Source organism: Dendropsophus ebraccatus, chromosome 5, assembly GCF_027789765.1.
Source record: "Dendropsophus ebraccatus isolate aDenEbr1 chromosome 5, aDenEbr1.pat, whole genome shotgun sequence".
Taxonomy (NCBI): Eukaryota; Metazoa; Chordata; class Amphibia; order Anura; family Hylidae; genus Dendropsophus; species Dendropsophus ebraccatus.
Window position 1 is genome coordinate 85,746,825 of NC_091458.1, and position 72,089 is coordinate 85,818,913.

Genomic DNA, 72,089 nt, shown 5'->3' on the forward strand with positions numbered 1-72,089 from the left:
AAATGGAAATACGAACTCTCAAAGCAATTGGTCCTACCCTGGTTGATTTTATTTAAAACCTATGGCTGCTATACACTAAATAGGGGAGTTGAGGGGTATACAAGAATAATTATTCAGATAAAAACATACAGCATAAGTGCATACTGTAATCTTATGTAACTGATTTATTTCTTGAAGTATATGAATAAGTTGTACTCAATAGTGCTTTTATTTGCTATGTCCTAAAGATAATTATTGATTACTATTTAATCATTGTTGGGTGTGCTTAGCTGAACTGAATTTTAAATAGAGATAGCATAACTCTAATTAAAACAAATGTTTTAATAATAAACATTTGTTAGCAGTTACACACCCATGACATTTCAAACTTTTTGTTTACTTTTAGGCTATGTTCATACACTGATTATCAGCCTCATTTTGAGCTGTATAAACACCTACATATGACAGAAGAATTACTTATTATTTATTCCTGTTCTATTCCACAACTTATTCTGAAGGAAAAAAGACTAATTTATAAACTTACAACCCTTCAAAATCATCAATACAAAACGATTCAGTTTAATAATATACTTTATTTTGATATCCAAGACATTTAAAAAAACAACAACAACACCCCTTAAAAACATATAATAGACATACAATGTGGGGTCCCACCACTACATAAGGTGTAACAGAATTTGTTTACAGTAATAATGATACCAGCAAGCCAGCTATAAAATGTGCTAAAATAATTTTAAAAAGGCCATCCCATCTCTATTTATGCTTTTGTAATCTTAAAACATCAAAGACCTGTTGTCAGTAGTGTGTATGGAATGTGGCAGTCACTAGCCATTATCCAAATGACATAGAAGACTGGAAAAAACAGCTGTTGTTTGCTTTTGGTTTATTTTGTAAGTAATTTAAAAAAATATACAAAAAAAAAAAATTGTGTGAAAATAGCCTTAAGCTGAAATCACATATGGTAGCCTGGGCTGTATTTTCAGCCCTGATGTGAGTCTCTGCAGTATTTTAGTCAATCTTTGAATGAGGAGAAAAGACAATTCTGCATAGTTTTTATTATGATTATTATTACTACTGTACAACACACATTTTACAGCTTAAAAACCGCCCAAAAAACTTTTAATGGAAACATATTCTCATGCACAAAGAGCTAAAAACAAAGCTGTAAATACAGAACAAAAACTGAGATACATTTTGAGATATAAACATCTGGAAAGAAAAGTCTATAAAAAAAAAAAAAACTGTAGTTTGTGAGTAGTCAAGGTTCACTAGGCATTCACTGGGCACAGAAAGCTTTGCTATACAGTGTATGGCTATGTTCACACAATGTTTTTTCAGCTCCGTTTAATATTACGTCCGTCATTTTGAGTCTAAAATAACCAACGTTATTTAGCTGTCTAGCATCCCCTTAGTGCAATGACTGGTGTTTGTACATTATTCTAGTTTGGGTTACTAATTGGCCTTTGGGTGTGGCTTAATTGAAAAGTCCATTGAATTTAATAGTAAAAATGGAAAAAGAACGGTGACAAAAGAAAAACTGTGCTTGAACAACTAATAAAAAACGTCCGCTATTTGCAAAAGACGTCCGAAAATAATGATTATGTTCATTATTTTGACGTCTGTGGTAAAAACGTCCATTATTCAATAAATTGTGTGCATTGGACATCCGTCTTCAATGCATTGCCCTTGCAGTCAGTTAAATCGAGGCAAAAATTGAAGTTTTTTTAAATATCAAAATCGTCCGCCTATTCTCTATTTTTGACGTTGTGTGAACATAGCCCATGGTGTTTTTGTCATACTTAGCAATTTAAATTTGAATACATCAAATACTGTAACTGACATACTCATCTAAATACAAGCCCCAAATTATAGATATAAAAAAAAATTAACATCAACGCATCTGACAACTCTATAACAACAAAGGAAAACATCAAGTGTCTTGAATTTTATGTCTTCTTGTTTACATGTGCTCTCATCATTTGCCAAGGAATGTATATTAATATTGTATTTAATCCTGGCTAACATAGGAGTCGCATTCTTATAGCTAGACCACAGGGCAAGAAAACAATTCTCTTCTTGTAAAGATTGCCTCTAGATGTTGGCATTAGTGGTATATTGGCACCTTCTTTTATTTTGCTTGTGTTAACATGACTTGTTCTGACATGGACAGAGCTGACAACAAATAAGATTAATGTAGGCCACAGTAAATAAAGGAAAGATATCATTACATATTATGTATTTGATTTAAGAGCTAAAGCTCTGGCTAGAAAAAAAATCTTGGGCAATTTTATAAATGTTTCTGGCAATTAAGTGGAAATATTAAATGTGTGGATTTTTCAAATGTATTGAGTTGTTAACTTTGTTCTCTGTCATGTGGATCTGTTCTCTGAAATTGATTTAAATTCCCTTCATCACTGAATATACCTGTATTTATATATGTGCATGTGCTTGAATTGCAGTTATTTTCTAACTTGAAGCTATGTAGCTCTCCCGTTATTAAAAGATATTTTATAACCTTATGGTTGAGTTCACACGGAGTAAAACTGACGGAATTCCGCCAGTCTCCATGTCATACTGGCAGTCTATGGGAGACTCTCTCCATGCCTCTCCGCTCGGAAGAATTGACATGTCCATTCTTCCGTGCTGAGAGAGGAGGCTAGCAGGCCTCCCATAGACTGCCAGTATGACACGGAGGCCGCGGGGGGTTGGTAATCAGCTTTAGGCTATGTTCACACTACGTAAAACTATGGCCGTAGTTCTCGCCGCAGAACTACGGCCGTAGTTTTGAGGGGTGGAACATAGCCTTATTTTTAATGGGATCCCGGCCGGAGCGTACACACATCGTATGCGCTCCGGCCGGGATCCCATGCAGCCCCGGAAAAAACTGACATGTCAGTTTTCTGCAGCCGGAATTCTGCGGCCGGAGCCGCTTGCTTCACTTTGGGCTATGGGAAGCTCTGATGCGGGCATGCGCTGATGCGCCCGCATTAGAGCTCCGCAGCCGGAAAGATCGCCTGGCCGGTACTTAAGTACCGGCCGGCATGATCCGGGCTTAGACCGGCTGTTCCGTGACCCGGCCGGGGTCACGGAACGGCCGGGTGTTCACGTAGTGGGAACATAGCCTCAAAGTGAATCTGCACCCATTAAATCATGTCCCAAACCAATATTACAGTTTGTTAGATGAAGTCCTTCCTGAGTGCGTTTTTCAAAATGCTCCTGGTAGCATCTTTGGGGTGTCAGTCAGATGGGGCCTAGAACATCAGTTCCCTAGGCCTGCAATGTTTCTGGCATCTTTTTTTCTGCCACAACCTCCTACCCCAATTTTTTATAGGAATGCCCTGGCCTGGATCTCTCCTCTCCAACACTGGTGCATGAGCCATAGCGATCCCAGATGGCTTGGTGACACGGCTAAACTTCTCATTTCAAACTACTGTAGTTAGTTGTTAAGTAGAGATCCAGGCCCAAGAATGTTTCTAGAAACCAGGAGGAGAATGGGATGACGAAACCAGAGGTGCTGCAGGCCACGAGGGCACAGACTCTCTAGTCCCAACCTCATCGACAACACTGCTGGAGAAGAAAAGATAATTTTTAACCTCAAGGACGACATTTTGAAAAACAAACCCAAAACAAACAAATTTCTTTTTCCATTATAAAAAGTACAAGATACATAAATTCACAATTAATCAATGCCCAAATGACAGGTAATTGCAACATTATTTCACAAATCCAAAGTTACATCAGTAAATTCAGAGAAAGGCATCTAAATAACGTGTCCAAAAGGGCTTCTTAACCACTTTGTTTACATAATACAATTATTCCCCCCCCCCCCCCCAACGAGCCAGCGGGGGAAATAAATAAAATAAAATAAATAAATGAATAAATAAATAAGAAATGCCTCTGCTATATAAGCGGAGCCCACCTTAATCAGCTGAAATCTATTTTTGCCATAATTTTTTAATTTTAATTCCCATTGATAAGGACCCTTGCGACTCCGCCCCCTCATATCTTCTAGTTAAATCCACAAGATTTTCCCATTCCATACAAGTTGGGGGAGGTGAGCCTATCCAATTCCGGAGTATCGTTAATCGCGCCAGGAACAAAACTTTACATAGAAGGCTTTTATTTTCCCTAATATCACTGAGGTCACCAAGAAGGGCTTGCTCTATAGATAGTGAATGATTATGTATACCTTTTTTGACCAGACTATCTCCCACCCCCTGCCAATAAGATCTCAACTCTCTACAGGCCCAAAACATATGTATTAGCCCGGCCCCCTCTTCTCCACATCTATTGCATTTTGAGGTATCTCTCCACCCAATCCTCTTTAAAAATAAGGGAGTATAGTAAGCCCTATGAATTATTTTAAATTGGGTGAGTTTATGTTCTGGCTTAATTGATACTTTAGAAATATTTTGCAATATGTTTTCCCAAGAGGTATCTGACAGGATCTCCAATTCCTTTTCCCATTGTTTTCTATACCCAATAGCAGGTTGATCATATTTTTGCCCTAAGAGAATTTTATAAATTCTGGAAATCAGTTTTTTACTCCCACTTAATTCCTTAATTGAATTTATCCCTTCATTAAATTTAACTATAAACTTATCCTTATCTTGTGTCCTAGAAAAAGCAATCTTCAATTGCCAATACTTAAATTTGTGATTCCAATCTTGGGGTCCACCAAACCCTAATTCTTCATATTTTTTAAGCATTCCACCTTGAAATATATCCTTCACCAAAGTGCAGTGTCTATTAATCCAAAATTCTATGTTAGTAAATTTTGCAAATTCCTCAAAACGTGAGTTACCCCATAGAGGCGTAAAGTCCAAACTATACTTAACCTTACATATTCTCTTAATTGCATCCCATACTTTCACTATATGAAAACCCAACCAATCTTTAACAGTGCTCTTAAATTTCCAACCTCCAGACTCTAACCTGAGAAACAGATCTTCCTCTCGATCTCCTAAAGGAGAAAGCTTCTGCCAATCTGCATCTTTTTGGGAAATCAAAAAGGCCAACTGAGTAGCTAGATAGTATACCCCAAAGTCAGGAAGAGAGAGACCCCCCATTTTAACATTAGGGCAAAAATGGGAGTATTTTAGCCTGACTCTTTTGCGACCCCAGATAAGCCTAATTAACATCTGTTCAATTCTTTTAAACCATTTTTCCCCTATCCATGTCGGCGAGGCACATAGAAAAAAATTTAACTGAGGAAGAACTATCATTTTAATTAAAGAGATTCTCGCCGACATCGATAGGGGCATTTGGTCCCAGATCTTAATCTTACCCTCCAACCTCTTGACCATGGGCAGAATGTTTTTATCGGTGTACCCTGCAATATCACTTGTTAGCAACACACCTAAGTATTCTAATACTCCTTCTTTAGGTAGGACCTTTAAGTTCCCTCTAGGCCCTTCCAAGTCCTTATCTAGGGGTAATACAGATGACTTGGTCCAATTTATCTCCAGCCCCATAGGTCCCCTAAATTTCTGAAATCCTTCCATTATGATTGGCAACCTCAGTTCAGGGCTGGAGACAAAGAGGAAAGAACTTTAGTTCACTTAACGGACAGCAACAGTGATCTGGGTGAGGTGGGGGGAGGATTGTACACAACCAACCAAACTGCAAAACTGGGGATCAGGTAAGAAAGCACTTCAAAGCTGCTGAGAAAGATAATGTGATATATTTTACCATGTGACTGCTTAGTAACAGGAAACACAATACTAGGGCAACTGTGCAAATATTTCAATAAACCTGCCACTGAGTGAAAAGTTTTCTTTAACTAAATATTTTAAGTTGTTATTAAAAAAGTTGTTGGGAATTAGGAAAAAAAACATGTTTCGTTTTCTCTTAATATTAGCAATAAAGATTGGTTACTGTACCTCTGCTTCCTTTTACTTCAATGGGAAATGAGCTTCAGTAACTGATCTTTGCCACTACACAAAGGATGGAGATTTCTGCTTCCAGCTCTGTGAATACCAATAGCACAGTTCTGGAAAACAACTAATAAGTGAGAGTGGTGGTTGTCAGATCCTTAACTGTCTTAAGGGTATGCCATGGCAGTCATAGATGTTACTCATCTGTCTCTTGCTTCAGAAATGTTTGATCCTAGCTGTGTCCCAGCCTGAATGCTCTCAGGAGCTATTTCTGCATGGGCCTAGTACTGGGATGTAGACATTGAACCCTCAGCTCAATGGTGTGTGTAAGGCCACTTTGACATGTCAAATTATTCTGTCCTCATTTGTTGACCCACAAATGAAGACAGAAAAAGGCCCCATTCATTTTTATGGTCCAATACACACACCAGTAGGTGTTATGGGTCTGTGTAGGGGTCATGATTCGTAGTGGCAAAAATCACCTTTTTTCAATGAATGGGTCCATACTAATGTAGACGGTTACAGATTCACAAAAGTAGTGCTGTCTGTAGCTGTTTGTCCAGCTCTAGAGGACAGCTTTAAAGATATGGGAATAGGGCCTAAAGAATGAATTCCTGTGTTTCAGGGGATTGAGACAATTGTAGAGAATTTGCCACTCAGAACTACAAGCCATGAAGCATGCATTGTTAAAGGCGGATAGGGACCAAGTATGAGATCACAGAGGGGATCTGACCTCTGTGTCGCCAGGGATCTCTAAATTGGTGCACTGGCTTATTTGTTATAAATGGAGCTGCGGGTGACCTGCAGCTCCATTTATTGTCTATGGAGCCCCCAGAGAGAGACAAGTACATAACTCAACTCTTTCCGATGGATCTACAGAGAATGAATGGAGCCAGGTCGCTGATCTCGAGATCTCTGAAGGGTATGGAGGTTGGACCCGCACAACCCCCACAACCAAAAAGTCTATGAGCATTTGATGTAAGTCTCACATCTTTCAAATGGGATTCATTTAACGCAAGGCACATTATGCCATCTTCATCCTTAATGTCAATCGTTATCTTAATTTCTGTCCTAAACAGTCAGCAAGTTATGGCAAAATGCTATTACAGAAACCAAGCTAAACCCTTAGGCATATAGTAAAAAAAAAATATTTTAGGGTATAAACCCACACACTGTATACGCAGCGTATTTACTGCTGCGATACGCAGCAAATACGCGACAAATACGCAGCAGATTAGATCTAAATAACTGAACACAGCATCAACTCTGCACCATCAAATCTGTTGTGTATTTGTTGCGTATCTGCTGCGTATACGGTGTGTGGGTTTGTACCCTTAGAGCTGTTTCCAACCTAAGAAATCAGACACATGGCAGCGATAAAGGAGACAAATGCAGAAATGCTAGATACTGGGTACCTAGCTACTGCTTCACTCGAGGTAAGCTTGTATACGTCAATGTCTCCCAAAGCTCTTTTCAGAATCCAGTGCTATAAGACCTAGGAAAGAACTGACTGAAATCTAACAAACTTGCTTCTACAGTTTTTCAAATGGTTCTCACTTCAGAATTAAAAGCTTATATCCATGAAATCAGGGTACACTGTATTAAAGTCCATGCAAACATTGCATAATTTTTTCTGTTTGGGGATTGAGCAATTCTTAACTTTGCAGAACTGTGTCAAATGTACAATAATACTGTTAAACCAGTTTGTACATTGTGACACCCATGCAGTATGCAACCTTGGATGTTTTTTTTTGGAGGGAGGCGTGGAAAATACAAATACATCAAAACCAGAAATGAATCTTAAAGTATTATAGAAAGGTCTATGCTTCTTCTGTCCAACATAAAATCCTGTGGACGATAAAGTCTGCACCATGTGACAGGTGCCTAAGGCTATGTTGACACTATGTTTTTGTGAAATGCATACATCTGTTCAACAAAAAATGTAAATTTTACCCCACCTCCTAAAAGCTTCAGTAATTTTTCTAAGGAACTGAAAACAATAGATTACCAAATCTTGCACAACCACCAAGTATATATTTAGTCATAATGGAAATGAATAGAAATAATATACAACTGTATCTCTATTTAGCTATATACAGTGATGATATATAAAGAAAAAAAAGAACACAATAGGCGCTTGTTGTGCAAAATTAACTGTGGAGAGAAATTCAGAGAAAAAATCCACTGAAATGCTCACTCATTTATAGCAGTCGTACATTAGTCACAATGCTATTAAAAGCTCCATGTATTACAGGTATGCTGCTTGCCTCAGCCACAGATATCCCAAAGAGACCGGGTACAGTAGATTAAGAAGAAAGTGAAGAACAATATACACTGTATCATCAACGCTGATGACCTCCATCGTTTTTCACTCTCTTCTTAGTTATATAAATTTACATTGCAGAATATGTAAATGTATGTATGATATATGTCAAAAAATGTAAATGTGACTTTCTTTGTTTTGCATCATGACAAGGGAATACATACAGTATTGTAGTGACAGCCTATATGGTTGCAATGGGATGCAGGAGAGATCCCAGTCAAGTTTGGCCCTATCATCCCCATTTAAAAGTGGTGAGAATGAATAAAGAAATCATAGCAAGGGAGGAAGAGACTGTCATGAGGGTCTTGGAAAGGGAGTGAAAACAAACATTAGGTGACCCTGTTCCTGGCTGGACCACCTTAATAGAGTACACTGATTTGAGCATGGCTAAAGAGATTCCCTTTTGTTTATATTTGCATGTTAAAATGGACAGTGGAGGGTTTAATAGCAGGCTTAAAAATATCTCCCAAGGGGTAATTGACATCCAACTATTGCTATTCATTTACATCAGATACTACATTTACAACCAAAAGGACAAATAAAGCACAAAACAATTGAAACTTGCCATTGAAGCCATTTCCAATGTCCTTGTGACCTAATGTGTCATGTGTCAGAAAGATGCAGAAACAGTCACAGCGGTGTGATTTGAAGATGGCTGGAGGAGACTGAAGCCTTATATTGACACATCAGTCCCCTAACAGAAACAGCATTATTATTTTATTTATTTTAGGGGTAAAAATAGCAACACAAGATGTTCAATTTAAATAACTCCTTGTGAAAGAATAAAAGCCCATTCAGTACATCAGGATGCATAAGGCACCTACACATTAATAACATTACCTAATATTCTTCTCCTATTTCCCTTAGCATTTCAGGCAGCAGTGGACTGAATGTGACAACCCCGGGATGTGCATATTTCCTATACGTGCGCACATTAATAATAGAATTGCAGCAGCGAGAAAGACTTTGCAAAGATAACGAGGTGGAGTTGCATGTAAAATGACACTCGCACATTAAGCCCTCTTTTACTGGGGAAGGGCTTGAAGGCTCAGTCAAAAGCCAAGAAATCTCCTTGTTTACGCCCATTTCCCTGCTTCTAACAATCTGACTAATAGTAATCTGAGCTAACAAGAAAGACTAGAAAGGGAGGAATGAGAATAGAGAAGCAGACACAGACTACATCTGCAGCTCAATGGAAGGACCTGTCACAAATATTGCATTGCTGCTCTGCAGCCTGGGAAGGGTTAATCTCGTCAAGTAAATTTAAGATAGCTCCGGATATCTGCTCTGAATTTTAAATAAGGGACAGGGATGCTTGTCTCTGGATCAGCTACTGTATTATACCACAAGCTAACTGTGCACTGAGATCCACAGCCAGAGCCTCAGCTCTCTCTCTGGGTTGCATGCATCACTATGGATATGTTCAAGCTTGCAGCGAAGTTAATTTTGAGATGGCAATGTTTTCCCCTGTGAAGAAAGGCAGATACCAGCTTGACTGTTGGGACTTGTTTACCATCTGATCTTATTGGTTTAGATCTTTACAGGTAAGAATGTGTGCTATATACTCTGAGAGTAGCACAATCGACAGTTTATAACAGGGACTTGGTTTAAAATACAGACTAAGTTGTGTATATTGTAATGTGTATTGTACTTTTATCCAACTTAAAGTTCTGCTATTTTTGTACAGATACAAAACAAACTGATATTGCAATAAATGTTAAGCCATACTGTGTGTGTGTGTGTGTGTGTGTATATATATATATATATATATATATATATATATATATATATATATATATCAGGAATTAAACATTGAGGTTAGCATCTGTGCAGGGCTGGGAATCTATTTTTTATATCACAATGTTGCTTTAATGCTTGTCACTTGACACGTTTTAAGAGAAGCAGTTAGATGACAAATCCAACTTTATTACAAGTGGATAGGTAGCAAAAGGGATTTCTCACATGTCATTTTGTTTCTTTTCACAACTGTAATAACTTACTGTATAGAAATAAATAGAAAAACATATTACCACAAAAGAGCCCTACCATGTGCCAACATCTGTTCTGCGTTATGTGTTAAAAGGTGATAGAGTACAATATTAATAAAATAGTTATATGAGCCTCCGGTTAGTTATTTATAGCACTGGGCAAACATTTGCAATAATTATTATAAGTTGGTTTTCTCACTCTCTCTCACACTCTCTCTCTCTCACACACACGAATAATAATTATGAAAAAATACAGAAACAGAGATGCCCTCTGGGTTAATTCCCCTTGCTCAGAATGTCTGTTTGGTTTCTTGGCTGCAAGGTGTGGTATGGACATTAGTCATAGGCAGGTACTTTCAAGTCAGCTACCTGTGCATATTTGCCCTTTAAGCTGAAAATGAATGAATCTTTGCAAAGTTATATAGTACTTGGCTATAAGACTTGATTTTAGCAAAGAATAATCTACTGCAAATGTCTATTTATGTTAGTGTCTTGTAGAAAGGTATGAATACATCGGTCTTACTGAATAGGTCAAATCAAGCTTGAAGTATGTTGTGACCTGAATGCTAGCACTAATCCACTTCTGTGTACATCCACGCATTGTTTATTCGCTCTGTACATTATGTATACATCCGGCATGTGTTGCTTAATGTGGGATCTTCTGCAATTTTCATTGTTTATTAAAATAAGTCCCTGCTGGATATTAATTAGAATCATGGATTTTTTTTTTTTTTTGTAAATTAAAACTTTAGCTTTAAGAAGTCTTCTAAACAAACAAAAAATGTGTTTCCCAGCCCTTGGAAAGAAAGCTCTCAGGATGTAATGTTAATAATTAGGCGAGTGTAAATTCTCTTTAATGGCTCTCAGCTGGTATTACACTTTGCTTATCACTTTTTCTATAGTGTATGCTCCAAGGGTCCCACTTTAAATTATAATTTATATGATTGAATTCTTTCATTCCAATTCAACTCCATTTAACATGGATGGAACTAGAGTATGGCTTAGTAAGATATATAAAATTGTTGGCTGTTAGATACGCTCATGCTTATTATATGACCTCTTATTTGATGCTGGATGTTTAATATCTTAAATGAAAGAGGCAATCTGGCAAATCAAAAAGGAAACTATTTCTTAGAAGGCAGAGCTACTAATTACTTTAATATGTTCAATGTTAATAAATACCATATACGTCTATGGTGGCTTTTTTTTCTCCGTATAATCATTTACATTTGCTCAAGCTAAGAATACTTTCTTATTAATGGAAAATTTGTGATAGGATCACTGCTTGATTGTTATATATTAACTATTCCATTGATTGGCTTTATAATAGTTGCATTTATTAGACAAATGATACAATCTTCAAGCAGTCCTTCTATAAATGGCCATGCTATAATGCATACAATTCCATCAGAAAAATAGGTCACTCAGTGCATGTGTTAAAGAATAAGCCAAAGTGTATACATGTAAGTGGCTTTTTGAACTTTAACAAAATGGAAAAAAATTATCTGTTATTAATATAATACAACAGTTCCTCTTCTAGCAAGTCCCTATACACTAAAAAATGTAAATTTATGAATGAAACTTGAAACTAAAATAGAATGATTAAAAATTACTGCATTCAATTATTACCCAATCTTCTAAATTGTGCTGCCCCAGAAAACTCCCCATCTTGAGTATATGGCAAAAATACTCATTGTCTTCTATTAAAAAAAATAGAGTATATGAATTCTGGTCAAAACCTTAGGGTATCATTTCCCAAAAGATGCTGTTTGGATTCCTGTGGGACCCAACTGTTAGGGTGTCCCACATGTAAAGTAGCTCTCCTTCAAGAGGAAGAAAACTAGTGCTTTCTAGTCCCATATTAAGCAACTAAAACAAGACATAAATATGAAATGAAACAAAACATTTTTAATTACTTATTGTAGCCAATATTTTACATTTTATTTTTCTCCTTACTTTCTACAAGCCACTTTGTTCAAGGACCTAGATCATTTCGGTCTGGTTGCTTGTAAAGAAGTAAATGTTTCTCCCCATACACGAAAAAGACTGGAGATATGTTTTTTTGTGACAGTACGTTAAGAAAACTTTTAAAGAACATATTATTGTGTCAGCATGGGGTCCAAATAAAGGTACATAAATTCAGTAGATGAGCTAGATGGAGGAAGTACAATGTGTAGAGCTGTGCTCTAGGTAGGTTTAGAGAGGAACAGCTATAGGAAAGCCCATGTGAACTGTAAAAGTTGTGGAAAGGGTCAGAGGGAAAATCGGTGTGGCATTGTGACAGACCCTTTAGCATGATACTAGAACTAGCCAATAGGAAATCTCTAAGAGGAGAGAGATGTTTAAGGAGTAACATTTCTCTTCTACATAATGGGGGGTGCCTATTAAATTGAGGTGAAATCAACCTGTAGAAAATGTTGTGGTCTTTTCCTGTTGACCCAATTGACTGAGTTTGAGTGAGAAGCTGATTGTAGTTGTGAGTAATTCCTTAGAAGAAAAATCAGGAGGATCTTTAGAATAACAGGGTCCACCAGCTTGGTGCTGCTGGTGTAACCTTGCAAGTAATACTTACGTAGTACCGCCTGAGAGTAATACTTCTGGGAACTCACAATGGCTTTGAAAAAAAGATCATAACAATTCTGGAACAACCTACCCCTTGGTAGACCAATGGATCATCCCACTGCCCTAGCCCCAGTAAAGAACTGCTCAAATGAAGGAGAGTTTGACGCAGAAAAACACTCATTGCCCATCCATATGATAGGAGCATCTCGTGATTGGTGGGGATCCCAGTTGTTGGACTGAGGAGTGCCATTCATGGGCACAGGAAACAATGTCTGGCACAGCTTAACAAGCTTAAGAGACCAATAGGAGAAGAAATTTGGATTCTTGGCAGCAGTTCCAACATTCAGTGGTGTGCTGTAGTCCAAAGAATATCACTTCCTTTCGCTAAAAGTTGTCTGTGTATTTTTGTTTCCATAAAATAGTTTTTATATATGTAAAGAATTTGTATGTTCTCATCGTGCTCACTCTGTCTTTCTTCCACAACCAAACATACAGATAGTTGAACTTAGACTGTGAGCCTTTATGAGAACTGGGACTGTGGAATTGCCGCTATGCAAATAAAAGGATTATTAAATGGTTATTATTATAGGTTCTTCTGTGCTTTAGGACCACAGAACCTCTCTGGTCTCAATGTCTGATAGACATGCAGGACATGAAGTACACTGTCGAGCCCTGCTCAAATCCCTTGCAGGCACAGTCATTACCAATTGCAGCAAAGGCACTGTGACATATTGAAGCTGCAGCCTTAGTTCTTACACTTACCATAGAGAGACTCTATCATGGCACTATCATCCTTTTGTCGGAATCAACATTGCTTGTGGGGGATCTGAGCAGGACTGAGGGAATCTAAGTCCTGCATGTCCATCACACAGACAGGGGGGTAGGCATTCAAACCCCCAAAAAAAGGCTTTTCCCTTTGGGCACAAAAGACCCTAGGCTTTGCTGCTATAACACATGAACTAGTAATATAAAATATTTAATTTTTTATTTTTTGGAAATAAAGAAACACATGCAATGTTTAGACGTGCCATCTTTATTGTGCATTTATTGTGGTAAATAGAACAGTGACAGATTTGCTTTAAAGCGACTCTGTGCCCATAATCTGCCCCCCCCCCCCCCCAAAAAAAAAAAAAAACACTTGTACTTTCAGATAGCTGCTTTTAATCCAAGATCTGTCCTGGGGTCAGTGCAGCAGGGGATGCAATTATTGTCCTAAAAAAAAAAACTTTTCAACTTGCTGCCCTGTGCCCAATGGCCATGGCCTAGATTGTGTATGCATTAGGCTGGCGAACCCTCTCTGTCCCTCCTCCCCCCTCTTCATCATTAGGAATGCCCCTAGAACATTTTCTCCTGTCTGAACATTGCACATGTGCCTTAACGATCCAGTCCATGTGCCGGGCTAACACAGCTGATAAATAGGAGACAATCTACCTGGGGCATTCCTAATGATGAGGAGGGCGGGGAGGAGGGATAAAGAGGTTGTGCCAGCCTAATGCATGCACAATGTAGGCAATGGCCGTTGGGCACAGGGCTGCAAGTTTAAAAGTTGTTTTTTAGGACAATAACTGCATCACCTGCCGAACGGACCCCAGGACAGATCATGGATTAAAAGCAGCTATCTGATGGTACAAGCGGTTTGGGGGGGGGGGGGGGGGGGGGTCAGATTGTGGGTACAGAGTCGCTTTAAGACTAATCTCTAACCATCAAGCTTATTATACCTCATTAAGTTTCTATAAACATTAAGACCCTGTGCCACTGTGTGTTTGAATAAAATTTTACATCTGTTCAACTATCTGGTCTGCAATACATTCTTCAAGGGGGACACCATTACCACCTTTTACTTGCTGTCTGTCAGCATCACTGAAAGGCTGTGGTTGTCAAGCAGTGTATTGTAAATAACCAACCAACCTGTCTCAAATGACTAAACAATTCATCTCAAAGCTTGTTTGATACTGTGTTGTGCTGAAATGTCTTTCAGTTGCAGTCAAGACCTGCCATTCCATATTTCCTTAACTTATAAAATTATTCAGTTTCTCTAAATAAATGTAGGTGGAAAAATAATATAAATCTGAGATCACTAGAAAAGAGATCATAATAAGGCTTAGGCTATGTTCCCACACAGTATTTTTGCTTAGTATTTTGGTCAGTATTTTGCAACCAAAACCAGGAGTGAATTGAAAACACAGAGAGGCTATGTTTACACACTATGGACGTAGTTTTGAAATAATGGCCGTTATTTGCCACTCAATTTTATCAGTGTGTCAACATAGCCCTTCTGTGTTTTCAATCCACTCTTGGTTTTGGTTGCAAAATACTGACCAAAGTTGGTGGAATTTGTTTGGCGCAAACACTCCTTTTGGAACACAGACCACATTCCCCTGTGCTTTGTCTGAGTGGAAAGAACTCCTGGCACTGGTGTAGAATCAGGTTTAGGCTTTTATTCAATGCAACACGTTTCAAGGGTACAATCCCCTCTTCAATAGGCATCTGTCTGATGTCTGATGAAAGGGGATTGTACCCTTGATACGTTTATAGAAAAGTTTATAGAAAAGTGACTGCCAGTGCACAAGTTTTATTTGAAAAATCTGTAATTTCAATGTTAGAAGCTATTTTTATATACAATCGCATATGTTTATCAGTCTGTTTTAGACAAAAATGATGTCTGATTTATGTCTCAATCACAGCTTAGCTTCTATTTAAAAAAATAAATAAATAAATGAGCTATTATTGATTTCTGTCTCAGACAAAAAGGCAAATTTTTTTTTAAGGCAAATGTATAAATCTGGGCCAATGTGTGCATCACGTGGTTATTTTTCTATAGACTTTATTAGAACACATAATTTTCCTCAATGAAAATGACTTCTGTGTACATATTCTCTGCTTATATCTATTCTTACCAGTATTATATCACATCTTATGTTCTACCTCTTTGTTATCATTAGTTAATGCAGGTAAGATAAATTAATTCATAAGGGAACTCATAAAATGCTTGACCACCCAGCCAATCAATTGCCAGCTCGGACAATTACTGGCCATAATGGAGACTGTTGAAAACAGAGAATGCTATGTAGTGGAGATTGGGGACTGTCAAGAAAGCAGCAGTTAAAGGGTCGAGGTATTGATAACTCCTATTCAAGGTACAGGATGACCCTTGTCTCCAGTTTAGGTGGGGTTTTGCAATTATCTTACTTCAATGGAACAGAGTTGCAAAACCCCACCCAAACTGGAGACAAGAGTAGAGCTGTTTCTGGAAGTATATGACTATGTTTTTCTAAGACCCCTATTACATGGGGCGATAGAGAGGAGAAAACGAGCACTGTCAGCGCTCGCTTGCTCCTCTTTCCCCACTCGCTGCTGGCGCTATTACACAAGCCGGCAGCAAGCAGGTGAGTACAGGGGGAGTGACGGCAGTAGATCACTGCTATATTAGTCATTTGTCTTTCAACATGTTGAAAGACACACGACAGCAATGCTCAGCCGATGACATCTTTCATGTCGGCTGATTGTTGCCTTCTGTTTTACGAGACGATTATCGGCCGGAATAGACGATATTGGCCAAATGCGGCGAATAATCATTTTGTGTAATAGGGCCTTAAGCGTGAATAACCCTTTTATGTTCAGTCCTTTTTTTTTACAGTGAAATTAGCTGGTGGACAATAGACATATTTACATGGAAAGTATAACTTAAAAATAAGTAGTAAAAATGTAAAAAAGACGTTTTCTGAAATATGGTGATGCTCAGAGGGAAAGCAGATTTAGTATTCACACCATTGCCCTTATAGAAGACAGGAAATGCAGCATTGGCACGGTGGGCGCTACATCTATTGTGGGGCAATTGCATTCCTGTTCTTGGGATCAGTGGGGTCCGGGCAGTCATACCTCCAGCCATTAGCTTGTCATTCCCTATTATATGGATATGGATATATATATATATATATATATATATATATATATATATATATATATATATATATATAGCTTTGTTATGTCCCCTGCAGCCCTGACAGCATAAGAGATTAAATATATATGATGGACAACCCCTTTAAAGATTACTTAAAAGTTAGGTTTTTTGATGCAATTAAATATACACAGAACGGCCACTGTCTGTGAGGTTCTGCCCAGCCAGTACTGCAGTACTGGCCAGAATAACATGATTTCTTTTGAATTGTAATACGGGCACATTTGGGTAAGCTTGTGTTCCAATGAACCATAGCAGACAATGTAAATTACTGCCGAAGCTGTACTTTACATTGTCTGCACAGTCAATTTTGTGCAGCCACTACTCATTGAATATTGACATGGCAGTTTTCTGTGCGGCTGCATGGAATACTGGCCGAAATGTATACAATGTGTATACACTCCGTCCCGAATTCCATCGGAAAAACTGTGAATTTGATTTTTCAATAAATAGAGTCCAGTTTTGCAATCTGCAACAGCGGCTTTTATTCATTGAAAATATACAGCGTGTGAACGAGGACTAAGACTGCATATTTTTACTTGATTTTGTAAATTATGCAACATTAACCCCTAGACGACCTAGGACGTACCGGTACGTCCTGGAAGTCTGTGCCCAGACGACTCTGGACGTACCGGTACGTCCTGAGCTATAAGTGGAGCGCGCTTCATAGCAGGGGGGGGGGGCTCACCGTTAATGACACGCTGCAGCGATCGCGCTGCAGCGTGACATTAACTCCTTAAACACCGCGATTGCAGCACGGCGTTTAAGTGTAAGTGACAGAGGGGTCCCGATCGTTAAGACGGACCGCCGGAGGTCTTTCACCTGCCTCCATGCGGTCCGATCAGCGCTCTGGTCACTCACTGAGCACTGATCAATGCTATGCCACCCCATACAGCCCCATAGGTGAAAAATAAAACTGTTATAAGCGTCACAATAAGCCCATTTTATTAATAATTAATTGCCAAAAAAAAGGATTTCATAAAAAAAAAATATATATATATATATATATATATATATATATATATATAAAACATTAGAGAATCTGTGTAAACCTGCATATGGTTGTGTTCGGGCTGACGAGTAATAGTATTATGTCGCTTTTACCATATAGTGCATTATGTAGACATAGGAACCCCCCAAACGTTACCATATTGCATTCTTTTTTACGATTTCACCTATTTATATCTTCATAAATAATATATTTGGGATTCCGTCATATATGTTATGGTAAAATGAAAGACGCCATTACAAAGTACAACTATTCCTGTAACAAACAAGCCATTACATGGCCTTGTAGATAGAAAACTGAAAGTGCTAGAGCTCTTAGAAGGGGGGGGGGGGGGGGGGGGACGAAAGCGCAAAGATCAAAATTTGCACTATCCACTGGGTCATTTTGGGCCTGGTCCTCAAAGGGTTAAAGGGGTTATCCAGCGAAAAACTTTTTCTTTCAAATCAACTGATATCAGAAAGTTATATAGGTTTGTAATTTACTTCTAATAAAAAATACCAAGTTTTCCCATACTTATTAGCTAGGAACTCTGCTTTCAGGAACTCTGTCTCAGTTTTCTATGAATCCCCAGTAAAGACCTCTCCTGTCTCAGCCAGAGATTTCAGCAGGGAGCACTGAGTCAGACTGAAAATAAAACAATATTTCCTGTATGACATATAGTAGCTAATAAGTATGGGAAGACTTGAGTTTTTTTAATAGAAGTAAATTACAAATGTATATAACTTTCCGACACCAGTTGATTGAAAGAAAAAGATTTTCGCAGGACAACCCCTTTAACCCCTTCATGACCAAAGGTAATTGATGCATGGCTCGGAAAAATTCCCGGCACTCACTTTTCCTAGCTTGCAATTAAAGGGGTTATCCAGCACTACAAAAACATGGCCACTTTCCCCCTACTGTTGTCTCCAGTTCAGGTGTGGTTTGCAACTAAGCTCCATTTACTTCAATGGAACTGAATTTCAAAACCCCACCCAAACTGGAGACAACAGTAGGGGGAAAGTGGCCATGTTTTGTAGCGCTGGATAACCCCTTTAAGCTTTATTCCATATGGAGAAAGGCGGACCACGCCAAAATGTGTCCTATTGTTTGTTACGTGCACCTCCATATGGAATAAAACTTAATGGCAAGTTACGAAAAGCGAGTGCTGGGAATTTTTTCGATTTTGCTACATATCCTGTCCATGAAGCACCACATTCCGGAGTGCCAACATCTTGTGCATATTGCTGCATGGTTGTCCAGGTCAAATTGAAGCAATGTTACTCCTCATCTTCTAAGAACCATAGCGCTTTTATTATTTCACCTACAGGGATGGTTGGGGTGTCCTTTTTTTGTGGCATGTTCTCTAGTTTTTATTGGAATTGTTGTTTTTTTTTCTTTCTAATATATTATTTTTTAAAAATCAGCAATTCTGGTGTTTGTTTGTTTTTTTCTCTTTTCACTTTTTCATTTATGCAGTTCACCGTGCAGGAACAATATTGTTATATTCTAATAGATTGGACAATTCCGCACACTACAATATGTAATTTGTATTTTTTTTTATATTTTTATTTGTTTAATGGGAAAGAGGGGTAATATCAATGTTTATTGGGGCATTTTTATTAGTTTATATATATGTTTTAAAACCTTCATTTTTATTTATTTTTTACTTATTTTATGTTGCATATAGAAGTCCCTTAGGGGGATTTATATATGCAATGCTCTGATTGCATATACTGTACTGATGAATGCTATGCCATAGCATAGCATTGATTAGTATTATTGGCAATCTGTGCATAAAGTCTTCCAGAGAGCAGACTCTATCTACAGATCGCCGATCAAGCAGGACAGAGGTAAGTAGCTTATCCCCACCTGTTGGTACAAGTGATTGGGCCCCTGCAGCCATGCTATGGGTGTCTTATTCAGTCAGAGACAGGTGCTTTTCCTGTCACTGACTTTTTTAAATGCCGCTACTTCCTACTGCATGGGGCATGTGCAATATGAACATATATATACGTGTTATGAGTGTGAAGGAGTAAATATAAATTTGCAACAATTTATACTTACTTCTCCTTTAACCTACTTCCTGTACTTATACCCTTCTTTTTTACTCAATTACAAAAGCATCTGAAATACAGGCCAAACGCTAAAATTTGGGATTTATACAGTGGGATTTATAGGATGGAATAGGGTAGACCTCCGTTCTATTCAACTAAGCTTGATTCCATTAATAAGGTAAACCGTACAGTAGAGACGAGCGAACTTTGAAATGTTTGGTTCGGCAGGTTTGCCGAACATAAATGTAAAGTTTGGGTTCATGTCCACACTTCTCCGGGGTCCTTCTCCCCTGGTCCAGTCCTGTTGTTTTCTCTGGTGAAGGCCCGCTTAGCTAATCACAGGCTGACTGGGATGGAGCAGTTCCACGGCCTGTGATTGGTTGGTTTGGTTAAGCTTGTCTTCACCTTCACCAGATAAGACAATGGGACCTGAGAGCCACAAGAAGACACAGGAGGAGTGTGAACAGGTGAGTATATATATATATATATATATATATATATATATATATATTTATTTTTTTTTAGACGTGTGCCCACTCTAACCGAACCTGTCCAAACTTTGCAAAAGTTTATTTTTGCTACTTTTTGCAAAGTTTGGACAGATGTGGTAAGAGCGGGCACAGGTCTAAAAAAAATAAAAAATATTCTCACCTGTTCACACTGCTTTTGTGGCTTGGAACAAATCTGGGTTGAGGTGGCTCATTCGCTCTACCGTACAATATATATATATATTTTTTTAACATGGGACCACATGTATGGCAAGTGCCACTAAATCTAATGTACACCGCTGATACGGTATGAAATTGGCCATACTAACCAAGTGATTCAGTGTTTTCAGCTTTATTCTGCTTCAGTGTAAACCATTGGTGGTTCTACAACTATCACCATTTCTGCTACATGAAATTGAAAAAAAACATATGCAGATCCAATATAATCCAATATAAAGGTTATTGCTAGGCAGCTACCCAAACTTATTAGAGAAAGGTATTACTCCATTTAGGAGCCAGAATTATCTCATAGTTATTATTTGCGACAATAAATGATTTTAAATCTTATTAAATTGTCAGAAAGAATTCTTCTATAAAAGTACTTAATCTGTATTTGACTTTTTATGAGCTTGTATTACGAAAAGGAAACAAAGTGTACATTTTGGGTTATTTAAGTACAAACTGTTTAATTGGAGGGGGGAAAATAGCATTCTTGGAAATAAAATATATTGTGTAGGTGCTAAGGAAGTTTACATCTCAGAGCTAATTTAACAATTATAGATAACCAGAATCTAATTGCTTTCCTAGTCATTCAATATCATTTTGAACTAAACTGTACTTTTTGAATTCCACTCAACCAGAAAAAAACATGTGTGTGTGTCTAAAGGGATAAAGAAGACATATTCTATGTTATCTGAACATCTAGCGGACGTTTACATAATTGGAAACATCATAGTTGCCCTATACTGAAAGTCATACAACACCACTTCAATTTTACAAACAGTTGATAAACTTTTTCAGTAACATAAACATGTCTTAGTTACATGCTGCAACACATTCCATTTACTGGCACAGGAACAGCAAAGGCCATCACTTGTCTTCTATGTTTATACTAAAGAAAAGCAAAGAAATGTTTGCTTTCTCATTTCATTATATTAACCTTGTTATACACTTCAGTATATACGTTACATCTATGTCTATAAGACATACTATAATTTGGGACACAGTGAATATCTGTTTCTATGTAATAAAGTTTAATTGTTATATAAACTTAAATTATTTTTAATTTTGCTAATATAGTTTGATTAGTTTGATTTTCACAATCCTCTGTGAGTGGATTTTAATATTCATGTTTACATACAGAAACAGAAAACCCATATTGACTTAATTCTTCTCTCATTGAGGTAGTTCAGCAAAAAAAAAAAAAAAAAAAATTATATATATATATATATATATATATATATATATATATATATATATATTTTTTTTTTTTTTTTCAAATCAACTGGTGCCAAAGATTTACTTCTCAATTTACTTCTATTCAAAAATCTCAAGTCTTCCTTTACTTAACAGCTGCTGTACATCCTGCAGGAAGAGGTGTATTCTTTCCTGTCTGACACAGTGCTCTCAGCTGCCACCTCTGTCCATGTAATGAACTGTCCAGAGCTGTGGCAAATGGTCATAGAAAATTTCTCCTGCTCTCCAGACAGGAAATAAATTGCAACTATCTGGCACCTGTTGATTAGGGATGAGCGAACCGGCTGAGGTTCGGGTTCGTATGAACCTGAACTATTGGCTTCTGATTCCCGCTGTCTGCCCGCTCCGTGGAGAGGCTGGATACAGCCTGAGGACCGCCTAGAAAACTGGGATACAGCCTATGGCTATGGCTGTATCCCAGTTTTCCAGGTGGTCCTCAAGGTTGTATCTACCCTCTCCACCGAGCGGGCAGACAGCGGGAATCAGAAGCCGATAGTTCAAGTTCATACGAACCCGAACATCAGCGAGGACCCAATCAACAACGTAAACAAGCGGCGATCTGCTAGATCGGCGCTCGTTTACTGGGCCTATTCCGCGGCCCCGATGATCGTGAAACAAGGGTTGCAGGGACATTGTTACCAATGTCCTTGCAGCCCTTGTTTCATACATTACCTGTCCGGGCCACAAGTCTTCTTCTCCTGGTCCCACGAGACGCAGCAGCTTCGGAGCGGGGCTGTCTGAACTGACAGACCGCTCAGCCAATCACTGGCCGCGGTGTTCCCAGCCAGTGATTGGCTGAGTGGTTTGTCAGTTCAGACAGCCCTGCTCCAAAGCCGATGCTGCCGCGCAGGACCGGGAGAAGACCTGCGGCCCGGACAGGTAATGTATGGTTCTGCTGAAATAGTTGGTCGCAGCCACACACCGCTATTCAACCGTAGCGATGGGCTGGTGGCGAACGCAGATTTTAGGTCTGAACCTAAATGACATGATCATCGGCTGATCGTTCTCTCTATTCCACGGAGCGAAAATCGTCCGAATCGGCCGATTATCGCTCCTGTGGAATAGGCCCCTGAATTTATGCTGATTAGCATACAGAGCTTTACCTAGATTTCCTAGATGAACTGGCTCTGCATGTGTTTTATGCCATTGCATGTCCGCAAAAGTTTTTTTTTATCCAAACATAGCAAATGATGTTCATAAATGGTAAACTAAAGCATAAAGTTTTACCAAAAGTTTTTTTTTTTAATTAACTGATTATAATTTATCAAACTTCCAACATTAAAATTCCAAGACCAAGAAGGTAAAGTTGCGAAATAATAAAAAAAAGGAGAAAATAAACACATGCAATCAGTGAGGTTAGTAATTGTTGTCTGCTGAATACACATGGGCAAGAAAATCCTCAACTTCTACTGCTTGCAGTTCCCTTTCTAAGTGCAAACCAATGTGGTTTTATATGGGCTTGATGTGAGACAGGTCCAATGCTGTACTACCATGGCCTGCAACATTTAAGCCACACAGGCTGCTCACAGTAACAAAAGCAGAGAGAGGCCTGGTGATGTATTAATTAACGGCTCCTGAGACGCTTTAGAGAAATGCCTAGACCACTTTTAATGACTAAATAAATGTAATGCCAAGCTTTTATTATACCTGGAATAAAGACTAGTGGGGTTTAGCTACTACATACTTTGCCACCTTACACCATAATCCCAGAAGTAGGCCCGCTATGGCGTTCCATGCTCAACTGCAGCACCTAGAAGGTCAAGCTATAAAATTATGAAGCAGAGCAAAATGGTATCCGAGGCCAGAAGTTTTCAGCGATAAGTCCTGCTTTTGTATTAGATGCAGCAATAACCTATGTTGACACAAGATATAAACAACGACCATTATTTTGCACTCAAAACAATGGCCGTGGTTTAGAGTATCAAACAACGGCCGTTGTTTTAAATGCCAATTGCATTGAACTCTATGGGCAACAGCCAGAAATAATTGTTGTGATCATTATTTCGACGGCCATAGCGAACAACGGCCATTGTTCAATATATTGTGTGAACAACGGCCATTGGTTGCATTGACTTCATTGCAAATCATTTTATTATGAGAAGAATAACTGTTGTGTAAACTGAAAACAACGGCCATTCTTTTAATAAAAAATACATTGTGTGAACATAATCTAAAACTTCTAAGGCCAGTTTCTCACATTATAATAATCACACATTTTTGTGTTTTTGCTATGGCTTTAGATTCTTGCCTATTTGTGTGTGTAATGACCCAAACTGAAAGCATGAGGCTAGTTTCACACATGGCTCTTTTTTGGAGAACTGACAATGCAGTGTTTTTGTGCCAAAACCAGATGTGGATTAAAAAGGAATGGGAAACATGAAGGGATGGCGTATACTTCTGCTTACTGTTGGATCCACTTCTGGCCTTGACTCAAAAATTGCAGTGGCAGTTTTCCAAACAACAGCCGTGTGTGAAACTAGCCTCAAAGATTTATTCTAGGGATCTATGCTCTAGGGAGTATGTCAGTTTGGGTAATTAGACCCGCACCGTCCGGTAATAGCTGTTCACACAATGTAATGTGCAGCGGCTACACATAACAATGAAGTGAATGGTTAATTGTAGGGATGAAGGAACGAACCGTAACGAACCCGATTCGTTACGAACTTTGCTGATAATACAGCTCAATGTAATAATTAATACTTTACTTTAATTAAAACAGCAAATGTTTTTTCTAATTCTGCTATTTTTTTCCATCACAATAGCAACATTAGAAGAAACATTTAGATTTATATGTCCGGTCAGCTGATTGGCTGAGCGGACATATAAAGAGCCGAAGCCGACACACTGAGCTCAGTGTGCCGGGGACCGGCGAAAAAAGAAGATAGAAGAGAGCTGGGAGGGTGAGTAGAAAACTCTCCCCTTCCCCTGCACTGCACCCATCCCAGCAAGGAACGGGGGGGGGGGGGGGGGGGGGGGTCACTTAACACCTTCCTTGCTGGTATGCATGCAGTCTGCCATTAGTCTGGCCCCCAAGGGGTTAAGTGGGGACCCTTACTTAACCCCCTGGGGGCCAGATTGTTCAGTATGGCACCCAAACTGTTAATGGGGATGCAATGCTTCCTCCTTTAACACCTTGGGGGCCAGACTGTAAGCAGCGATCTGTAAAGATGCTGCATACTGTAATGTGCACAACACCGCTCACAATGAGGGGTTTTGTGCTCCTGTTTGTGTGTTTTTTGTGTGTTTCTCCCTTTTTTTCAGATATCGGTATCCTGTGGATTACGGCAGATTCGGTGGACTACGTTGATGACCAGCTTTTGTTTGGATTTTTTTTTAATTGTTAACAAGGGGTGTGGGGGTGTTTTAATATTTGAATAAAAAAAATTAAAGTGTGTCTTATCTTTATTTCTTTACTATATAGACTTAGTAGTGGAAGTCGTGTAAAAGACGGAATCCATTACTAAGTCAGGGCTTAGTGTTAGCCGGGTAAAATGGCTAACAGTAACCCCCCATTATTACCCCAGTAACCAATGCCACCAGGGGTACTGGGAAGAGCCGGGTGCCAGTGGTTCCGGAGCATCAAAATTGGCGCTCCTGGACTAGGCGGCAGCAGGCTGGCAATATTAGGCTGGGGAGGGCCAAAACAAATGGCCCTTCCCACCCCGGTGTTACTAGGCTGCTGTTGCTTGGTTTTTAACCTGGCTGTTTATGAAAATAGGGGAACCCTACAAATTTTTTTTTAATTATTTATTTTTTTTAAAAAAATGCGTAGGGTTCCCCCTATTTTCATAACCATCCGGGTTAAACACCAAGCAACAGCAGCCTAGTAACACTAGGGTGGGAAGGGCCATTTGTTTTGGCCCTCCCCAGCCTTAATATTACCAGCCTGCTGCCACCCAGTCTAGGAGCGCCAATTTTGACGCTCTGGGACCACTGGCACCCGGTTCTTCCCAGTACTCCTGGTGGCATTGGGTACTGGGGTAATAATGGGGAGGTTATTGTTAGCCATTTTATACCGGCTAACACACTAAGCCCCAACTTAGTAATGGATTCCGTCTATTAGACGGCTTCCACTATTAAGTCTATATAGTAAAGAAATAAAGACAAGACACAAGTGAATTTTTTTATAAAAAAAAAAAAAATCCCCACACCCCTTGTTGACAATTTTATTTAAAAAAAAAAAATCCAAAATAACTGCTGGTCATCTAGGTAGTCCACCGAATGCGCCGTAGTCCACAGGATACCGATATCTGAAAAACAAAAAATGAGAAACACACAAAAACCACACAAACAGGAGCACAACACCCATCATTGTGAGCGGTGTTGTGCACCTTACAGTATGCAGCATCTTTACTTACAGTGTGGCACCCAAGGGGATAAAGGAGGATGCTTGCATCCCCCTTAACCGTTTGGGTGCCATACTGAACAATCTGGCCCCCAGGGGGTTAAGTAAGGGTCCCCACTTAACCCCTTGGGGGCCAGACTGATGTCAGACTGCACCCATACCGGCAAGGAAGGGGTTAAGTGACCCCCCTTCCTTGCTGGGATGGGTGCAGTGCAGTGGGAGGGTAGAGCTTTCTACTCACCCTCCCAATTCTGTTCTATCTTCTTTCTTCACCGGTCCCCAGCACACTGAGCTCAGTGTGTTGAATCCGGCTCTTTATATGTCTGCTCAGCCAAGCAGCTGACCGGACATATAAATCTAAATGTTTCTTCTAATGTTGCTATTGTGATAAAAAAAAAAAAATAGCATCATTAGAAGAAACATTTGCTGTTTTAATTAAAGTAAAGTATTAATTATTACATTCAGCTGTATTACCGGCAATAGGAATTGCCGGCATGAATACAGCTTCTTGTAATAGTTATATTTAATTAATAAAGCACATTTTCATTCTAATAAAGTTATTTTCATTGTGCAATAGCTTAATTAAAATGAATCAATTCTTTTCCAATTAAATAACAGTATATTTAATGCTTTTCGCTTTATTTACGGTATTGAACAACGAAAATAGCTTCTTTTAGAACTATTTTTTTTATTATTATTTAAATATTAACCATTACTTATTATTGCTGGCAATTTTCCCCCACTATTTTTGCACTTTGATTTTTTCCACTTTTTTCATTGTAATAGCAACTGCAACTAAACTATACCCTATCAGACTCCCACTATTGTAGCTGCAATTATTCAGCCGTTATAGAAAGGTTCGTTTTAGGTTCGGTTCGTACGAATCTGATCTTCACAAAAGTTCGCCGGATCGAACCAAACCAAACTTTTTAAAAGTTTGCTCATCCCTAATTAATTGATTTGCGGGCACAGATCATGGTGCCTGCAAGTCAATCTTAAAAAAAAAGTTCCTGCAGCCGATACAGAGGTATTGGCTGCAGGAACATCAGTCGTCATACGTCATGCTGCTTGTTCAAGTAAAAAGTGATCTTTTATCAATGGCAGATAGTGCTAAGTAAGCACCATGACGTATGATATAAAATAAGGTACGAAAACCGCTAAATTTACCCATTACACCTGTGTAGAGAAGTCAGAATGCAAAAAGGGGGTGACAGAGTCACTTTAAGGATAAAAATCTGTATAGAGGGAAGAAAGGGAAGGGGGAGCATGCTTGGCTTGGGTAGGTAGTAAAATACAGTACTACATAAATAGTGCATATCCTATAAATAAGGCACCGCATTGTAAATATTTTGCATGTATCCATGACACATTCTTTTGTGACTAAGGAACAGAGGAAGTCAACGATGGAACATTAGGCAATATAACTTAAAATTATTTGTTAGTCAAGCATTACATTAGAGGAACTTACACAGACATGTGTAAATTATGGTAGACTATGTTCAAACAATGAAAGGACTATAGGAAATATGGAAAAATGGTTCATTATAAAATAATTAAGTCTTAAGCAGAACAGCAAGAATGCACTTCAGATAAAATAGCCAGGATCAAATAATTAGAGATGTTTTGACCCTGATATAAGCAGTTCTTGCTACACAATACACTGCCATTTCTCGATTTCTTATTAATCATTAAAAGCCAATATATTCCTTTTACCTATTGTAAAATGGACATGTCTGGTCAAAAATATATTACAAATCCGCTGATTAGCTAGGTACAATGTCAGACCTATAATATTTCAATGCTTACATTTATTATGACATGGCATAGCAAAACAGATGTAGCTCTCCCAGTTGAATAATTGTAAAATACAAATTTCTTTGTAAAAATGGTTAACAATATGTTGTAACATATTTGTTTTGTAAATGCTAGGTTAGGGATGTAATGTGTTGTTTCCATAACTTGCTTTAAGTAATACAAACAGTTTTCTATCTCTGTTCTGAAGAGCTTACCACATTCTTAAACTTAAAAGTTTTATGCTTCATGAGAAAAAAAATTAGCACTGCACCATATAATCTTATGACGTTACTGAAACTTGTTAACATAGTGTTTTTATACGTCAGAGGTTAAACTTATAATTATCGTGACTGTGCTTTTTACCTGGCCCTGTTTTCATGAAAACACCTGTTTAAAGAATATGACTTCAGGGGGTTTTCATTCTTTTTTCTTTTTCTGAGAAAAAGATAACCTATATATGACTTACACTTGTAAGTACACAGCAATGAAAACAATGTTTCAGTTCTCACTAATTTACTTTTCAGCAAATCTCACGTAAAGCCATTTTTTCTGCCAGTTACATCTGTCTCTACGTTGGGAGGTTATTTATTTAATTTTAGAGATTCCCCTTTTTTTTTAAATTGAACCTCTTAACAACCACTGATTGCCTTTTTATGGCAGCCCAGAGGTTGTTGCATATACAGTAGCGCGGTCTCAGGAACTGAGCCAATGCATTATTCAGTGGGGGTCAGCTATATGTTATAGCTGACACCTGCCTGAAACCACTGGGAGTGAACTTTAGTCCTATTCCAACAGTTTAACCCTTCGCATGCCACAGTCAATATGCAGCAGGCAAAGAGAGACCTGACAGGTAATGGACAAAGCTGATAGCTGCATTTGAAGAGTCTATGTGCCCCCTGTCCCTGGTGTCTAGTGGGGGATCTCCCCCCCGCGATGCGATTGCATAGGGGAGATCAATTCTAATTAGCTGGCCGGGGCTCAGCGTCGGAATGACGCTGATGCCGGCTCGGCAATCTATTTAGATGGTCTACAGCAGACCATTATAATAGAGCAATGACCTGATGGTTCTTTGCTCTATTATACACTCACCGGCCACTTTATTAGGTACACCTGTTTAACTGCACGTTACCACTTAATTTCTAATCAGCCAATCACATGGCGGCAACTCAGTGCATTTAGGCATGTAGACATGGTCAAGACAATCTCCTGCAGTTCAAACCGAGCATCAGTATGGGGAAGAAAGGTGATTTGAGTGCCTTTGAACGTGGCATGGTTGTTGGTGCCAGAAGGGCTGGTCTGAGTATTTCAGAAACTGCTGATCTACTGGGATTTTCACGCACAACCATCTCTAGGGTTTACAGAGAATGGTCCGAAAAAGAAAAACATCCAGTGAGCGGCAGTTCTGTGGGTGGAAATGCCTTGTTGATGCCAGAGGTCAGAGGAGAATGGGCAGATTGGTTCGAGCTGATAGAAAGGCAACAGTGACTAAAATAGCCAACCGTTACAACCAAGGTAGGCAGAAGAGCATCTCTGAACGCACAGTACGTCGAACTTTGAGGCAGATGGGCTACAGCAGCAGAAGACCACACCGGGTGCCACTCTTTTCAGCTAAGAACAGGAAACTGAGGCTACAATTTGCACAAGCTCATCGAAATTGGACAGTAGAAGATTGGAAAAACGTTGCCTGGTCTGATGAGTCTCGATTTCTGCTTGAACATGACAATGAGTTCACTGTACTCAAATGGCCTCCACAGTCACCAGATCTCAATCCAATAGAGCATCTTTGGGATGTGGTGGAACGGGAGATTCCCATCATGGATGTGCAGCCGACAAATCTGCGGCAACTGTGTGATGCCATCATGTCAATATGGACCAAAATCTCTGAGGAATGCTTCCAGCACCTTGTTGTATCTATGCCACGAAGAATTGAGGCAGTTCTGAAGGCAAAAGGGGGTCCAACCCGTTACTAGCATGGTGTACCTAATAAAGTGGCCGGTGAGTGTATACGCAGCATTGATCTCAATGGGAGATCAGTGCTGTGTATATAGAAGTCCCCCAGGGGGCTTCATATTACTGTTAGTAAAAATAAAATAAAGTGTTTTATTAATAAAAAATCCCCTCCCCTAATAAAATTTTGAATCACCCCCCCCTTTTCCCATTTTATAAATTAAAATAAATAAATAAATAAACAATCGCCCGATCTATTAATTTGTCCCATTTCTGATCTTGTACGGTAAACGGCGTAAGCGCTAAAAAATCCCAAAGTGCAAAATTGTGCATTTTTCGTCGCATCAAATCCAGAAAAATTGTAATAAAAAGCGATCAAAAAGTTGCATATGCGCAAACAAGGTACCAATAGAAAGAGCACATATTGGCGCAAAAAATGACATAAAAGTTATATATGTTACAAATTGTTGTTATCATTACGACTTGAGGAACATATATAACATATTTTATGGAAAAATTCAGCTTGTCATTGCAAAGTACAATTAGTGACACAAAAAATAAGGGCTTGTGTGGGTCTGTAGGTGTAAAAATGCAAGTGCTTTGGCGTTTTAAGCACAAGAAGGAAAAAACTAAAACGAAAATTAGTCTGGTCCTTAAGGGGTTAAATGACTATCGTTCAAATCCAAACAATTTAAAAAAATGTTTGAACGATAATCATTCCGTGTAATACCACCCATAGGCTATGTTCACACAACGTCAAAAATAGAGAAAAGACAGACGATTTTGATATTTAAAATAACGTCCGTTATTACAGCGATTTAACTGACTCCAATGGCAATGCATTGAAGTAAATGGAAAGACAGTTCTATGCACACAATGTAATGAATAACGGACGTTTTTACCGCAGACGTCAAATGAACATGATTGTTATTTTCGGACATGTTTTGCAAACATCGGATGTTTTTTATTAGTTGTTCACACACAGTTTTTCTTTTGTCACTGTTCTTTCTTCGTTTTTACTATTAAATTCAATTGACTTTTCAATTAAGACGCACCCAAAGGCCAATTAGTAACCCAAACTAGAATAATGTAGCAACAGCCATCATTACACTAAGGGGAGGCCAGACAGCTAAATGAGGCCTGTTATTTTAGACTCAAAATAACGGACGCTATTTTAAACGCAGCTGAAAAAACGTTGTGTGAACATAGCCTTACGCTCATCTCTTGTTAAGATGTCTAAAAGCTCTGTTGCTTTCTAAATGATTCTGAATCCATAGTCCTTTAGTATACCTCAACTATAAATGTAGAGCCACATTATCAACCAATCATCTACTAAAACCTTTTTTTTTCTGAGAGGACTGGGTATGGGCAGAGCTTCTAATGACTACCTATCAACAAACTCATCACTGCCGCTCCATTCATTGTTTATGAAACTGATGAATTGAGCCAAGTATAGGCGATAGATGATTAATAAAGTGAAGCCTACATGTTCTAGTCACTGTTCTGTACAAAGGAAAAGGAGTTCTGGAGATATATACACTGTATATTTTTCTTTTTTTGGGGGGTAGCAGTCAAACCATGGCAATCTTACACTTTTTATGAGAAATCCCATAACAAAAGGGGGTGCAGGAACTTAATAAACAATATATACCAGCTGGTCAGTGACTGGGGCAGTGTTCCACCCCAGTCACTTTTTGGCTGGGCAGACCATCACTCAGCCAGGTATGGACATTGCAGCTGGAAGAACTGGAGAAGGTCGGCAGCTATCAGCTGGACCCAGGAGCGGTGCTACGGGGCACACTAATAGGTAAGTATACTTTGTTTCTTATGTTCCTGCACACCCTGGCTTTTTAAAAAGATTTTTTTAAGGGTCATGGAACTTCTTCTTTAAAGGGAATCTGTCAGCTGAAATTCATGTCTCAACCTACTAAAACTGTTATATACTGTAGCTGTTAGTACATGGAGACACATTACCTTTCATATATTTAGCTGTGTTTGCAGGATGTATGATGTATGCTCTTTCCCCCTCTGGTACTAGTAGTCAAAGAGGCTTTTCCAAGCTCCAAAAACTGCAATCTGGGAGGCTCTCTTTCTTCCCCCTCTCTGCTTGATTGACACTTGAAAGCTGAGTCCAAAGCAGGATCAGGTATAGGAGGGTTGTAAGGAGGTTACAGCTTGTTGCACTTCAGGAGCTAAGGAAAGCCTCTTTGATTCTTCTTACTATATAATAGATTTTTCTGTGTTCTGGAATCACAGAGGGATATATATATATATATATATATATATATATATATATATATATATATATATATATATATATCCCTGATCGAACAGCTATATAACAGTGTCAGGAGTGTGGAATGCGAATTGCAGCGGACAGATTCCCTTTAACTCGGGTAACCGCTTTAAAGGGGTTATCCAGGATTTGAAAAAATAGCCCCACACCGCTCCATTTATTTTAATGAAACTGAGCTGGAGAAGCACACCCAAATTAAAAAAAAGTGAGGAATGGTGTTCCTGGAAGGATGCAGATGTGTTTTACTAAGCCTATTTAACCCCTTTACATGACTAACTTTCAGCACTTGATTCAGCACTAGAGATTAACAAATTTTGTCTTGCTTTGGTAGGTTCACAAATCTTTGGGATCAAGTTCAGGTTTGTCCAAACCAAACTAAACTTTAAATGAACCAGATTAAGACAGCTAATGCTACGTTTACACAGAGTGATAATTCGTCCAATTGATCGTTTAATGATTTTGAAGCAACAATTTGGCTTTTATAACGATCAACTTTTAGATGAAGTAAAAAAATCGTTTAATAAATTGTTATTGCAATTGTTTTAAGATCGCTTAAGCCCATCTCACATAGGATGAATCTGTAAAAAACCAACAATGATTTGAGAACATGTTGAAAGATCAAAATGAATGATTTCTCGCTTGTCACTTGATTGTTTTCTGTATTTACACAAGCCGATCATTATCGCGAAAATTCGAACGATAATCGTTCCATGTAAACGCACCATTACCTATTGCAGTTACATGAGTGACATCAATTGTTTAATGTCATATTGCTTTATAGGGTGAATCCGCTTTCATGAGCTTTTCTGCTTGCATTTTTGTGGCATAAGACTGCATGAAAGCTAAACTAGACTCCAAGACAGCATAGCAGCAGGGTGGCAGCGTAATGTGGGTGCTCATGAACAATCTGCTTACCTGGAGTCTGGCCGCCTACGAGTGCTCATGGGGTAGTAGCATCAATTGCAACTAAAACTAGTTTAACATCATAATTGATACATTTTATACACTCTTATTAAGGGTAGCTTCACACGTACCGTATCGCTGCGTTTTTAACGCTGAGTTTTTATTGCTGTGTTTTTGGTGCGATTTTTACATGCGCGTTTTGATTTTCACATGAAAATCATGTGAAAATCAAAATGCACATGTAAAAATTGCACCAAAAATGCAGCGTGAAGGCACCCTAAAGGGGGTTTCTAGGAAGGCAATCAGTACCTGATTGGTGGTTTGCATACTGACTTCAGCCAGAAGCCTTAGCTCTGTACTTTATGAATTGACTGCGCTGGACTACTGATTGCAGAGCTGCAGTAACCCAGACCAGCCACTACACAATGTAGGGAGAAGAGGATTTATAGATTTACTAACACTGTGCAAACATAGACTAGACAATCTTATCAACGGTTGTTTGATAAATCCGTCCCAACTTAAAGACTGTCTACCCCAGTTATTACTTTGCTAGAGGTATGTCAGAATTTTAAGCCAGATTCTGGTGTATTTTTTGGTGCAACTTAGGCCATGCCGCTTTTTGTGTAGGTCACACTCCCTTTTTGTTCCTGCCGCAAAAGTGTCTTAACCCTTAGACGACCCAGGGCGTATAGTTACGCCATGGAAGTCTGTCCCCAGACGACCTAGGGCGTAACTGTACGCCCTGGGTGTTATTCCCGCTATGAAGCGCGCTCCGGAGCGGAGCGCGCTTCATAGGAGGTGGGGGCCGGCTGCAGTGAGCAGCCGGGACCTCACCGGCAATGACACGCTGCAGTGATCGCGCTGCCGCGTGTCATTAACCCCTTAAACGCCGCGATCGCGGCGCGACCGCGGCGTTTAAGTGTAAGTGACAGGGGGAGTCCCCTGTCACTTACCGATCGGGACCCCCGCAGTGTGACTGCGGGGGTCCCGATCGGTAAAACGGACTGCTGGAGGTCTCTTACCTGCCTCCATGCGGTCCGATCGGCGCTCTGCTACTCTAAGCCTGCACAGGCAGGCTCAATGAGCAGATCGCCGATAACACTGATCAATGCTATGCCTATGGCATAGCATTCATCAGAGTAGAAATCAAACTAATGTATGTAGAAGTCCCCCAAAGGGACTTCAAATGTGTAAAAAAAAAAAAGTTAAAAACACTATTACACTACCCCAAAACCCCTCCCCCAATAAAAGTTGAAATCACCCCCCTTTCCCATTATATAAATAAAACATATAAAAATAAATAAATAGATAAACATATAATATACCGTAGCGTGCGTAATTGTCCGATCTATTAAAATATAACAAGCGTCATTGCGAACGGTGAACGGCGTACACGAAAAGAGGGGAAAAAGTGCGCGGATTACCGATTTTATGTTACATTATATATATAAAAAAATTAATAAAAAGTGATCAAAACGTCCGATCTTTACACATATGGTATTAATAAAAACTAGAGATCATGGCGGAAAAAATGACACCCCATACAGCCCCATAGGTGAAAAAATAAAACCGTTATAAGCGTCACAATAGTCCCATTTTATTTATAATTAATTGCCAAAAAAAAGGATTTCATTTAAAAAAAATATATAACATTAGAGAATCTGTGTAACCTGCATATGGTTGTGTTCGGGCTGACCTATAGAATAATTGTATCATGTCGCTGTTACCATATAGTGCATTACGTAGACACAGGAACCCCCCAAACGTTACCATATTGCATTCTTTTTTGCGATTTCACCAATTTATATCTTCATAAATAATATATTTGGAATTCCATCATACATGTTATGGTAGAATGAATGACGCCATTACAAAGTACAACTATTCCTGTAAAAAATAAGCCCTTACATGGCTTGTAGATAGAAAACTGAAAGTGCTGGAGCTCTTAGAAGGGGAGGAGGGAAAAACGGAAACACTAAGATCAAAATTTGCGCGGTCCACTGGGTCATTTTGGGCCTGGTCCTCAAAGGGTTAAAGTGGAGGCAAAGTTTTTAAAACGCATATTAAATGCAGAGAAATGTCCTGTGCACCACTTTCTCATCCAGAATTCTGGCAAACATGCATTAGCATTGCTGGGCCATTTTATTTACAGAAGGGCACTGTGGTTCAAGTGTCAGAACATCACCTGTCCTGTGCATAAGCCAATAAAGCTAGGTTCATGTTCACACACAATAAAATAAAAGCAAAAGAAGCTATGCAAGCAAGTGCCAATCTGCTAAATTGGCGCTCACCCTGTTAGCCTATTACACAGGCAATGATCATTAGCAATGTCCGTGCAGCCCTTGCTGATATTCTGGCACACACAAGGAATCAGAAAATTATACTTACCTCTACAGGCTCCCCCAGTGTCATTCTGCCTTTACCATAGCCGATGATCAGGTCCTCGGCTGATCATTGTCTTTATTACATGGGGCAGTATTTGCCTGATTCTGCTTGATTGGGCAGATGTTAGCCCTGTGTAATAGGACCCTAAGGCATTAAATGATCTTCTTTGGTATGAGTGTTAAATATCATTGTTCATTAAATAAATGCACTAGTAATTCACAAATGTTTTTTGCCATTTGCCTTTGTTACATTTTGTTTAAAGATCAGAATGCATTCACTGTAAAAAACATATAATAAAGGAGGACACTCTATATATGTATCTGTCAAGCTTAACCTACTATTTTTATGTTGCATTGACCTAAAGAAAAACAAATTACCCACATCAAAACAATTTAGTACAGATAACTACTGATGTCACTTTCTCAAGAAATACATCATATTCCCTTTTCAATAAATCTTCTAAAATTGTATTATTCCAACAGTGAAAATCCCTTTATATGAAACCTTATATCCTCCAGACACAGTAAATATACTCTTGTTCTACTTGCACCCATGAGTATAAAGAAATCATTACACAGTTATAAACTCACCACTCTTATCGACTGAGTCAATGAAATACAGACTTCTGCTCATGCTGTGCTGCCCAGCTGACAAGTTTATCTCAATCATCTGGCAAGTGCAAGTAGTTTACATGTCCCGTAATCCTTAATACAGAGGCAAATTATAATTGGCAGTTTTTTGACAGCTGCTGTTTTAACTTTTTTCTCATAACTATTTTGTACCATCAAATTATTAAAATGTAACATATGCTATAAGCAACACTGTTTGGGGACCACCAATTTTGTCTTTAAATCTGTTTCCAAAGTTAGGCCAGGTTCACACTACGTATAACACTGGCCGTTCTGTGACCCAGCCGGGTCACAGAATGTCCGATGTTACTGAAGATCATCACACTCTTCATTTCTGTTGAATTTGGATGCGGGCGCATCCGCGTGTGTTCGCATCCCTATTCGCATGCTCCATTGTGTGAACTGACATGTCTGTGTGACCGCTGTTCAATGAATAGCAGCCACGGAAAACTGACATGTCTTTTTTTCGTGCGGCCGGATGAAATCCCAGCCAGAGAGTATACTATGTGTATACGCTCCGGATGGGATTCCATTCATTGACATACATCGTATGTTTCAGATAAATCACTGACTTTGTTGCAAATTGCAACAATGGGCATGATTTACGCAAAACATACATTGTGTGAACATAGCCTTATATGGTGTAACAAACATAGTGTTAACATTGCACTCTGGACCCCTCTGTGGCCCAAAAGGGAAGCTTATATATGAGTTGGCAGCACAAGAACACCAGCACTACCAGACCCAGCAGTTCGCTCTTGCTATCCCCCGAAAGTCTCTTATTGGTGTAGGTGGTACTCTGCACTTGTATCAAGTCTATGTCATAATAAAAGAAGAGCAGTGTTTGCGGCACTCACCATAAATTCACCTTTATTGCAAACAACGCATCACAGGACAAACAAGGAGCGCTCCTTCACCATCCGAGGTCCATTTCACGCCCTCCGGCACCTTGACAAGGCGCCGGAGGGCGTGAAACGGACGTAGGCCGGTGAAGGAGGGCTCCTCGTTTGTCCTGTTTACAATAAAGGTGAATTTATGGTGAGTGCCACAAAGACTGCTCTTCTTTTATTATTATATATTAGTTCCATTCTGGTAGATCTGACCCATATATATGTATTATTTGGTAAGCCATTGGTGTGTGTGGTCGGTGTACAATGTAACATTTATCCTGTAGTGGTCCTATTAATATCGCCACTGTACTTATAACATAAAAACATTTTTTTTACATAACTGCAATATTTCACCTTATGTTAAAACTGAACATGAACAAATGGATGTGTTGTGTGCTTGCTTTTCTAAGTAAGTAAAAACATTTAAAAGTTATTTTTTTCTCCCTATGTGAATTGTGCCTGAAAGGAAAATTTCCACTGTTTTCAATATTGTCATGTTCTTTCTCTTCTCCTGCCAGCAGTAGCACTTTCATACAGTCCTTTGTAGTGACCTACAATAGAGTATCATATTATCCTGCTTTTTCGTTAGGTTCTTGATGTCATGTTTTTTCACTTAAACCATGGAAATGGTGAACTGTACATTCAACATGAAGTGATCAAATGATTAATTTGCTTTGGTTAGATAAAAATGCTATGTTGAGATTTCCTGAAATTAATTTAAAGGTAATACTTGTGCTCACATGAAAGCCTTGCGCTAACAAGATCTGGAAAGGCCTTGCTATCTTTTGTATGAGCTTTGTAACAATGTTTTAATGATAAATTCTGTCCTCTTTCCTGTCACTTTTAGAAGTGAGCATCCCTGCTGCAAGCTAAGAATCAGCGGGAGTGCATCACACAGACAGCATTGAAATGTGTCTGATCTTTGTTTCAGATGTCACTGGATAGCTGGCCATACGTATAAATTTAGAAAGAATAAGGTGTTATTATATAAAAGCATAGTATTGCTTCTGAAAATCCTGCACTGTCAATGTTAAAACTGCTCTCATTAAATGTATTTCTATCATTAGAGACAACTTTAAAAAGGCTTTAAACATATAAGAAAAAAACATAATTTTAATGTCACAATCATGCAGCTGTAGTATAAGTTTTGAAAGGTATAAGCCTGCTTACTCAAGATCAAGAGATACCATAGACATGTACGTGTATGAACAACACAATATTCACAATCTTAGTTTTTGGGTTGAATTTTTAACATATCTATGAACAGATGATTAATAAATTATGTTGGGCTCTGTTTATACTTATGGTGGGAGTAAATCTGCACAGGAATTTATATGAGAACATTTGACAATGCGAATCGTCCTTTATTGTTTTAAACACTCCATAGTCCATGACTATCTTCCTCATGTTTAAAAGTCCATAGTGCTTGCATTTTTTCACCTACAGACCCTCATGAGCCCTTATTTTTGCAAAACCAATTGTAGTTTGAAACTACAGACATAAAGTATGGCAAGGAATTTGGGGGGGGGGGGGGTGATATATTTTTTGCCCAGGTGGTTTTGTGTTTATGCTGTTCGTGGTAAAACTGACACGTTATCAATGTTCCTTAACCCGCTGCCGCACTGTAAATTAACGTCGCTGCAGCCTATGCCTGATGCTGCAGCAACATTAATTTACGATTCAAGATGACACAGGCGCAGAGGGTACTGGCTATCAGTGATAGCCGGGGACCCGTCGCAACTCTTAGCATCTCAGTCCCTCTCCGGTGCTGGGAGTTAACCCTTTGCATACTGCGGTCAGCATGACCGCAGCATCAATAGGGCTCCTAACAGAGAATTCTCCCTCTACAAAGGGAGAATTCTCTGTCTACTGTCTATCGTGGCCATCATCAAAGAGCCCCGATGGTAGCCATGGAAACCGGAAGCCTGAGGCTTCTGGTTTCCTGGCTACGGAGGCCGGCGGGGGAGGAAGGGAAGACTGGGCAGGTGGGCGCATCTGTTAGGTCTGCCTCCTCCCCTCTCTCCACTGCAGCTGTTACAAGATTGTGACTGCGGCAGGGAACAGAGGAGAGGGGGAAGACATTGGGACATCAGCTTATGGCATCATAATGATCCCATAAGCTGATCTCGCGCTATGATCTGCACTTTCTATCGGTATCTTGCCTGAATATATCTGACTTTTTTTTTTACAATTTTTCTGGATTTGATGTGACTTTGATGTGGCTTTTTTTGGGGCGCTTATGCCATTTACTGTGGGAAAGCAAGAATGTGATAATTTAATAGTCTGGGCGATTACGCATGCGGCAATACCAAATATTAGGGATGAGCGAACCGAACCGTAATAAACCAGATTCATTACGAACTTTACAAAAAGTTCGGTTCCTCACCGAACTTTGAGAAAGTTCGTAACGAATCTAGTTAAAACAACAAATAAAATCACAGAATAGACCAGGATACAAGGGATTATTACTCCTATAATCTCTTTTATCCTGGTTTTCTGTGAATATCAAGATGTGGGACGATACCCCTGTTAGGGTGAGACCATAAATTAGTCTCCTCACATATACCTGGGTGCTGCCTAATCAAAAATGTAATGTGACAGCTGTCTGTGAGTATCAACCAAGACACATAAAAGCAACTTAAGTGTTCAAGCTGATCTACTTTATTACGTGAAAATCTCAGCTCACATCTTTACAGTAAAACTTAAAAAGAAAATAATAGGAGAACCCCTTTTAGCCACAACCAAAAAAACTGTCCAAAAAAGTCCCATCACTGTCCCAGAAAAAAAAAAGTCCCATCGGCTGTCCCATCACTGCACAGTTGTGTAGAAAAATCCATGCACCCCAGTGCTGATGTCTGGTCGTTAAACCCTTAGGCGACCCTGGACGTACCCGTACGTCCAGGGCCGCCTCCATGTGTTCAGAGCGGGGCCACACGGCGGCCGCACTCTGAACCGCCGCGGTCCTGGGTGCCGCTCGTAGCCCCGGACCGCGTCTATTAGCGGGCACGGTCCGATTGCCATGCCCCCTTATACAGTAATCGGATGCAGCTGTCAAAGTTGACAGCTGCATCCGATTACTTTAATGCAGCCATCCCTGGTGTCTAGTGGGGAGGATTGCTCCTCCGGGACAACAGCGATCCACACATCTTACCCCTTCCGGGGTTACGGCTCGGCACTCGATCAATGTGCCTGTCTCATCGATCTATGTTGCATATCTATGCAGCATAGATCTGTATAAGAGATCAGTGTACTTATACTAGAAGTCCCCCAGGGGGGCTTCTAGTATAAGTGTAAAAGTAAAAATAAAAGTGTTGTTTTTAATAAAAAAAACCCTCCCCTTATAAAAGTTTGAATCAGACCCCTTTTCCCATGTTATAAATAAAAATAAATAAACATGTTTGGTATGCCTGCGTAATCGCCCAAACTATTAATTAATCACATTCCTGATCTCGCACTGTAAATGGCGTAAGCCAATAAATAAATAATAAAAAAAAAACGCATAGGGTCCCCCCTATTTTTATAACCAGCTGGGTTAAAAACCAAACGACAGCAGCCTGGAAACACCAGGGTGGGAAGAGCCATTGGTTTAGGCCCTCCCCAGCCTAAATCTTACCAGCCTGCTGCCGCCCGGTCCAGGAGCGCCAATATTGACGCTCCGGGACCACTGGCACCCGGCTCTTCCCAGTACCCCTGGTGGCATTGGGTACTGGGGTAATAATAGGGGGTTAGTGTTAGCCATTTTATACCGGCTAACACTAGGCCCCAACTTAGTAATGGATTCCGTCTATTAGACGGCTTCCACTACTAAGTCTATAAAGTAAAGAAATAAAGACAAGACACAAGTTTAAAATATTTTTTTATTCAAATAAAAACACCCCCACACCCCTCATTGACCATTTTATTAAAAAAATTCAAAGAACAACCGCTGGTCATCGACGTAGTCCATGGAATCCGACGTAATCCCCAGGATACCGATATCTGAAAAACAAAAAGGGAGAAACACACAAAAAACACACAAACAGGAGCACAACACCCATCATTGTGAGCGGTGTTGTGCTCCTTACAGTATGCAGCATCTTTACAGATCGCTGCTTACAGTCTGGCCCCCAAGGGGTTAAGGGAGGATGTATTGCATCCCCCCTTAACCCCCTGGGGGCCAGACTGATGTCAGACTGCACCCATCCAGCAAGGAAGGGGTTAAGTGACCCCCCTTCCTTGCTGGGAGGGGTGCAGTGTCGGGGAGGGGGTGGGGAGAGCTCTATACTCACCATCCGATGTCCCGATGTTGTCTCTTTGCTGGTCCGCAGCACATGAAGTCACTGTGCTGCGGACCGGCTCATTATATGTGCGCTCAGCCGAACAGCCAATCAGCTGAGCGCACATATAATTCTAAATGTTTCTTCTAATAATGCTATTGTCACAACATAATTAGAAGAAACATTTGATGTTTTCATTAAAGTAAAGTGATGATTAGTACAGAATGCTCTATTGCCGGCATATGAATTAACGGCTTATAGAGCTTCCTGTACTAATTAATATTTAATTAATAAAACACATTTTCGTTGAAATAAATACAGTTTCTTTGTTCAATAATTTAATTCTAACGAATTCATCATTGTGCAATTAAATATACTGTCAAAAAATAAATATATATATAAATATACATTTATTTATATATATATATTTATTTGAACAGTATATTTAATTGCAAAATGATGGAATCGTTTACATTTAATTATTGAACAATAAAAGGGACTTTATTAGAAAGAAAATGTGTTTTATTAATTTAATATATTAACCATGAGAGACATCGGCATTAGTGCAGAGGATCGCAAACCCCGGTAATAGCGATTCATGTAAACTGTGTTCCCTGCTTTCCCAGATGCATCCAGAGGTGTTTGCATCACTTTCTAAAGATTTTATTTGTTATTTTTAGTTGAACCAGATTTCAAAGTAAATGACCGTATGTTTTGAGCCGCATGTCTATTTTTTCCCACGGCCGGAGTTTCACCCGCACATTTACAGCCGCATAAAAAATACAGCCGCACAGTTACAGCGTGTGAACCCAGCCTTAGGCTGCGTTCACACTACGTATATTTCAGTCAGTATTGCAACCAAAACCAGGAGTGGATTAAAAACACAGAAAGGATCTGTTCACACAATGGTGAAATTGAGTGGATGGCCGCCGTATAACAGTAAATAACTACCATTATTTCAATATAACAGCCGTTGTTCTAAAATAACAGCAAATATTTGCCATTAAATGGCGGCCATCCACTCAATTACAACATTATGTGAACAGATCCTTTCTGTGTTTTTAATCCACTCCTGGTTTTGGTTGCATTACTGTCTGAAATATACTGACTTTAATATACACATGCTGACTGAAATATACGTAGTGTGAACATAGCCTAAAGATACTGTGTGGGAACATAGCCTTAAAAATGATACAATAATGAGAAGAAAAAATAAAGACCAATATTACATTTCCATCAGGGGATTTGAACCAAAAATTTGAACTGCTGGCAGGTCTGTAGACAAGTGAGTTACCACTAGACCACAGCTCAAACTAAGTAAACTCAAGAAAAAAACTGCCTACAGAGGACTGTTCAGAAATTAGAGACCAACAGACAAATACAGTGTGTTTTTCACGTCTCTCAGTGTGTGAATAGGAGCCTACATTCCCATAAGCAATCCAATAGCATATGACATACAGGCATTCTACTGCTTCATTATTTATTCTTCTTAAGACAGAAAATGTAACAATACTTCACCACTTAGTGCTCTAATAAAAATAGTGCTGATTAGAGGAGTATGGCAATACATCATTTGTTGCAAAAGTCTGTTGCCCAGCCGGGCTTGTCCATGTTCACATTAGGATACTGATAACACTCACGAAACAGCATATGGAGGGTTCAGGTCTGCAAAGTTTCGAATTGCCAGCTTTAGTGAGAATCTTTTTCTTATAACTGGTTTTAGAAAGTTATATGGATTTGTAAATTACTTCTATTTAAAAATCTCGTCTTCCCATTCTTATCAGCTGTTGTATGAAAAGTTGCAAAAAGTTGTGTTTTATTAGTCTGACACAGTAATCTCTGCTGCCACCCCTTTCTGAGACAGAAACTGTCCAGAGCAGGAGCAGTTTTCTATTGGAATTTGCTACTGCTCAGGACAGTTCCTGTCTCAGACAGAGATGTCAGCAAAGAGTACTATATCAGAAAAGAAAACACCACTTATTGCAGGACATACAGCAGCTGATAAATATGGGAAGACTTGATATATATTATTGTAAATATAAGTAAATTAAAATTCTATATAACCTTCTGAAGTACCAGAGTACCCCTTTAAGTTCTCTATTGATTTTACTGTATACTAGGTTTTTTGTTGTTGTTTTTCTTTTCTTTCTAAGTTAAATGATTTTTGGTCAAATGATTTTTGATTAAGTAGCCATAGAGCTAGAATTAGTTATTGTGAATTGTTAATGATTGTTATCAAATTACATAGTGCTGTACTGGTTTTAATAACAAATTATGCCCCTCATCAAATATTTTAAATTAGTATTTCTATCTCCTAAAATGTCTTGTTTTGTGGCTGCTAAAAGTGATTGGGAGCCTCAAAACAGCCAATGAGTTATGCAATTTATTAAACTCCCATTGACTTTAATGGGAGTGAAGCTACTTCTTGAGTTAAAATGTGAATTTTCATAAGTTATCCTACAGAGGACCTATTTATCATAAATGCCTAATAATACAATACCCATATTGGCCAATATTAATCATAAGTAAGATTTTTTTTAGAGCAGCTAAAATGATCATTGCATACAACTTCTCTCCATGTGTTGGCGTATTTGATTTATAACATATTTATAAATATTTATAAATCCCTTAATTTACCCAAAATAGCTCTAAAAAAGCTACTGTTATATGAATGAGAATGGGAGAGAATAAGCTCAAATATTTATAAGTCACTTAATTTACCAAAATGACTCATTTCCCCAAAAGAAAAACTCTAAAGTACCATCAGTAGTAGCAGTTCAGTGTTCAATATAATCTTTGTTGTGTTGCTGTTCCTGCTCACATAGCTTCTTGCAAAGCCAACACATCAGTAACCCCTGCTCATCAGCAATCCTCCACATACCTGTAACATCTGTAACAGTGTATTTTATAAATCATCTCTCAGCAGTACCAGCCTGTTTACTCCAGTGCATGTGCACAAACACTATGCCATAGCATAGCAATAAATAGTAGGTGCTGTGCTGTGATTGGCCAGGCAACTAAAGAAATTAAAGTCCATGTGAGTCTACTACTGGCAAACAGCCAAGCTTTGGTTCTGCCGTCTAAAATGGAGAAAAATGAGAAATAGATGTGCACAATGAAACTCAATAACAGCAGCAAGAGCACAAAAATTTCCAATATAACTAAAATAACCAAATCATGCAGGTTTTTAAAATATTTTTAAATGGCACTTTAACCACTAGACGACCCTGGGCGTATAGTTACGCCATGGAAGTCTGTCCCCAGACGACCTAGGGCGTAACTGTACGCCCTGGGCATTCCGCGGCTGCAGGGGTTAATGTGACCATATAAAGTAAAGATGGCTGCTGATTATTTCAGCAGCTATCTTTTGCTTACCTGCAGCCGTGGAATCGCGTCCCCCCACGCCATCACGATCGCTGTGATTGGCTGGCAAATTAAGGGCAGCCAATCACAGCGATTCTGATGCATTGTGGGCCGATATGACGTTGATAAACCGTGATTGGTGCTGTCAGAGACAGCACCAATCACGGTTATGCCTGGGGCCGTGTCCCACGTGACCCCCGCCCCCCGATCGTCCGGATTGGCCGTTTGCCGGTAACCGGCCAATCACGGGCGAGGCGGGCAGTCCAAAATATTGATCCCTCCCTGCTTGCCCTCCTTTTCGTCAGGATCGGCGAGCAGAGAGGGTGTACGTGAGTCCCGTGTGCCCACCAGTACTGCCCCGTTGCTGCCCGGTGCCCTCAGCAGGGAGATCGTGTTAGCAGCACACTCTGTGCTGCTACCACTTCCCCTGCTTGTGATCCGCCTCTGCCCCGCCCCCTCCCTTGTGCCATCAGCCCCCACCTCCTCCCTTGTGCCATCAGCCCCCACCTCCTCCCTTGTGCCATCCACCCTCACCTCCTCCCTTGTGCCATCCACCCCCACCTCCTCCATTGTGCCATCCACGCTTACCTCCTCCCTTGTGCCATCCACCCTCACCTCCTCCCTTTTGCCATCCTCCCTCACCTCCTCCCTTGTGCCATCAGCCCCCATCTCCTCCCTTGTGCCATCCACCCTCACCTCCTCCCTTGTGCCATCCGCCCTCACCTCCTCCCTTGTGCAATCAGCCCCCACCTCCTCCCTTGTACCATCAGCCCCCACCTCCTCCCTTGTGCCATCCGCCCTCACCTCCTCCCTTGTTCCATCTGCCCCCACCTCCTACCTTGTGCCATCCACCCTCACCTCCTCCCTTGTGCCATCAGCCCCCACCTCCTCCCTTGTACCATCAGCCCCCACCTCCTCCCTTGTGCCATCAGCCCCCACCTCCTCCCTTGTGCCATCAGCCCCCACCTCCTCCCTTGTGCCATCAGCCCCCACCTCCTCCCTTGTGCCATCCGCCCTCACCTCCTCCCTTGTTCCATCTGCCCCCACCTCCTCCCTTGTGCCATCCGCCCCTACCTCCTCCCTTGTGCCATCTGCTTCAACCTTTGTGCCATCCCCCCCACCCCTGTGCTTTGTCCCCCTGTGCCATCTGTCCCCCTGTGCCATCTGTCCCCCTGTGCCTTCTGTCCCCCTGTGCCTTCTGTCCCCCTGTGCCATCTGTCCCCCTGTGCCATCTGCCCCGTGACATCCGCCTCCTGTGACATTCGCCCCCTTCATCCTCCATCAGCCTTCCCCCCCTGTCATCCTCCCCCCCTGTCATCCTCCTCTTCTCCCCTGTGGCCTCCCACTGTTTTTGTGCTCCCCCCCATCTGTGCCAGACACGTTGGTGGCATAGTGCAGAGTGATCAGCCAGCAGTGCCCTCTGTGTGCTTCCTGGCTGATCCCCTGAAATTTCTGACTGTGCAGCAGCAACAGTAGTTCTACTGCTGCTGCTGCTCCTGTCTCTCTTGTTCTGATCAGTGACTCATCACTGATCAGCAACAAGTGGGCACAGGTTTTTTTTTTTTTGTAAAAAAAAAAAATCCCCTTTTTTTGTGATTCCCCCTGCGCCGCTCCGTGCCGCCCGTGCTGTTGCGTATGTCAGTGGCATAGTGTGTGCAGGGAGATCCTGCTAGCAGCATCCTCTGTGCTGCTAGCGGTCCCCCTGCCTCTCTTTGCCCCCCTCAGACCGTTCCTCCGTGCCGCCCCCTCACCTGCCCACCTCACTTTCCCACCCCTGTGCCAACCTCTCCCCCTGAGTCTCTTTGCCCACTCAGACCGTTCCTCTGACACCCTCCCCCTCACCAGGCCACCTCACCTGCCCACCCCTGTGCCAGCCTCTCCCCCTGACTCTCTGCCCACTCAGACAGTTCCTCCGCCACCCACCCCCACACCTGCCCACCCCTCTGCCATCCCCCCTGTCTCTCTTGTTCTGATCAGTGACTAATCACTGATCAGCAACAAGTGGGCACAGTTTCTTTTCATCTGAAAAGTTAAAAGTGTAAAAAACACACACACTACACAAATAAAGTTTACTGATTTACATAACCCCCCATATCTAAATCTAAAAAAAAAAAATGTCCCAACGCCTTTTTTCGGCTGAAGAGGCATATGCTCTTATTGCCTCTGACACCGAAACAGCGAGTGAGGGAGAAGAGGAAGATCCTACTTTCCTTGTTTCGACTTCCTCCTCCTCCTGTTCATCATTTAGTGATGATGAGACCCCAAGGCGCCGAAGGCATCCAAGGCGAATGCCTCGGGCAGCCTTCCCCGATCTCCACCCCAGTGCTCCCATCTTCACCCCAGCCCCCCATACAAGTGAGCCCATCTGGACCCCAGCCCCCCCAATTTTGAGCCACAGATTCCTGATTTTGTGGGACAATCGGGAATCCAATTTGACCCCTCAGGCTTCACTGAAATAGACTTTTTTAAACTCTTTTTCAGTGAAGAACTGATAAGTCTGATGGTCGTACAAACTAATTTGTACGCCCAGCAGTTTCTGGCTCAGCACCCCGTCTCCTCTTTTTTTTGTCGGGATCCCACAGCTGGACTCCAGTTGATGCAGCAGAAATGACCATGTTTTGGGGTCTTCTGGGGCACATGGGGCTAGTTAAAAAAACCCGAATTAGGCAGTATTGGAGTGTGGATATTTTATATAACACTCCAATACACCGGATGGCCATGACAAGGCATCGCTTTGAGGCCATCCTCAAATTCCTGCATTACAACGATAATGCATGGGGCCCCCCCCCCCCCCCCCCCCCCCCGAGATGATCCCTCTTACGACCGCCTATACAAAATTAGGCCAGTCATTGATCATCTCGCGGCCAAATTTTCGGATGTATATATTCCAGGGAAATATATCTCCATTGACGAATCCCTTGTCAGCTTCAAGGGGAGAGTTCAATTTCGCCAGTACCTTCCAAGTAAGAGGGCAAGGTACGGCATCAAACTCTACAAACTCTGTGAGAGTACCTCAGGGCACACTCACAGAATTAGAGTTTATGAAGGGAGGGACACCCACATCCAACCTCCAGAATGTCCCCCCACTCTGGGAGTTAGTGGGAAGCTTGTGTGGGAACTGATGTTCCCACTACTGGATAAAGGTTACCACCTCTACGTGGATAACTTTGAATGCTTCAAGACGTACCATACGTCTATGGAGTATTAATTCCCAATCTTCAAAATTCCCAAATTTGTCCTTTCCAATTCGGGTCACTGGCCACTAGAGATGAGCGGACCGTCGGACTTTTGGTCGCTCTCTCGTCATGCCTGTGATCCCGGCTGCATAGTTGTGCTCCCGCAAATATGCGGGCAGGATATTCCAGGGAATTCAACATGGATTCCCTGGAATATCCTGGCCACATATTCCCGTGAGCGCAACTATGAGGCCGGAATCACAAGCATGACGAGAGAGCGATGATGCCATTGGACCAAAAGTCCGAACAGTTCGCTCATCTCTACTGGCCACATGTAGGGTTTATTTTTATTTATTTATTTTTTTATATAGGGGACATAGGGTCCATTTACACGGAAAGATTATCTGCCAAAGATTTGAAGCCAAAGCCAGGAATGGATTTGAAAGAGGAGAAATCTCAGCCTGAGATTTCTCCTCTTTCAAATCCATTCCTGGCTTTGGCTTCAAATCTTTGGCAGATAATCTGTCAGATAATCTTTCTGTGTAAATATACCAATACACGGCATAATTAGTGGAGGGCAGACTTTCCATGTCGGCATCACATGCCGATGTGGAAAATCATACTGGCCTGACAGTTGAGCTTCTATGTTTCAACTGTCAGCCAATGCCGTGCCTATCTCCTAATTTAGACCTCAAATACACATGGGCTCCGAAGGCCCATTGTATTTGCAGGCTTATAATTAGAGCCAGATTTTGATTTTTTTTTTCTAGAAGGGACATACACGGCATAATTAGGGCATGATCACACTGAGCAAAATCGGGGGAATTCCAAAGCAGAGCTCCACTTGCCTCAGTCTCAAACAGTCTTAGTATGGGAGGGCTCGTGCGTCTCCGCTCAAAGAATTTACATGTCAGTTCTTTGAGCGGAGGCGTGCAAGCCCTCCCATAGACACACTGGTTTACACTGGGGCAGGTGGAATTCCAACGTTTTTGCTCGGTGTGAACGCACCCTTAGGGCCAGTTCACAATGAGTAAACACGGTGTAAATCCCACCATGCTCAGTGTGCTGCTGTAAGTGAATGAGAGGACGCACGCTAGTTTGAGCGGAGAGGACAGGGGGCGGACCAGCGAGCACCCTCTCATTCACTTACAGCAGCACACTGAGCACGGCGGAGAGGTCCGCCACGGAATAACGCCGTGTTTACTCAGTGTGAACTGGCCCTTTAGTGGAGGGCAGACTTTCCATGACGGTATCAAATGCCGACGTGGAGAGTCATACTGGCCTTACAGTTGAGCAGAGTGAAAATTGGCATTTCTAATTTTCAACTACTGCAGCACATTCAGTCCAGGAAAATAAATTTTTGAAATGCTTTTGCACCCTACACCTCCTAAATACATTTCTTGGGTGGTGTAGTTTCTGTAATGGTGTCCTTTTGCTTGGGCATTTTTCTATTTATTTTCCTGAGAATGTCTGCAACTGTCAGCCAACTCCGTGCATGTCTAATTTATTTTTCTCTTTTAACCCTACCTATGTGCCGGTCACCAGTGAGGTCCGTGTAGCATGAGGGCTCAAAAGGGCATTCCGGCCTCAAAAGTGCACTTTGTCCTTTTGGAGGCTTGTCCTGTGCCCACATAGCAATTCATTTCCACACCTATATGCAAAGTGGATACCCCCCACAAGTGGGGTCCATATGCTCACTACACCCCTTGTTAAATTCCTTGAGGGGTGTAGTTTCCATAATGGGGGTCACTTGAGGGGCATATCTACTGTCGTGGTAACCTGGAGGCTTTGTTAATTTAACATGGCTTCAATGATCCTTTCCGGCCTCAAGAGGGCACTTTGTCCTTTTGGAGGCTTGTCCTGTGTCCACTTAGTAATGTATGTCCACTTGTGGGGTATTTCCCCCTTCGGCGGAAATTGCTCTGCTCATTCCCCATCCACCCCACTTTTAACCCCTTGAGAAAATGAAAGATTCCAGGCTAGATCAACCTTTTAGTCTAAAAAATTTAATTTTTTTATACTAAAATGTTGGTCTAGCTTAGAATCTTTCATTTTCACAAGGGGTTAGAAGAAAAAAATACCCCCTAAACATGTAGAAAATTTGCCCCCGAGTATGGAAATACCTCACATGTGGACTTAAAGTGCCAAGCAGGCGCAAGGAAAGCCTCCAAAGGGAAGGAGCACCGTTTTAAAAGCTGGATTTGGCGAAAATGGAGGACGGACACCATGTTGACTTTACAAAGCGCCTGTGCTGCCAAAACAGTGGAAAATACCCACAAGTGACCCCATTATGGAAAGTACACCCCTCAAGGAATCTAAAAAGGGGTGTAGTAAGCATATGGACCCCACTGGTGGAAGGCACATAGGTGGAACAATGTGCTGTGAAAATGAAAAAATTAATTTTTTAATTTTTACAACCCATTGTTCCATATTGTGCCTGCCACCAGTGGGGTCCATATACTAACTATACCCCTTGTTACGTTCCTTGAGGGGTGTAGTTTCCATAATGGGGTCACTTGTGGGGGGTTTCTACTGTTTTGGCAGCACTGGGCCTTTGTAAAGGCAACATGGCCTCCGTCCTCCAATCTGGCCAAATCCAGCTTCCAAAATCCAAACGGCGCTCCTTTCCTTTGGAGGCTTTCCTAGCACCCACTTGGCATTTCACGTCCACATGTGGGGTATTTCTGTACTCGTGGGGAAATGCTCTACATGTCTAGCAGGTTTTTTTCTTTTTTAACCCCTTGTGTAAATGAAAAATTCGAGGCTAGACTAACTTTTTGGTAAAAAAAAAAGTAATTTTTCATTTTCTTAGCAGATTGTGTCTGCCACCAATAGGGTCCATATGCTCACTACACCCCTTGTTACGTTCATTGAGGGGTGTAGTTTCCATAATGGGGTCACTTGTGGGGGGTTTCTACTGTTTTGGCAGCACTGGGCCTTTGTAAAGGCAACATGGCCTCCGTCCTCCAATCTGGCCAAATCCAGCTTCCAAAATCCAAACGGCGCTCCTTTCCTTTGGAGGCTTTCCTAGCGCCCACTTGGCATTTCACATCCACATGTGGGGTATTTCTGTACTCGTGCACTTTGAAAAATTTGAGGCTAGACTAACATTTTAGTTAAAAATATAAAATTTTTCATTTTCATGGCACATTGTTCCACATTTGTACTGGTCACCAGTGGGGTCCATAAGCTCACTATACCCCTTGTTACGTTCCTTGAGGGGTGTCGTTTCCATAATGGGGTCACTTGTGGGGGGTTTCTACTGTTTTGGCAGCACTGGGCCTTTGTAAAGGCAACATGGCCTCCGTCCTCCAATCTGGCCAAATCCAGCTTCCAAAATCCAAACGGCACTCCTTTCCTTTGGAGGCTTTCCTAGCGCCCACTTGGCATTTCACGTCCACACTTTGCATTTCACGTCCACATGTGGGGTATTTCCGTACTCATGGGGAAATGCTCTACATGTCTAGCAGGTTTTTTTCTTTTTTAACCCCTTGTGTAAATGAAAAATTCGAGGCTAGACTAACTTTTTGGTAAAAAAAAAGTAATTTTTCATTTTCTTAGCAGATTGTGCCTGCCACCAATAGGGTCCATATGCTCACTACACCCCTTGTTATGTTCCTTGAGGGGTGTAGTTTCCATAGTGGTGTCACTTGTGGGGGGTTTCTACTGTTTTGGCAGCACTGGGCCTTTGTAAAGGCAACATGGCCTCCGTCATCCAATCTGGCCAAATCCAGCTTCCAAAATCCAAACGGCGCTCCTTACCTTTGGAGGCTTTCCTAGCACCCGCTTGGCACTTTATGTCCACATATGGGGTATTTCTCTAAACTGCAGAAACAGGGCAATACATTTTGTGGTGCATTTCTCTGGTAATAGGTTTTCTATTATGAGAGAAATTGGATTACAATATAATTTGTGCACAGAAAATTTAAATTTTTAATTTTTTTTACACATTTAGCTTTTATTTCTGTGACTCAACTAAAGAGTTAAAAAACTTTTTGGGAGTGATTTTGAACAGTTTAGGGGGTGCAGTTTCTGAAATGGGGTGATTTGTGGGGGGTTATTACATACAATCCCCTTAAATTCACTTCAAACCTCAACTGGTCCCTAACAAAAGCTGATTTTGAAATTTTCTCGAAAATTTGGGAAATTGTTGCTAAACTTTTAAGCTTTCCAGTGTTTTAAAAAATGTAAAGCAAGTTTAAAAAATGCTGCCAACATAAAGTAGACATATTGCTAATGTTATTTAGTGTCTAATTTATTTGGTATAACTATTTTCCTTACAGGCAGAATATTTCAAAGTTAGAAAAATGAAAATTTTCACAATTTTTCACATTATTTTGTGATTTTTCATAAGTATTCGCTATAAATATCCACTCAAATTTATTAGTAATATAAAGTAGAGTATGTCACGAGAAAACAGTCTCAAAATCTTTAGGATATGTAACAGCATCTAGACATTATTAATGGATAAAGTGAAACAGGTCAAATTCACAAAATTTGGCCTGGTCCACTGGGTCATTTTGGGCTTGGTCCTCAAGGGGTTAAATAAAAGAAGCATGTTTGATTGGTTGCCAGAAAAAATATTACCTTTATAAATAATAATCAAATAAACATGCATATCATATTAATAATATTTTTTTCTTTTTCTATTTTTTTTTTAGGAGGATGCCCTTCTTGAACACAATGATCATATCCGTTTTCATCTTAATACATATTTTTCTTAAAGTACACTCAGCTCCTGAATCATTACTCTTGGGATCATGTAAAGATGTGTGTTTATGTGAGGAAAAAGATGGGTCTTTACTAATGAATTGTGAAGAGAAAGGTATCACATCATTGACAGAGATAGAAGCACCTTCCTCTCAATATTTAGAGATCAATCTTTTGAGCAATGGCCTGTATAAATTACATGTCAATGAGTTTTCAGATTTCAGTCACCTTTTATCTCTACACCTTGGTTTTAATAATATTGTAGAGATTGAACCTGGTGCTTTTAATGACCTCCGTATGCTGAAGAAATTGCATATTAATCATAACTCATTGGAAATACTACAAGAGAACACTTTTTCAGGGCTAGAGAATCTGGAATTTCTTCAAGCAGACAACAATTTTATCACTACAATTGAAGCAAATACATTTAGCAAACTTAACAGATTAAAAGTTCTTATTCTCAATGATAATGCTATTAATTTTTTACCTGCTAATATTTTTCGTTTCGTGCCCTTGACACATTTGGACCTAAGAGGAAATCATTTACAAAATCTTCCTTATGTGGGATTTTTAGAACACATTGGGAGAATTATTGAGCTTCAGTTAGAAGATAACAAATGGTTGTGCAACTGTGACTTATTACAACTAAAAACATGGCTAGAGAATATGCCTAGACAATCCACAATAGGTGATGTGGTCTGCTTTAACCCTCCAGATTTGAAAGGCGTCATCCTTCGAAAATTAAAAAAAGAAATGTTCTGTATGACAACTCCTAGCAGTGATCTTGAGGAACCTTCAGTACCACTGTCTTTGTTAGGAACAGTATCAATAGGTGACGGCCGTTTACCAACAAAGGTAACGTCAGTTCAAAAAAACCCAACCAAGGAAACATTTGTTCTCACAAAAGCAACAACCAGTCTTCCAGGAATCTACTGTCCAGTCCCATGTCATTGTTCCCTGTACACTATTTCTGGAACTTTAATACACTGTCAAGAGCGAAATATCGAAAGCACGTCTGACCTGGAACCTCCACCCCTGAATCCAAGAAAGTTAATTTTGGCTGGAAACATTATCCATAGAATTTATCAAGCAGATTTTACAGAATATGGTACTTTGGAAATGCTTCATCTGGGTAATAATAAAATTGAAATGATTCAGGAATATTCCTTCCAAAATTTAACTAAGCTACAGAAATTGTATTTAAATGGAAATCATTTGAGAAGTTTAAACTCTGCAACATTCATTGGATTGTTGAGCATCGAATACCTGTATCTAGAGTACAATGCCATCAATGATATCTCATCTGGAACATTTTCTGTAATGCCAAACCTTAAGGTGCTTTATTTAAATAACAATCTATTAAAAACATTACCGGAGCATGTATTTTCTGGAGTTCCATTGCTAAAACTCAATCTTAAATCTAACCAGTTTGTGAATATTCATCCAGGGACAGTTTTGGAGGAGCTGACTTTGTTGACACAAATCGATTTACAAGAAAATCCTTGGGACTGCACATGTAATTTAACTGGTCTTCAAAAATGGATACAGATGCATACAATGGCTATTATTAGCGAAATGTATTGCCACTCTCCTAAAGAACTGGCAATGATGGATCTGAAAACCCTTGATAAAGAAGACTTATGTCCAGAGTTAATAAATAATCCAGTACTGCCGACACAACTAAGTTTGAATAATTTTACGCCAGCATTAACAACTGGTAGTAAAGTTGATAACATACTGAAATCTCTTTCGGATTACATACCACTATCTGTTTTAATACTGGGGCTTTTAATCATCTTAATCACTGCTGTTTTGTGTTCTGCTGGCATAATAGTTCTTGTCTTGCACAGAAAACGACGATACAAAAAGAAGCAGGAAAATGGTCAAATACGAGAAAACAGCCCTGTTCATATCCAATACAGTATGTATGGTCATAAAACAACACATCATATGACAGAAAGACCAGGTTCAGTTCTGTGTGACCAAAGGATTGCAAATCCAGTTGTACAGGTTTATCAGACTCCCCCATTTACACCAAAACATGTAGAGCAAAAGGAGGAAGAAGAACACGAGATGAGTGTCCCAAAGAAAATAGCTGGTAGCCTCACAGAAAGAGAGAAAAATTCTGTGCAAAGTACTTCAAACATAAAGTTCACTGATCCATCGGCTGAGTTTGTATCTTTTCAGGATGCCAGCTATCTTTATAGAAATCTTATTGAAAAAGAAAGACAAATGCAGCAGCTAGGCATTGCTGAGTATCTGAGAAAAAATATTGCTCATTTGCAGCCAGAGATAGAGACTCGTTACCCTGGAACTCGCGAAGAGCTAAAATTGATGGAAACACTTATGTACGCAAGGCCTAGGAAAGTATTGGTAGAACAAACCAAAAATGAATATTTTGAGCTGAAAGCTAATCTCCATTCAGAACCTGACTATCTTGAGGTCTTGGAGCAACAGACATGACCTGTTAACATTTTTAATATAAAATGTTTGTCTATAAAAAGAAAACATGAACACAACTCTTGTGGTCATATGAAGTGCCTCACTGAACTGTCTTAAACAAAGGATATTCATGTAAAAACTCAGGGATATATGGAATTATGGAAATGTGTTGAAGTTTTATGTTGTATGTTGTATGCTATACAGTTTTGTAAATACATTGTTGATGTGCATAAAATGTTATTTATACTTTAAAAAATAAAAACAGGATTTAAAAAACGTTAGCTTTAAGGGTATAAACACACACACCGTATACACAGCGTATTTACTGCTGCGATACGCAGCAAATACGCAACAAATACACAACAAATACGCAGCAGATTAGATCTAAATAACTGAACACAGCATCAAATCTGCACCATCAAATCTGCTGCAGATCTGCTGCGTATTTGCTGCAAATCTGCTGCGTATACGGTGTGTGTGTGTTTGTACCCTAAGGATACGTTCACACAATCTTTTGTGTTTTTTTGGACATATTTTAGGATGGCTGTAATTTTAAGGCAAAAATAGTCATATTTTCATAATTATGGCTATAAATAAAGAGCATGATGGTTATTTATGGCTGTAATTTATCAAAACATACTCAAATGTTGTGTGAACATACCCCCAGTCTATTGCCATAATAATTTGTATGAATTAAAGGTGACACACCAATATGTTATCTAATATATTAAGTCATCAACAGTTATATTTACAGGCTACAAACCAGAAGATGTTTTACCTGTGTCTCCACACCTGTGCAATGGTAGCAAAATTTTACAATAGGAACTCTAAATCTTACGACAACCATCTAGCACAGTTTAGAAAATTCAAGGAGGAAGAAGAACTGTAAATGTGTGCTATAGGCTGTTTTGTCAAGATCTGGCAGTTTTTATTTTATTTTATTCTATTTTATTGCTGTCATAAGGAAAAAAATATGTGCCTTACATTTAAGGTACAGAGTGAGTGAGTGCAGGAGTAGTCTCTCTCTCTCTCTCTCTCTCTATATATATATATATATATATATATATATATATATATATATATATATATATATATATATATATATATATATGCCAACATGATGCAGTCCACAGTAATTAACAGAGAGCAAAGTTTTAATTTAAACTTCCCTCATGGAAAGTACATGAGAGATGCTCTCAAGTAAAGATGAACCAATAGGAATTTACGTGGCATGTCATCAAAAGAGTACCACTGATCTTAGTACCCACTTATAATACTGTGTTATGATAAGATGACAGAACACGGGGAATTGTGCACTTTTGCCTTTAAGTAGATCTTTTGGAACAGATAGAAAAGAGACGGTTGCCATTTGCCACTATGTACAGTGCTAATACCATGTGGTTTAAGGCCAAATTACATGGTGATATAACTGTATCTGCAATTGTAAATGTAATGTAATAATATATTTTACATTTTATCTACTTTTGTTGGCCCCTTGTGATGATCAATGATTTGCCTCATGTACAATAATTCCATCTAAAATTGTCAAGTGCAGTTAGTACTGAAGGGAAATTTCTAGAACATCTACAATGTCAGTACTTCTATTGTGACATGTTTCCATTATAAACACAAAACAAGCATAGAAACACACACTTATCTCACTTTTGAATTATGCATGATGTATATATAAACCTGTGTGTGCTTGTTCATGATATTTCTATGTATTTATGTTATGAGTCCTTGATTCATTGCATACACTAGAATGGTTAAATTGTTAACATTTAAGCTTTTTGATTGTACAGTAATGCATTTCCATGTGTAAATACCATATCTTGTATTGAAATAGTCACATGTTGAGCCTTGACATTGATATTTCATTTCTAGAAAATATAAGTATTTGGATGTTTATGTTAGACTTATAGGCTTATATACTTATCCACTACTTTAAGATGTCACAAAACAGCCAAAAGTCTTCAGATGAATTGCAGTGTAATGCACTAAAGCTTTATTTTACAGCAAACTTTTCAACTATTTATTGTCTATTTTATATGGCTTCTCACAAATATACTGTATTTTAGTGCCTTTATTAAACAAAGAATAAATCAGTTCCATAATAATAAAATCAAATTTCCACCTTCTTTATATTTCAGCTACTATTATCAATTACATAGCTGTGTGTCATGATTATTTGTAATTAGCAAGAGACAATGAAAAAATTGAAGCGTTATCAAGGATAAGGTGTGGTATTGTAATTTAGCTACATTGACTTTAATAGAATTGAGTAGCAAAACCAAACCTAAACTAAGGGCAGGAGAGGTGCTGTTTCTGGAAAAAAGTAGCTGTGTTTTCTAGGCCTGGACATAATAATACCTTCCATGCTTGTTTATGCGCTGTACCTGGATGTGCAGATCTCTACAACTTAGGTGAACGAGTTGGAGCTGAAACATCAAAATAGTCAAAATTGTTTTGTTACAGCCAGTAGGGTCAGTTAAAGGGTATGCTGTTTGAGGCAAAAATACGGCCACATTTTGATCATTACCAGGGGTTTTAGATAACATATGTTATGGTACCACTATGGCACTTCTCGTGGGCTCATAGTGGCTTTCAATGAGCAAGTTTACAGCATTCATTTTGTGCTTGAGAGTAGTGGTCTCCAGCTATTTCCCTTTAGGTGATATAGAAAGTCCTGCAATAGCAGATATACTGAGGTAAATGTACTTGAGACTTTTGGAAAGTATCAGATAGTTACTTGAAAAGGTAAAGCTTGTAGTTGGGGCTAGAGGGATTACTAGGAGTGGGGCCTGTCAAGATACACACTTCAGTCTGCTGTGGATTGTAACAACATTGACTTGCAATGTGTGACTTTAGATATAGGGAAATACCCGTAATCACAGATATAAAATTCCGTTCATTGCTGGAAGAGATAACAGAGTGCCAGGTCCGGTAGAACAGGCCCCAGGGTTGAACGATTGGGCAGAGCTAGCCCCTCAACTTAAACTAAAAAGGAACAGAGCAACAGGTAGTGGGGTATGTAAGATTACACAAACTTCTTCAAACACTTTTAGGCTACTGTATGTTCCCACCCAGTGTTTTGGTCAGTATTTTGCAACCAAAATCAGGAATGGAATGAAAACATAGGCTATGTTCACACACTGTTAAAATTGAGTAGATTGCCGCCATTTAATGACAAATAATTGTCATTATTTTAAACCAATGTCCATTGATTGAAATAACAATTATTTGCTATTAACCCTTAGATGACCCAGGGCGTATAGTTACGCCATGGAAGTCTGTCCCCAGACGACCTAGGGCGTAACTGTACGCCCTGGGTGTTTCTCCCGCTATGAAGTGTGCTCCGGAGCGGAGCGCGCTTCATAGCAGGTGGGGGCCGGCTGCAATCAGCAGCCGGGACCTCACCGGTAACGACACGCTGCAGCGATCGCACTGCCGCGTGTCATTAACTCCTTAAACGCTGCGATCGTGGCGCGACCGCGGCGTTTACGTGTAAGTGACAGGGACTCCCGACTGCGGGGGTCCCGATCGGTAAAACAGACCGCCGGAGGTCTCTCACCTGCCTCCGTGTGGTCCGATCGGCGATCTGCTGCACTGAGCCTGCACAGGCAGGCTCAATGAGCATATCGCAGATAACACTGATCAATGCTATGCCTATGGCATAGCAATGATCAGTGTAAAAACTAATGTATGTAAAAGTCACCCAAAGGGACTTCAAATGTGTAAAAAAAAAAAAGTTAAAAACACTAACACACTACCCCAAAACCCCTCCCCCAATAAAAGTTGAAATCACCCCCCTTTCCCATTATATAAATAAAACATATAAAAATAAATAAACATATAATATACCTTAGCATGCGTAATTGTCCAATCTATTAAAATATAACAAGCGTCATTGCGAATGGTGAACTGCGTAGACGAAAAAAGGGAAAAAGTGCGCGGATTACTGATTTTATGTTACATTATATATAAAAAAAAAATTTATAAAAAGTGATCAAAACGTCCGATCTTCACAAATATGGTATTAATAAAAACTAGAGATCATGGCGGAAAAAATGACACCCCATACAGCCCCGTAGGTGAAAAAATAAAACCGTTATAAGCATCACAATAAGCCCATTTTATTTATAATTAATTGCCAAAAAAAAGGATTTCATAAAAAAAAACATATATATCATTAGAGAATCTGTGTAAACCTGCATATGGTTGTGTTCGGGCTGACCTATAGAATAATTGTATAATGTTGCTTTTACCATATAGTGCATTACGTAGACACAGGAACCCCCCAAACGTTACCATATTGCATTCTTTTTTTACGATTTCACCAATTTATATCTTCATAAATAATATATTTGGAATTCCGTCATACATGTGATGGTAAAATGAAAGATGCCATTACAAAGTACAACTATTCCTGTAAAAAACAAACACTTACATGACCTGTAGCATTTTGTTTCAAAGTTTATCTCAGTTGCAAGTATTGTGACATAATAAGATAACACCAAAGCCAGGCCGGCCGCATGGAAAAAATTTACATTTGTTTTCTGTGGCCGCTATTCATTGAATTGTTGCCGCACAGGCATGTCGATTCACACAATGGAGCTCCGGACGCATGCTTCGTTGAGTGCAACAGTAAATTGGGATGCGGATGCACCCGCATCCCAATTCAACAGAAACTGAAATAAACAGAAACTGCAGTACTGGCCAGGATGATCTTCTCTGACATTGGCCATTCTGTGACACTCATCATACGTATCATACGCCATGTGAAAATGGCCTCATGTTGTGCTTGCCTGTGAAGCCCTAAAACTACTGAGGCCAGCATTCCTTGTGTGCAAGCCAGCCCCCTCAGTAATGCCCACTGCTCCAAAGCCAGCCCCCTCTGTAACGCCCACTGCAGCTAAGACACCCCACTCCCAACCTCAATGAGGCCAATACGATCAGCCAAAGATATCACATCACACAACTCAACAGACACCCCACAGTCCCTCCTGCCTCAGCCTGCAAAGGGAATGTAACAATCACAGTGACTTATCAGCCCCTGGGAAAGCTGGGTGCCTGCCTGTGTGAATCATACGGAAGGGCCTAAGAGAGAGGTAATAACGCACTTCTTGATAACAACCACCCAACTTTCCCAGGTGCTGATAAACCAGACTTAGAAAGTAGTCAGAACATCAGTCACTCACAGGAAATAGGAGTTAAAGTATTTGCACCTAGGAAAGCAGGGTGTTTTGCTTAGAGTTAGATTCTTTGGATTCCGTTATAGAACATGAAAAGAAAATCAGACAAATCAGCAATAGTTAAACATAGTTTATTGAAAATATAATCTATCACTTACCACACTGTCAGACTTCATTGATGAGTTACGAAATGGGTATCGTCAGGAAAATATCACCAAGCCTTAGCGACAGGTCACTTCAAGCAGCTTTAGGCATCCCCAATCACTGCTGTCAATTGATGATCACAAAGGCGTGGCTATATTTTCCTGACAATACCAATTTCGGAACTCATCAATGAAGTCTGACAGTGTGGTAAGTGATAGATTATATTTTCAATAAACTATGTTTAACTATTGCTGCTTTGTCTGACTTTCTTTTCATGTTCTATAATAAAATCCAAAGAATCTAACTCTAAGCAAAACACAGGGTTATATACAGTGTGCACTAACACCTCACACTGTCTTTTTCCCTCTTCTCTCACACTTCACCCTTCTCTGTCCCTCCATATCCTGCTATCTCTGTATATCTCTTCCTTCTCTGTCTCTCCATGTCCTGCTATCTCTGTATGTCTCCCCCTTCTCTCTCCCTCCATTTCCTGCTATCTCTGTATATGGGCTCGTTCCCACTGAGGAAAGGTAGCGGAATTCCGCGACGGAATTGTCCGCCGCGGAATGCCGTTAGCCTCCCGCTCATAATGGGAGTCTATGGGAGGCGCGCGCTCCTGCCCTGTCCGCGCTAAAGAATGAACATGTTCATTCTTCAGCGCGGACAGGGCAGGAGCGCGCGCCTCCCATAGACTCCCATTATGAGCGGGAGGCTAACGGCATTCCGCGGCGGACAATTCCGTCGCGGAATTCCGCTACCTTTCCTCAGTGGGAACGAGCCCTATCTCACCCTATAAACCTCGCCCCCTCACACCCCTTCAACACACATGTTATGAGATCACATGAAAGCCTGTGCAGGAATAACATATAAACTTCTGCCCTTCAGTCTGAGTCACACATACAAGCACCCAGCTTTCCCAGGTAGCAGAGTTGTGCAAATAACTGTAATCACTGTAATAGACAGATATATGTGAAGTAATTCCACTGGCCCATAGGAAAATAGAGGACTTGCCTGTGTGATGAAACTGCATTATATTGTAGCTGAGAAGGTGCACAGGCATTACTAAAATCACAAATGAGAGATTCCCTTAGTACAACATGAGCATGCGATCAGTATCCCACCTGCCTGGTTATTGGTCAGCAAGCACCATGTGACTAACAGGCCAATCAAGTGACAGGACAACTGATGCAAATTAGAAATGAGGAAGGGGGATGGTTTACAAGCCAGGGCAGAGGATACACAGCCCAGTGCAGTGACTGCACACTGACAGGCTGACACAAAATGGCTGCAGCTAGAGATAAAAGGGGTTCACAAAATGGCAGCAGCTAGAGATAAGAGGGGTCACAAAATGGCAGCAGCTAGAGATAAGAGGGGTCACAAAATGGCAGCAGCTAAAGATAAGAGGGGGTCAACAGTAATAGAAAAAATAGAAACTACAGAACTTCCTGGGCAGCAGCTGAGAGCAGAAAAGTGGCTGAAAACGGCAGAACAGATTAAGCATCCCATGAAGGATCTTATCAGACAGATTATTATGTGGGTCTGACAATTTCAGATCTTTACCCCAAGTGCTTCAAACATTTTCTATTTATTGCATATAACTGTACATGCCCCCCCCCCCCCCAAGAATGTATATTTTTTAAGCTAAAGGTAAAGGCTATATATCATATGCTGCACAGGATATACATATATCATACGCTGCACACAGGCTATATATCATATGCCACACAGGGCCATATTTACCATTAGGCATCCGTGGTCTGGTGCCTAGGGCAGCACCTTTCAGGGGGGAAGCACCAGGGAGCTTGTTTTTATTTTTTTTTTAGTTTCTCTCCTCCCGTTCAGACTTGCCAGTAAATCTGGTGTCTTTTCCAGGGGGGTGGGGGGTATGGTGGTATGGTGGTATTGGTCAGGTCTGGTATCGCCAATAGGTGCGTGAAAATGGGGCGTCTTCAGGTTTAGTGCCTAGGGCAGCAGCAGCTGTTAATACAGCCCTGATGCCACACACAGGGTAGATATCATATGCCTCACACAGGCTATACATCATATGCCACACACAGAGTATATATCATATGCCACACACAGGCTATATATCATATTCCCCACACAGGCCATATGTCATATGCCACACAGGCTATATAATATCAAAGCCGCACACAGGCTACATATCATATGCCACACACAGAGTATATATCATATGCCACACACAGGCTATATATCATATTCCCCACACAGGCTATATAATATCATATGCTGCACACAGACTATATATCATATGCCGCACACAGGCTTTATATCATATGTGCTCGAAAACATATTCTGGCGCTGGATTCAGAAGTAAATTGTTTTAGAACTATGCACAACTGGAAGTCCACTTTACAATAGACGCATTATGCTGTGCAAAGCATTCCCCCTGCTCTTGTAGTCAGGTTCAGGGACCACCAGTACACTAGTCACAAGTTATAATAAGTGCATTGGTTACCTACTTGCTGGGCCACCAAAGCAGGGGAGTTGGCCTCTTTGCACATTTGGGGACACATGATAAATCAATTACCATCTCCACTATCCATTATATTTTAATGCACAGTTTGGGAAGCAATCTAATCTCCATGTGTCTCTAAATGTGTTTTAAAGGGGTTGTCCACTTTATATTAAAATAGTTCAGTGTACATTATTAGTAAGTGTAATCACTGTATAAACTGACAGCAGCTCCCTGTGTACCTCACAGAGCTAAAATCAGACTCCCCTCCTCCAGGCTGGGCTGCCCTGCTCTGTTTCTGTCCATAAAATGGCCGACATGGAGGAGCATGTGACCATGCTCCGCCCCCTGTGTTCTCCATAGACATATACAGGATCAGTGGTGGACACTGGGGGGCGGGGTATGGTCACATGCTGGAGGAGGGGAGTCTGATTTTAGCTCTATGAGGTACACAGGGAGATGCTGTCAGTATATGCAGTAAATACACTTACTAATACTGTACACTGACCTATTTTACTATAAAGTGGACAACCCCCTTTAACCTTGTAAGGACCTAAAGGGTCAACTGTTGTGATCTGGGCCTGTCCAGGGTTTTGGCAGTTCCGGCAGGTGCCCGGATGTTTTGCGGGAAGAGGTTAAATGACCTACACACCAGAGCATTCTTTTGTAGTAGTGCCTCAAATTGTTGTTTTTGTTTGTATAATTATATGAAGTAGGAATTAATTTAGGCCTGCAACATATTGTATGAAGTATTTGTTCCTCTCTGGACTATCTTAGTTGCTTTCCAATAATCCAGATAATGGATCTCTTTATGTATGTTGGGTTGACCATTGCACACTCTTCACCATTTCTCTGTCAACTCATAAAAGTTATTGAACGAAAGTCATGAAATGTCTTCTAGATCCTCCTAGACACCTGGGGACTTTCCTCTTTTATGTTCAGCAATTGGGGCATGATTAGAAATGATTTGATGCACTTGAGTGCCTTGGACCTTACCCAACAAATCTGAAGGGATAAAAAAATATTCTGACAAATTCATTGAACTATGTACTGATGAGATACAAGTTTAATCCTTTTCAGTGGGATTCATTAATCTACATCCCCCCACAATATTACAATTTAATCCTTCAAAATCTTTTCAGTTAGTTCTGCTGTATAAGCTTTTGTTTGATTATTTGGAGCATACATACAGTACATTGTACATATTTAAAGTTTCTGTACAAAACCCATAGTAACTTATATCCTTTTGTATCCATCTCTGTTCTAAATTACATTCACTAGATACAATGTGATGTTTCACTATTTTACTAATCTAAATCTCTTAATAATCTCTGTCACATTATGTTTTTATGGATGATTCTTTCAACATTTGCAAGAGGCTGAAAAATATGTTGTCTATAGTGAGTGGTTACTTTTCTGTCCACACGGCACACTCCAGGCGGCCAGGGAACCAGCAGCTGCGTTGGAGCCAGATTGCTAAGTATATAAGTTTGTTATGTTCCCCACAGCGCTGGCAGCATCATGAAATAGTAATTTACATTGGACAACCCCATCAAGCACTCACAAAACCTAACTGAGAAGACATAAGTAGGAGGTTTATTAGGAGGTTATTATTATTATTTTAAGAAACAATAGAGTACCAAAGTTGTCAAGATTGGGGCCTTTTAGTATAGAAAAAAGACATTTTAGTGTTTGATCACAACATAAAAATATAGGAATGGACAGTACAGAGATCTTTTTACTCCTAGGTCTGTAACCAGGACAAGGGGGCATTCTCTATGTCTAGAGGAAAGAAGATTTCACCATCAGCACAGATGTATTTACTATAAGAGAAGTCAAGCAGTGAATTATAGAACTCCCTGCAACATGATGTTGTCAAGGCTGATTCCTTAAATATGTTCAAGGAAGGCCTGAATGCTTTCTTGAAAAATATACTATAACTAGTTATGGACATTAGATTTCATGTGATAGGATGCTGATCCATGGATAATTCTGATTGCCATTGGAGTCGGGGGGGGGGGGGGGGGTTCTCCCTGTGATGGGGCAATTTCCATCTGCCTTATATGGGTTTTTGCCTTCCCCTGGATCAACACAGTAGGGTTTATGTAGGTTGAACTTGACTCTTGTCTTTTTTTAACCTTATTAACTATGTAACTATGATAAAAGTACATCTGAATTAATGCCGAACTATTTTTTAATAAAAAGTTTAATGAGGACATCAGTGTTTTTCCTTTTACTTAAAAAAAAACCTTTTATGCATATTTTGTCTTTCTTCTTTATTTTATAGATGAAAACTAAGCTGGCTTCTTGCAGTTAAAAATATGTAGGCATCAGTTAATTCAATTCATACAGATCAGATCTGTAGAAGATCTCCATGCCGTGCTTATACGTGAGATTCAAATAAACATTCAAGCCTTTTTTCCCTTTTTCAGTCAGTTTTGTCCTTTATTCGCATTTAGAAACATAAAAACATAGAAGATTGTTGGCAGAAAAACATCTAGTCTGCTCTCTAGGATAAAAAAAGACGCTGGTTGACCTCAGGGAGATCAACCCAAACCCTGCAGGGACATCATCACGTGTCTCGACGTCAGTGTATTAGAAAGACCTGTCACAATGATGGGTGTTCTGCTCCTTTTTTTTTTTTTTTTTTTTTTTTGGTGTGTGTGTTTCTCTCTTTTGGTTTTTGGTCATCGGTATCCTGAGGATTATGTTGGATTTAGTGGACTACGTCGATGACCAGTGTTGTTTGGGATTTTTTTGGCGCTCCTGGACTGGGCAGTAGCGGGCTACTATTATTAGGCTTCTTCATCAGCTCTTAATGCAAAACTGTCTCAAAGGCTTTACTGAAATCCAGATAGGTGATATCCACAGCACCACCTTCGTCCAGCACTTTTGTAACATAGTCAAATAAATCAGTGAGATTAGTCTGACATGATCTGCCCCCAGTAAATCCATGCTGGGTTGCATTCATCAAATTGTTGATTTTTAGGTGGTCAAATATCTTCTTTTTTAGAAGTTTCCTTTATTTTTACTACCACAGATGTCAAGTCTGAAGCCTTGCCTTAAGATTTTTCAGGTATATTCCGGTAATCTGTGAGATTTTTGATTCTAGCAAACTGATATCTTTAACCATTCAATTGAAATATTTTAAAAAACAGACACTGATTAATTTTCAAAGGTCATGATTCATTTAAACACCCCAGGGCACGCCAGCAGCAAAGATTTGAAGAAGCTAGCTCACATTTTCAGATTTTTCATAAAAGTAAAAAAATGCAGAAATAGGCACTCCTAGCGTATAGTATAACAGGGGATGTACATATACTTCAACTAAAGGGAAGAGAAGTGGGCCTTATTCTAAAGTAAGCAATTTTGGTAATTAAAACCGTTTGCAAATTTGCTTAATTTAGCATTTTCTATAAACTAACAAAATGTAGTGAGAAATGAGAATACCCCTTCAAGATAGGTGTCTAAATTAAAATTGAAATAGAAAAGAGTTAGTTTTTTTTTTTAAATTTATCTTATGTTTATAAGTTGATTAGAAATTAATATAAAGAATTGAGAAAAAAATACATAGAAATAATTTTAAAAGGGTAAAAAAGGTAGTAAAATATAATACTTTAAGAAAAAACTATTGTAAATTTGCACTTAGGGTATAAACCCACACACCATATATGCAGCGTATTTACTGCTGCGATACGCAGCAAACTCGCAGCAAAATCGCAGCAAAATCGCAGCAAAATCGCAGCAGATTAGATCTAAATAACTGAACACAGCATCAAATCTGTACCAACAAATCTGCTGCGTATTTGTTGCATATCTGCTGCATATACGGTGTGTGGGTTTATACCCTAAAACAATAAAAATTCTATATAACTTTATTGGATGAAAAAAACTGAGTGTTTATAAATCAAGCTAAAATAAACTAATTATTAGCAAAGTAAAACTGTAGCTTAGCAAATTTACTATTGTAAGTTTATGCTAAAACTATAAGGCCGGGTTCACGCAACGTAAGACACCGTCCATTTTATAACACGGCCGTGTCACAGAACGACTGGTTTCAGTGAAGTTCTTCTGAATTGGGGTGCGAGCGCATTATGGTGTGCCCTCATTCTACTTACCCATAGCACACAATGAAAAGTGTTGCGAGTCGCACTTTACATTGTCTGCACAGTCAGTTTTGTGCGGCCGCTATTCAATGAATAGTGGCCACCAGTGGCGGTCATTGGCACCAAGCACCCCAAGCGATTGCTTGGGGCCTCCAACAGCCAGGGGGGCCCCCACGCCCTGCTCTTGTGCTCAAGACCGCTGGACAGGGCCGCTGCCCCGCCCGCTGCTGCCATCTGAACTGTAACTATGAGCACTCGTAATAAGCGCTCATAGTTACATGCAGCAGCACTGACAGGGCGGGAGACATTGGCCCCCTTCCTGTCAGTCACTCTCGTGGCCGCAGGAAGGGTTTTCCCTGCGGTCACAAGTGGCAGCTTTGTCCATGTGGTGCCGGCGCTCCAGTGACATCACTGAAGCATTGGCGCCAGGCCAAGGGGAGTGCAGCCTCTTGTGATCGCAGGGAAAACCCTTCCTGCGGCCACAAGAGTAAAGAGAAGAGGAGACGCCCGGACCCAGGTGAGTATAAGTGTTTGTTTTATTGTGTTATATAATATATGGGAGGGGGAGCACACAGGGGTCTGTTTAACTGGGGGAGGGCACATCGGGGATCTATATAAATGGGGGAACACAGAGGGGGGCTATATAACAGGGGGAACACACAGGGGTTCTATAGACTACTGGGGCTTCACAGAGGGGTCTATATACTACTGGGGGCAGCACACAGGGGGTCTATATACTACTTGGGGCAGCAGAATGGGGTCTATATACAACTTGGAGAGCACACAGGAGGTCTATATCCAAGTGGGGGAGCACACAGGGGGGCTATATACTACTAAGGGAGCACACAGGGGTCTATATACTACTGGTGGGGCACACAGGGGGTCTATATACTACTGGAGGAACATACAGGGGGTCTATATACTACTTGTGAGGCACACAGGTGGTCTATATATAACTGGGGGAGCATAGAGGGGTCTGTATACTACTGGGACAGCACACAAGGGGTCTATATAATACTGGTGGGGCACACAGGGGGTCTATATACTACTGGTGGAAACACACAGGGTTTATATACTACTGGAGGAGCACACAGGGGTCTATATCCAAGTGGGGGAGCACACAGGAGGTCTATATCCAAGTGGGGGAGCACACATGGGGGCTAAATACCCCTGAGGGAGCACACAGGGGGGCTAAATACCCCTGAGGGAGCACACAGGGGGCCTGTATACTTGTGGGGGAGCACACAGGGGGTATATACAACTGGGGAAGCACATAGGGGGTCTATATACAACTGGGGCAGCACACAGGAGGTCTATATACTTCTGGGGAAGCACACGGGGGCTATATATAACTGGGGGAACACACAGGGGTCTATATACTACTGGGGGAAGTAAACAAGGGGTATATACTACTGGGGGAAGCACACAAGTAGTATATATTACTGGCGGTAGCGCACAAGGGGTATATACTACTGGGGGCAACACACAGGGGTCTATTGTTTTGGAACGCGTGTCGAGGGGGGGGCCCAGACATAACTTCGCTTGGGGCCCCAGAAATGCCAAGACCGCCCCTGGTGGCCACACAATCTAGGCCGGAATGTATACAGAGTTTATACACTCCGGCCGGGATTCCATAGACTTTAATGCAATGTATATTTTCATTTAACCTGTAATGTCATGCTTTCCCTTCCTCCCCTCGCTGTCCCCAGTGGCAATCAGGCAGTGGGAGGAGCCTATCTCACACAGCCTCCCCCTGCTACCACTGCCTGGAGAGTAGCCGTGCTCCCCCCAGGGTAGTTAACCTCATAGGCGTTGCGGTCCAGAGGGATATCCCTTCCATCTGACCCCCCTTCAACCCCTCGGAGCTGACTACTATAAAAGATGCTAGGAAAGCTGAATGACCTCCATTATACTGCCTACCATACAAGATTCTAGGAAAGCTGGGTCACTGCCATTATACTGACTATTATAGAAGATGCTAGGAAAGCTCCGTTTGTGACCTCCATATACTGCCTACTTTATAAGATGCTAGCAAAGCTGGGGGACCACCATTATACAAGATGCTAGAAAAGCTGGGGGACGGCCATTATACTGACTACTATACAAGATGCTAGGAAAGCTGGGGGACCTCCATTATACTGACTACTATACAAGATGTTGGGAAAGCTAGGTGACCTCCATTATATTGCCTACTATACAAGATGCTGAGAAATCTTGGTGACCTCCAATTTACAAGATGCTGGGAAAGCTAAGAGACCTCCATTATACTGACTACTATACAAGATGCTATGAAAGCTTGTTACCGCTATTAAACCGACTATTATACAAGATGCTAGGAAAGCTGGGTGACCTCCATTATACTGACTACTATACAAAATGCTGGGAAAGCAGGGTGACCTTCATATACTGACTACTATACAAGATGCTAGGAAAGTTGGGTGACCGCCATAGAACTGACTACAATACAAGATGCTAGGAAACATGGGTCACCTTCATTATATTGCCTACCATACAAGATGCTAGGAAAGCTGGGTCACCGCCATTATACTGACTATTATAGAAGATGCTAGGAAAGCTTCGTTCGTGACCTCCATATACTGCCTACTTTATAAGATGCTAGCAAAGCTGGGGGACCGCCATTATACAAGATGCTAGAAAAGCTGGGGGACCCCATTATACTGACTACTATACAAGATGCTAGGAAAGCTGGGTGACCTCCATTATACTGACTACTATACAAAATGCTGGGAAAGCAGGGTGACCTTCATATACTGACTACTATACAAGATGCTAGGAAAGTTGGGTGACTGCCATAGAACTGACTACAATACAATATGCTAGGAAACATGGGTCACCTTCATTATATTACCTACTATACAAGATGCTAGGAAAGCTGGGTTACCTACATTTTACCGACTACTATATAAGATGCTAGCAAAGCTGGGCGACCGTCAGATACTGACTACTATACAAGATGCTAGCAAAGCTGGGTGACCACCATTATACAAGATGCTAGGAAAGCTGGGTGACCTCCATTATACTGACTAATATAGAAGATGTTGGGAAAACTAGGTGACCTCCATTATACTGCCTACTATACAAGATGTTAGGAAAGCTGGGAAACCTCCATTATACCGCCTACTACACAAGATGCTGGGAAAGCTGGGTGACCTCCATTATACAAGATGCTGAAAATTGAAAAAAAATGAAAAATTGAAAAAAAAACAACGCATTTTGTTTATTTGGGGGAAATGTGTTTTTATGCCATTCGCCCTGGGGTAAAACTGACTTGTTATATATGTTCCTCAAGTCGTTATGATTAAAACGATATATAACATGTATAACTTATATTGTATCTGATGGCCTGTATAAAATTCAAACCATTGTCAACAAATATACGTCACTTAAAACCGCTCCGTTCCCAGGCTTATAGCACTTTTATCCTTTGGTCTATGGGGCTGTGTGAGGTGTCATTTTTTGCGCCATGATGTGATCTTTCTATTGGTACCTTGATTGCGCATATATGACTTTTTGATCGCTTTTTATTACAATTTTTCTGGATTTGATGCGACCAAAAATGCACAATTTTGCACTTTGGGATTTTTTTGCGCTGACCCCGTTTACCGTGCGAGATCAGGAACGTGATTAATTAATAGTTCGGGCGATTACGCACGCGGCGATAGCAAACACTAATAATGACACTTTTTTTTTCACTTTTACACTTATACTAGAAGCCCCCCATTGTAAGCCTATGAAGGGGGGAGGGGCTGAGGGAGATGAGGGAGCAGGAAGAGGTGACATGAAGGTCAGCTGTTTGTAGACTCTCTGGGCACCTAAAACACTAAATTCAGGGGTCAGAAAGGTCAGTGCTTATCTATGAACTTACTGAAAGAAGATTGCAGGGTGTTGTGCTGTGCAGGACTGCTCTGTGCTCAGTCACTCCTAACAGCCCCTCCCCTCTCCATAGCCACATAATGGAGACAGAAATCCTGCTTCTTTTGATGTGAGGGGGGAGGCTGGGAGATTGCTTTTTCAGTACAGAAGGAAACTTTTTTAGTACATAAAACCTATTACAGAGTTTCTTAAAATCGCTTGTACTGTTGATATTTAATGTTTTCAGAAAAGTGACCCTGAAATGACAGTTACGCTTTAAAGTGTCACTGTCGTTATAACTTTCAAAATCAAAATCAACAGTAGATGTAAAATTATGTAAGATGTAAAATTTTGTTGTTATCATGCTGTAAAACAAAGCTAAAATCCAGGTCCAGTCTCATGAAGGCAGGTTTTCTGACTTGTGCTGGTTGTAAAAAACAGACTAAACACAGGAATTCTGGCCAGTACAGAGAGTCACGGCTCAATGTGTCCATCAGACACCTGACTGCCTTCTCTGTGAGCACTCAGATGACCTGGGATACACAGGACTTCTTATTTTCTGACTGTTTCCTGTTTTTTTTTTAGAAAAAAAAGTCAGAAAACAGGAAGTTCCGTGTTTTCCATGATAATAAAAAAAATAATGAATGTATGTTGCAAACTTGCTTAATATCACATCTACTGTTGATTTAGATTTTAACCTCTTAAGGACCGGGCCTGAAATGACCAAGAACAGGTCTACTTTGTAATGGCATCTTTCAATCTGCTATAAAATGAATTGCGGAACCCCCAAAATATCATTTATGGGGTGAATTTGGGTAAAAAAAATGTAATTTCGCTAATTTTGGAGGGCTTCCATGTTTACAAAATGCACTTTACAGTAAAACTGACATTTTTTCTTTATTCTATAGTTCGGTCTGAACACAGCGATATGCATGAATACTAGATTTTTTAACATTTTACTATTTTTATTAGCAGTTAAAAAAATTTCTGCAAATAGGTATATTTTAAATGGCCCTATTGTGACTCTTATAGCGCTTTTATTTTTTTCACCTATGGGGTCGTATGGGGCGTCATTTTTTGCACCATGATCTCTAGTATTTATTAGTTTTTTTCTAGATCAAACGTATTGATCGGTTTTAACCTCTTAAGGACATATGACGTACCCGTACGTCATGTGTCCTCATTAGCACTTCAAAGCGCAGCGGTCCTGGGTGCCGCGTGTAGCCCGGGACCGTCGCTATTAACCTTTTTAATAATTTTTTAATACATAAAATGTAATTTAAAAAAAGCAATCTGCATTTTTTTACCGCTTTTTGTTTACTCCATTCACAGTGCGGGAATAGTAATGTTCTATATTATAGATCAGACAATTACGCATGCTACGGTATATCATATGTTAAGTAATGATTATTTTTATGTATTTTATGTATAAAATGGAAGGGGGGGGGG

The 72,089-nt window shown here is 40.3% G+C and overlaps 1 protein-coding gene across 1 annotated transcript; it reads left to right on the top strand.

The window, feature by feature from the left end:
- Positions 1 to 9,349: 9,349 nt before the first annotated feature.
- On the top strand, positions 9,350 to 55,884 carry SLITRK6 (SLIT and NTRK like family member 6). Its single transcript, XM_069972339.1, has 2 exons — positions 9,350 to 9,743; positions 52,359 to 55,884. Exon 2 carries the CDS (start codon positions 52,363 to 52,365, stop codon positions 54,868 to 54,870), a length of 2,508 nt encoding a protein of 835 aa, XP_069828440.1. The 5' UTR covers positions 9,350 to 9,743; positions 52,359 to 52,362; the 3' UTR covers positions 54,871 to 55,884.
- Positions 55,885 to 72,089: the final 16,205 nt, after the last annotated feature.

Excerpts from the sequence above, each read along its gene's own strand:
- SLITRK6 (XM_069972339.1), top strand. The coding sequence starts at position 52,363 with ATGCCCTTCTTGAACACAATGATCATATCCGTTTTCATCTTAATACAT.